At 35.4% G+C, this 55,468-nt stretch overlaps 1 protein-coding gene across 1 annotated transcript; it reads left to right on the forward strand.

Annotated features, from left to right (window-relative positions):
- Nucleotides 1-20,344: 20,344 nt before the first annotated feature.
- On the forward strand, nt 20,345-44,931 carry LOC121430700 (lethal(3)malignant brain tumor-like protein 4). Its single transcript, XM_041628054.1, has 19 exons — nt 20,345-20,503; nt 24,990-25,183; nt 25,830-26,155; nt 26,639-26,966; nt 28,304-28,436; nt 29,786-29,900; nt 31,275-31,353; nt 32,172-32,251; nt 32,972-33,206; nt 33,693-33,781; nt 34,229-34,460; nt 35,251-35,336; nt 36,113-36,223; nt 36,698-36,837; nt 37,654-37,728; nt 40,780-40,782; nt 41,046-41,233; nt 42,761-42,990; nt 43,379-44,931. The coding sequence occupies exons 2-19, from the start codon at nt 25,048-25,050 to the stop codon at nt 43,505-43,507; spliced, it is 2,715 nt and encodes a 904-aa protein (XP_041483988.1). The 5' UTR covers nt 20,345-20,503; nt 24,990-25,047; the 3' UTR covers nt 43,508-44,931.
- Nucleotides 44,932-55,468: the final 10,537 nt, after the last annotated feature.

Raw genomic sequence — 55,468 nt, forward strand, 5'->3', positions numbered from 1 at the left:
ATATGCACCATTAATCAAGGTTACTATGGTTACAGATAGGGAAGTGCAGAGGGGGAGTGGAGGGGTAGCAGGCGGGACTTTTCACGTTTAGAAGTGGATCACGGGGGGGGGGGGGACTTCAGGCATGAGAAAGGGCAGGGTAGTTGATAGGGATGGGGGGGGGGGGTGGAGGGGGTACACCACACCCAGACTGATGAGGCTTTTCTCAAGGCCAGGGGATAGAGGGAGAGTTTGGAAGAGGGGGGGGGGGGAATTCAAGAGAGATGGAGAAGAATAAAAGATGAGAAAGTAAGAAATTTAGAGAACGAGAAGTGAAATAGGAGAAGCAGAGATGGAGAACAAGAGGTGACAAAAATCGCAGAGAGAGGAAAAGAAAAAGAAGAGAAGTCAGAAGAAATACCGGGGGGGGGGGGGGGATTTGATGGTTTTTCATTTGTTAATTGTCCATTAAAGATTAAAGGCCATGGTTTTATAATTGATACATTTTTTTATTTCAAATCATTTCTAATTTTTGCTACTGTATTGTCAAGGGCACTTTGCAATCCAGTTTTTGCCCGTCGTCAATGGTAACCACTGTTTGTTGTCAGCAGACACCGATATGAAAGTGATTCTCACATTTTGTATAATTTCACTGATGCACCTTCTTGGTAAATATACAGTAAAAATGCTGTTAAAGATTTATCCAATGCTGTTTACTTTATGAACCTTGCAGTAGTCACTGTAGTTTTAACAGTTTTTAGAATTGAATATTAAAACGGAACACTGTTGGTTAAGATTTTAAGCACTTGATTATCAAAATTGTTAAAATGAGGTTCACAATAGTAGACAGCATTGTATGAACATTTTGAACGGCAGTCTTGCTGTGTAAAGAAAGATATATGTTAATGGTTTTGACTTTAGATGCAATGAAAAAAGTTTTTAACATTTCTTAAAGAAAGGATGTTACTGTTAGACCTACATATATTTTTTTTCATAATTTTATATGAAAAAAAATTATTTGTTGCTATGTATACCAATATAACTATTCTGTTTTCATTTTACTTTATATGACAGATGAAGGAAGTCAATGTATCTATAATAATAACATAAAGACAGGTAAGTTTTTGGTAAGTTTTTCTTTCAACAACTTTCTCAGTGTTTTAGTAATTGATTGTGAAATCAGGGGAGACACAGGATTTGTGAATTACTGTGTAGTAGACTTATGTGCAGTCTAAAGACATATATTCTACTAATATTATATGATTTTATTTTATTTTGTTTCAATAACAAAACATTTCAATAACAAAAGTATATACATGTATAATTATTTTCATGATTACATAATAAGCAAACAACAATGATTAACATACATAAAATATGTATTCCATTTGCTTTGATACATAATATTATTCTTATTAGAATATTTATTATGTTCAATTTTTTCTCTTTTTTAAGTTATTGGAACATATATACGTACAGTATGTATAAACAAAAATTATTGTCAATGGAAATTTTGGAAACCGCCACATAGCTTGGAGCTTGAAATTGATGAGGCTTGAAATTGATAAAGGCCTCTAAAGGAAAAGGGAAATGAAATCTTCATTGCAATGAAAGAGACTTCTCTTCTATTGCACTGTATCAGAGTGGTACTATTTCTGTTTTTGAAATAAGTGCTTGTTGTAAAAGCAAATAGATCATATTTGTTTGAGTGAAGGTCTTTTTGACAGGAAGCTTTCTCCTTTTTTGATATACAAACAGGTACTCCAATCTTGAAATAATATGATTTGAACAGATGAAGTAAAATTAGACAAAACAAATACTAAAGATTTTATCAAATTTGAAAAATGAATAACAATGTTATGATATTTCAAAGTTTTCCATTATTTTGGTGAAACACTTGTGCATGTCCTCATGAATATGCAATCAACTAGCTGATTGAGTCTTCCACTAAGCATTTTATGTATTTTGTTATGTCCATGATTATATGAAATCATTTTAATTTTTTCCCTTCAAGAATGAAAAATGGATTGATCTCTGATTTAATGTGTGAGGTAACCCCTTTTGCAACTTACATTGTCAACAGGAAGATGTATGCACATTTGTGAAAATATCAAATAAATATCATTTCTTGTAGAAACATTCAAGTGGGGACATGACATCATCAGCCCACCTACTGAATATTCATGACGGTATACATATGAATATGATTTCACAAAATATTGCTTAACTTCACAATTTAATTACTTTGGAATTTATTTATTATCAGATTTTGATGATATTTTTAGCATTTTGCCTGGTGAATTTACATGTAGTAATATTCAGCCAGAGTACCCCTTTAAGTGCTTCTCTGAAAAAGCATCTATTTCACTTGCTTAGATTGTTTTTAGAATGTGCAGCAAATGCAATATTATTTCCCATTTTAGAAACGTTATGTATATAACAGTGAAAGAAAGTTTATGTAACTGAACCTAATTTGAAAAAATGACGTAATATTACATTCAAAAGAGAAATGCTATTTTTCAATTTTTGGGTCATTGATTTAAATAAAAAAAAATGAAAGCCACACTAAAAACCAAAGCCACACTTTTTTTTGAAAATAATCATGTCTGCATGCAACTCTGAACAGTTAACATTTCCTAAAATATATTTTACATACTGGTAATAAATAGATGTTTATGATGATACTTCAAAAGCAACTGATACACCATTGTCCACATACAATGATCATATATACCTTTAAAGCAGATACGAACCGATAGCGCCATCTTGAGTCCTCAACTACTCATACCTGGCCAGTTTCGTGACCCGCAATGCGAGTGTATTCTAGTAATATAGACCCACTTGGAATGGTAACATGCTAGTTAAATTTTCAATACACTTATACTGCAATAATTATGTTACCAAGTAGCAAAACTATTACCTTTTTTCTCAAAACAGTTTAGTTTCTCTATCCAAATACAATTATTGCTCAATTTATTCTGTGTAGTATTAGTAGATGTTTGGAAACATCCCGGGGGGGGGGGGGGGGCCACTTCCATTCACGAGTGGATACCATGCGCGACCATGGGGTCTCGAAAAGCACCCTAAACATGTAATTTCCATGTTCTGATTATACACCCCTTAACAAGTATTGGCGTGTGAAACCCTACCCTTAACAAGTATTGGAAACAAAACGATACTCTTGGCAAATATTCCCTGAAATGAACCCCTAAACAAGTACAGGAATGTTTTATTGTCACGGGTCCTTCGGTCGTCGGCTTTACCTTATTTGGTTTAGTACGAACCCACCTTCTTCACCTCGCGCAAATAGGACTCTAAACACGTAGTGTTGGGGCAAAAAGGACATCCTTTATAAAACATTTTAATTTTGTTTTATCATCCCCGCAAATTTGACCCTAAACACGTAATTTTCCCAGCAAAATAGATACCCTTTTTTCATTATTTTTGTGTTTTTGACAACCTTATCACGTAATGTGCCCTATCGTGAAAAGGAAATCCTTTTTACGTGTTTTTTTGGTTGTGCATGGTATCCACTCGTCAATGTAAGTGGCCCCCCCGGGGAAACATATATTTTCAAACTATGTATTTATAACACACAGTCAATGAGAGACCAACACAGTTCACTCCCCCTTTAAAAATATGAATTCATATTTAACCTCTTTGTAACTGCATATCAACAAGATCATCATATGCATGTATATAGCTTATTCACTTTAAGAGGTGGCCTGAATACATTTGCTTATACATTATGAATTCATGGCAGGTAATAGTTGTGATGAATTATTACACAATCCAAGGTATAGTTTTGAAGCATATGTCTATTGAACTCCATAATATAGCCTTGTTAGCTGACTGATTGTCATTCAGTGTACTCCAAAAATAGAAAATCATATTTCATGAAAGCTAATGGAAAAGCTTCCGTGATGATTACCGTATATTTGCCAGGCTTTTATTTAGGCATAGAAATGTAAATTGTAAGTGAGTGTTCCTTGCTTTAAACAAGGAATTGCAGTTACAGTACCACATGGGTGATGAATGCTTTTTATATTGATAATAATATTGGAGGGTCCGACATTTTTCAGGGTGCATTAAATTCCATCCTTTTATGAGTGTACTCATACTGTATTCTGCTTTTATTATTATTATTGATGGTTGAGAAGTGGTTATAGAAGCAGCAGTTCTCTTCCACTATCAACCAATTCGTACATCCTAAGGCCTTGCCATGTTAATAATTAATACCTGCAGAAATTATTCAGAATGCAGGAATTTTTTAAATAAATGCTGTCATTATTTTTATTATTGTAATTTTTTTTATAGTTATCATAATCTTAATTCAAATTATCATGTAAAAATGTTTATTATTGTCAACAGTAGCAGTAGTGTTATTTCAATACTATTATTATTATTATCGGAGCAATGCCTTTTGCAAATCACACTAAAACCATTGTCTTTTGCAATGTTTTATTTTTGTGTCAGTGATGCCGTATAATTTACAGAAGCTTCATTTCTCAAACACAAATTCTAAGGCCATCAGGCAGTATTGCTAGTGAATTTCCAAAGTAGGATAGTCCTCATTTGCATTATTGGCCAATCTTTTATTCACAGTAATGTTAATTATAAATCCAATTACAATGTTGTCTGTTATATCTGCAGAGTAAACTTTCTGTACATGGACTGTGCAATATTGTGTATGGACTGCATTGTGCACGGGAAAAGGCTGTACAGGTAACAGACTGCATGCTCGATTGATGAATGTATTGAAGATGCGTTCTAATGAAGCTTACTTTACATGAAAAATGGAAGAGAAAGAGGAGAGAGTGGTTTCTGAAAACAATTTGCTCTCTTTCTTAAAGGGGAAGTTCACTCTTGAATAAAAATTTGTTGTAAAAATAGCAGAATGAATGACGAAAAAAAATTGGTGAAGGTTTGAGGAAAATCCATAAAAGATTGGGAAAGTTATCAGAATTTTATCTTTTGGATTTGTGATGTCATGAACAAGCAGCTGACTCATAATGTTATGTAATATTAAATGTTTTTAGGAATCGGTGTGAAATAATATTTTTCTACTGTTATACTGAATGTAAAGTCAAAACCATTTTCAATTTTCTGAGAAAATGACATTTCATTGATCTTTTTTACCATACAATATTTAGCAAAGTTCGTCGTATATGATGTCACCAATCAAATAATTAAAATAATAATAACTCTAAAATCCTTTTTTTTCTCATTTTTTGCAATATTTTCAATTATTTTTTTGCTAGTTTTACAATAAACTCTTTGTCAGGGTGAACTTCCGTTTTAAGATATTTCAATAATGATTTTTCCCTTACAATACTGTTATCATTGTTTGATAGCCTACTCCAATAATTACATGTATATGAAGCTGTAATTTGTAATATTGTTGTTTTATGTTATATGCAGTCACATGCCTAGGATGCATTTGGTATATTTTTGAGTGGTGTGAATACAGGATTTTGTTTTTATTATTCTCTTCTTGAAAAAATATCCATTATTTGCTAGTTTGGTACTAAACATGGCAATGGTAACATTTCCAAATTTGAAAATTATAGCATAAACTGTTTTTTGAGTAAGTTGGATGGCAATTTAGTAAATAAAAGAAAAGTTTCATTATAAGTGACATTTTTCAAAGTCCTACTTCATGAGATACACAGACATTCTTATCTTTAATACAAGTACTCAAATAAATATTTTTCTGTTGATATACAAATTTTAAGTCTTTAAATACACACATAAAATACTTTTCAATATTAAATGTTTGAAAATACTGACATATGTAACACAAATGACCTATTGATTAAGTGAAAGTAGAAAAATAAAAAGAAGAATAAAGTATTTGTTAAATTAAAAAATACTGGACAAGTAATGAAAAATGTTATTATCAGAATACTTGAAGTAAAATTTCTGTGTCGTATCCTTTTTATCGTGAATTTATTCCTCCTTCGATATAGTCATTACCAATATCGTCATCATGACCATCATCATCTCCATAGCCTTCATCATCATCAACATCATCATCATATCACCGTCACCCTCAGCTATTTGAAAATATATGCCCATTCTGCTTTATAAATGTATCAATTAATTCAATTAGTATAAGTTTGGAATTGTCATTTTTTTCAAGCAATCTGCTTATGATGACAATCCTTCTCCTGCAAATTGTGAATATCATATAGTTAATCATTTTCGTCTGGAATTGTCTTTTTAGTACTCTTTATTTATAATTCATGCCCAAAATGCTAACATATTATGTTTATTATGTTAAGAAAAATGTATTATACGAATGTTATGGATGCAGAAGAAAACAATAAATCAAATCAAATCAAAAGGACAACACTTCTATTTTCATTAGAACTTTGTGTTTAATCTCCACATCTTTTACTTGGAAATAGTAATCATATTAACATGGCATCATAAGTCCTCATAAAAGAAAAAAAAAAGATTTGTATAAAAACTTTTGAAAAAAGACAAATCGATATCCCTATCATTCCATGCCCACCATAAATTGTGGAGAACGCCCTACTTTTTAAAGGACAAGTCCACCGCAACAAAAAATTGATTTTGATAAAATCCAACAAGTGTAACCATGGAAATTTTATCAAAATCGGATGTAAACTTGGAAAGCTATTAAATTTTGAATTTTGCTTTATTTCACAAAACATATGCACATCCTGATTGGTATGCAAATGAGAAGACTGATGATGATGTCATTCACTCACTATTTTTTTTGTATTTTGTTGTATGAAATATTTTAATTTTCTCCTCGTTTAACCCCTCCCTGAACATGTGGAATTAGCATTGTTTAATACTTTATGGTTCAGTCAAGTTGGTCCTTATATTGTCAGATCTGCAAAAAATGGAACATTGTATAATTCAAACAATAAAAGCAAAAGAAATAGTGAGTGAGGGACATCATTGTTGGTCTCATTTGCATGTCAATGAGTTGTGCATATCACTGTTAAGGCGAAACTTTAAAATGTAATAATTTCTCATTTTACATCTGATTTTGATGAATTTTTTAGTGTTATGCTGGTTTGATTTTCCTCTATTTATTCAAATCAACATTTTTCTGGGGTGGACTTGACCTGTAACATCACAATGACAACACCTTAAACATGTAACTGCTTTGAAATCTCCATAGATACAGTATATGGAGATTGAATTACAACTTTTATACAATTTTTTATAATTCATTACTTATTATTTGTCTGATTTGTTCAGAAGATCAGTTTTTTTTTTCTTTTCCCTTGTGATTTATTCCCCCCTTAATAGTTTTACCCTGATGATTATATGAGTTTGATATTAAATGTGTTTTTGACAGCCACTCTTGATTATGCAATGCAGTCATACTGATTTTGAAATTAGAATTATGAGCTTCATTTTCTAATTGCATTTTGGCAAATTTAATGTCTTGATTACATTTTATGACAGCAATATTGTTACAATTGTTTATATTTTCCAGTAAGGAACAGATAAACATAGCATTTTACAAAATATCTAATACCCTACCCCTCTCCCTCCTCTGTCTCTCTTTTCTCACATCAGTAGGGCTGTAATATGTATGTATCTTTCTTTAAGGTACCCATTTTTTTCTTTTCAAGGATTGAGATGCAGCATTTTCAGCAATTCAGCTTCAACATCATTTGAATTCATTGATCATATTTCTGTGAACATCATTCCTTGTTTGTCACATACACATTGCCAACAATGCATTTCTGTATAATGCTCTTTCAGTCAACAAATCATCTGGGAAAAATATTGATTCAGAGTTGTTTTTCAGACAAATTGTGATCATGTGAATGCCGTTGGTGTAGGGTGTAGGAAAGCTGTAGGATAATATCCCATATTATTCAAAATGATTGCGCATTATGCTTGGATTGCTCTGTACTGCAACCATAAATAACACAGCTCAAGCATTAGCAATCCACCATGGGCCCTGGTGTTCATGGTGTGTATTTAAAGGGGTTCATCTTGACTATGTATTGGAAAGAAAAATACAATTGCTTTCTTGTGATTTTATTAGCAGTGCATTTGTGATACGAGTGTCCATGCTGAAAAAAAACAACACAGTGTGTCGCACACTGTTGACAATGTGTTCAAAGTGTGTCGTACAGTGTACGTGTTCAGGGGGGTGTTTCACAAAGATTTAAGTATGACTTAGAGTTGCACTTAAATTCCTAGTTGCATGTGGTATAAAATGCATTACTGCATCGGTAAGATCATGCAAAGAGGACGCGCACAACTGCATATTGATCAATTAGATTGCGTGTTGCATTTCAGATGTGCGTCGGTATTTAAGTGTGATTTATGTCAAAGGAGAATGAAACCTTTGGAACAAGAAAGCTTGTGTTAAAACAGAAAAGTAAAAGAATAAGAAGAAAGAAAGTTTGAGAAATTCGGACAAATAATAAGAAAGTTGTGAGCTTTTGAATATAGCAATCACTAATGGCATGGAGATCCTCCCTTTAGCAATGCAACAAGGATGTGTGATGTCACATGTTAACAACTATTCCTTTGATGGACTATAAAATACCCTCAAAATGTCTCTTTTGCTTTTTCTTATAGTGATACAAACTCTTTATCCATGATGTATTCTTGAAAAATCTGTATTACATGCCCTCCCATAGAAAGAATGCATGATCTACTGATAGATGTGATAAAAGAGGTAGTTTAAGTGAAATATACACTATAAAGTAATAGGATAGTTGTTCACAAGACAGTGACATCACACATCTTTGTCGCATTGTCAATGTGAGGATCTCCATAGCATTAGTGATTGCAATATTCAAATGTTCATAACTTTATTATTATTTGTCCGATTTCTCTCAAACTTTCTTTGTTCTTTTCTTTGATTTTTCTGTTTCGACACAAGCCTACTTGTTCCAAAGGTTTCATTCTCCTTTAAATCTTTGTGAAACATCCCCCAGGTCAGTGGAACACATTTCACACTGTTGAGGTGTCCACAGTTTGAAATTATATTCACACTGTTAAATTTGAGCATATTTAACAGCGTGATTTACATCTTCATACTGTGTGAACACAACGTGAACACTCACTATACGGTATGTTGAGATTGTTTAATGCGAGCACCTTTACGCAGTGTGAAACACATCTTTACATGGAACTGTATGTGATTACACTGAAAACACAGTTTAACACTGTTTTATTCCAGGAGTGGTGTATGGAGGATATGTTTGTGGGTGCTATGTGTGCGGGATGGGTGTGGGTGTATGTGTGTGTTGTGGGCCTTATGCAAAATTCGCTAAAGGTGTGTATAAATGTTTGCATGTGAAGTTAATACTTAAAGGACAAGTCCACTCCAACAAAAGTTGATTTGAATAGAAAGAGAAAAATCCAACAAGCTAAATTTTATCAGAATCGGATGTAAAATAAGAAAGTTATGTCGTTGTAAAGTTTTGCTTAATTTCACAAAACAGTTAAATGCACATCCTGGTCGGTATGCAAATGTGACTGATGACTTCATCCACTCACTATTTCTTTTTTATTTTATCATATAAAATAGGGAATATCCTCTTTTTCTCCTCATTGTCAAGTGAAACAACAATTAATTCCTCCCTGAACATGTGATATGAGCATTGTTTAATACTATATGATTCAGTCATGTTGGTTCTGATTGTCAAATCTATAAAAAAATGAATATAATTCAAACAATAAATAACAAAGGAAATAGTGAGTGAGGGACATTGTGCATATCACTGTTTTGTGAAAAATAAGCAAAACTTTAAAATGTAATACCTTCTTATTTTACATCTGATTTTGATGAAATGTTCAGCGATTTGCTAGTTTGATATTTCTCTATTTATTCAAATCAACATTTTTGTGGGGTGGTCTTGACCTTTAAGGAAAACTAGTGATTTCTTTTGATATTTTTAAAATCTCACCATCATGTTTTCAGTTCTCAGAAATTTTATTGACAAATTGATTGATATTTAGGTAATGAGAAATAGCAGTATACAAATTACAATTAATTTGTTTCCTTGTTATTGCGATACAGCAACCATAAAACTGACAGTATATATATTCCTTTTACTTTCATTTAGTTGAAATTTAAGGAGTATTTAGTTTCTGGAAACTGTTTTGATGTGTGATTCACTTCTTTTTGCTCTAATTCATTTTTTATTTAAAGGGAATGATATGTACATTGGAGCTAATAGCATTTATTGAAAATGTCTTATTTGAAAATTTTAGCTTTAATGTGTGTTGTATTTGATATTGTTCATGTGGATAATAACACCCAAGAAGACCCAAACAACAACAACACTGGGGGATATATCCCCCACTTTTTGGAGAGGGGGGGGGGGACGGCATGTACAAATATCCCCCCACACTTTTTAAGAAAGAAAATGTATTTTAATTAATCCATTAGTAAAATCTTTGAATATCTGTCATAACCAACCATTTTAGAATTTCTATTTGAAAATGCAATTGAAAAACAAAAAAGAGGTTATTTTGTCTTGCTCGCTTTTCTCGCTCATATTTTAGAATTTCTGTTAGAAAATGCGATTAAAAACTAGAAAAATTGTTATTTTTGGCTCACTCGCTTCCTTTGCTCGCAAAATGAATATTAAAATGTGTGTGAGGGGGCCTGTTGGGGTCAGTGAGAATGTGTGCTTGTACCTTAGTGTGAGATCGACAGAAAAAAAAATTGTCAAACAAGTCAATCATCCCCCACTCCTCAGAGTGGATTTTATGCCAGTGCACACAATGATGTTAGTCTACTATATGGGATAGAATCAGGATGGTGTTTCCGGTCATTTCATGTTTCACTATTTTGAAGCACTAAGTAATAATTTTTTTAGCAATAAATTTTTCTTTCAGGATTTAATTCTTATACATCAAGTTTATTGGTGATATATTAGAACTTGAAGCTCGATTTAAAAAACTCAAATTATTGATAACCAATTTCTTCAAATACTTTCAGAACATCATTAGCATTTTGATTTCTTGTATTTTATGGAATTGACATTTGAAAATGAACTGGTATGGGCATAGGAAGAAAGGATTATTCATGTATGTGTATATATTATTTGGGTGTTTTAAGGGGTATGGTCCCTTTGGATTAATCTTCTTAGCATTAGAACTTGCTACGTTTAGTTTTATCAAAGTTTGAATACTATAATAATCTGTTGATGGTATAAGAATTGTTCACCCAATTTTTCTTGTCATTTGATGTACCCGTAAGGTAACCATAATAATATGTGATACAAATTATTTATTTATTCATTCATTTATTATTATTTTTTTTTGGGGGGGTGGTGAATATACAGTTAAACTGAAGATCATAATAGTTTTAATACTGTAGTGTGGAAAGTCAGACCACTTTGTCAGGAACTGACAAATGCAGAAACATGCCTTTTGATGTATAATGCACAAGTAGATTTCACATGAGGTGATCCATGTTGGAAAGAACACAATGTTCCACATTGTGTTCCACTGTGTATTCACTGTGTAATCATCTTCACACTGTGAGCTTACATCATTTAACAGTGTGAATGGCAGCCCACTTAGTCCACTTTGTTAACACATTATGATCACCCCCCCCCCCTCTACAGTTTGAAATTAATGAACTTTATTGAAAATTTAAAAATTCAACAGTGTGAATCATACCTCCCACAGTCTACTGTGTGAGCAACAAACTGAATACTCACATTGTGGGGTATCCACAGTATAAAATAATCATCTCACATTGTGGATTGTCCACAGTGTGAAATTATCTCCAAACTGTAAATTTCTAGCACTTAACAGTGTGAATCACACTTCAGTCTACCATATGAACACACTTTGAATATTCACACTGTAGTGGTGCCTGCAGTGTGAATTCACCTTCTCACTCCACTTTTAAATTTAGTATTTTGAATGTGAATCACACCTCACATAGTCCACTATGTGAATACACTGGTAAATTCAGCATTTTGACAGTGTGAACGACACCTCACATAGTCAGGTATGTGAATACACTAATATCATTCCCACTGGTGAGTTTCCACAGTGTGAAATTATCTCAACACTTTTAAGTTTAGTATCTTAACAGGATGATTCACAACACACGTGAACACACTGAACATTCACACTGTAGAGGTGTCCACAATGTGAAATCATTGTCACTTACTTTTTTCATATCTTTATTCAAGATATACTGGAATTGAGTCAGAGGATTTGTCTTACTTTGTGGTGCCATTGGTGTGCATTATGATATTTTGCCACAGTTAAATTATGTGAATGGGAAGTGGGTTTTCATGACAATAATACACCTCCATGTATATGTTGTTCATTCATATTCATTTTGACTTTGTTAAAATTCCCTGTGAAACTGTGAGGATGCTATGAACACACTGTGGACATAGTGCTAACACACTGTGAATACACTGTTAACACACTGAGTACACTGCAAAACATTGTGATCACACTGTGAATACACTGTGAGCACTCTGCAAACACACAGTGAACACACTGTGAGTACACTGCAAACACACAGAACACACTGTGAGTACACTGCAAACATACTGTGAATACACTGTGAGCACTCTGCAAACACACTGAAAACACTGTGAATACACTGCAAACACACTGAATACATTGTGAGCAATCTGCAAACACACTGTGAATACACTGCAAACACACTGAATACACACTGTGGACATACTGTGAACTCACTGTGAATAGACTGAACTCACTGTGAACACTGTGAATACACTGCAAAACACTGTGAACACATTGTAAATACACTGTGAATACGCTTTTAACACACTGTGAGCACAAAGTAAATACACTGTAATCACAATGTGAAGTAAATACACTACAATTACAATGTGAACACACTGAATACATTGCAAACCCACTATGAATACACTGCGAGCACACTACAAACCCACTGTGAACATACTGCAAACCCACTATGAATACACTGCGAGCACACTGCAAACACATTGTGAATACACTGTGAGCACTCTGCAAACACTGTGCATACACTATGAGCACACTGCAAACACAATGTGAATACACTGAGCAATCTGCAAACACTGAATACACTGTGAGCACTCTGCAAACACTGTGAGCACTCTGCAATCTCACTGTGTATACACTATGAGCACACTGCAAACACAATGTGAATACACTGAGCAATCTGCAAACACTGTGAATACACTGTGAGCACTCTGCAAACTCACTGTGTATACACTATGAGCACACTGCAAACACAATGTGAATACACTGATCAATCTGCAAACACACTGTGAATACACTGTGAGCACTCTGCAAACACTGTGAATACACTGTGAGCACTCTGCAAACACACTGTGAATACACTGTGAGTACACTGCAAACACACTTTGATTACAATGTGAACACTTTGTGGTTACACTGCATACACACTGTGAGTACACTGCAAATACACTGTGGACACACTGTGAGAACACTGCAAACACACTGAGCACACTGCAAACCCACTGTGAACATACTGTTCATAATCTGCGATCACACTGTGAACTCACTGTGAACACACATACACTGTGAACCCACTGCAAACACATTGTGAACACACTGTGAATATTTGTTCTTTCTAGCAGGGATGTTTCATATTTTCAAGCCGTTTTTTCCTGCATACTTTGAACTAACCCAAGAATAATATACAATATGAATATTTGCATGTGGCCTTTTTATAAAATCACCATCGCACCATTTTGACAAATCATGGACATTCATACATTACTCTATACCATAGATTTAGCAACTAAATAAACATCATGCTGCATGTGTAATGAAATGTGTGAACAATTCATTTATCGTATTTCCACAATACTATTACCAGTTCTCGTCCCAATTACATAACCCTTGTCCAGATAATAAACATCATCTTCGTAATACAAGCAATCTTTGCAGAAAAATATCCGTACGATTAATTGCATTGACTACAATAAACAATTATTCGTGAAAGTTGATCGTACGATCAATCGCTGACCTTTAAGTTCCGGGACCCAGAATCTTTATCTAGACCTTTAATTTTCTAAAATACAAAACTGCGAACCACAACATAAAAACATGGAGCTATCTGTTAATAGCTCTATGATATAAACATATAAAAAAAGCATGGCACTTTACACATCATCACTGAAACCACAATCCCCCAGGGAATGTGTTTGGGCCTATACATGACGATTTAGCAGTGAGTGAGACGGAACTTGTTCATTTTATATAAAATAAGCAGCCATCCGTGGGCTTCCGATGTACATGTGTATGTATTGCATGTCTTCAGCGTTTATGAATATAAACTAGAATTGAAATATTTTGATCGGGAATTTTAGGATTCTTAAAGATAGAATTGATTTCATAAGAATGATTCTTAATGTTTTAACCATGTCACAGCAACGGAATCCCAAATGAGATCCAATATATGCAAATTTTAGATCTTTGAATAAAACAGTGTATGGTCTAGTATATTCACATCACATTTAGGTCTGTCACAGCTTGTGCAAACATCAAATTAATTGTTTTGACAGCTTGTTTTCTGTTTTTAAACAAAATTCTTTCTGTGTTCAATTCAATTCGTAATATTTTTCTCAGCATAAAACCAATATAAATAGTTCACACATGACATATATCAAACAGTAACAAAGATAAAGTATTATAATGAAAGGGTAGCAGCCCAAAAGAAATGAACCTATATATCTACGGCTAGCCCAAATTAAAATAGACATTGTTTTAAAAAAACAAGCATTAAAAGAAAAAAGGAAATTATTACCTATAACAACCCATACAAATAACTCAAAAATGAATAAGAAGTGATGATTTCGTATTTATAATTCCTCTAATTCATTGATGGTGATCACAATCAATAATACAAAAATGGTAATGAATAAATAATACTTTACTCATTTCACAAAGCAGCGTTAAACGTCATGAAATAATAATTCCCAGTTCTTTAAATTTTCTTAGTAATATTATATTTTAGGTCTTCATCTTGTTTGCAATTTAAGAAAGGGGGGAGGGGAATAAAAATAATTACAAGTTTCAACTTGGGATTTTCTCGTATACACTGTTAGAAAATTTATCCTTAAAATAAAAGAAGTTCCTGCAGCAGTCTCGAGAACACCTTTAATCTTACCAGATTGTGTAATCTTACAGGAAATTGGTACTTGGTGTATGGAACCTTACAAATTTCCTTTAATAAAACACCATTTTCCCCTTTTTAAACAGACCTGTTCTGTTAAATTGCAGAAGAATTCCTGTTTTATGAACTTACAGGATGATTCTGTTATTGCTTTCTGCAAAATCTTCTTGCTTTCTGCAAAATTTGCTTGCAACTCTTTCATGTATAAATTTTACGCGATACACCATATATCCTCGATCCTCAAGATCTTTGGCTCGTTACGCCACTGGAAATTTGTCACTATTCATGTAGTATTCATGTGCATACGCATAACGCAACTTGAGTTTGTTTCAGAGATTTGCTTTACGGAGTTAACTGAGGACAAAGCTTTGGAGCAATCTATCATTGTCTATTATGTCTCACCTTCATCCAGTGTAAACTCGACACGGGGTGAGCATTTTATGGAAACATGCATTCTGTGATAATACATGTGCAAATTAACACAATGAGAAAATAACACACATAATTTTGGCCGTTAATATGGCGTCTGAAAATGGCGCCTCTCTGTCATGTCTGTGAAAGAGGAATGCAGTTTATGGCATCAACCTACTATTGTGACTATAGTCCATGGTTATATTGAACAGATGTTGACTTGAATATGAATATATTTTGTAAATCGAGACGTTTTAGTGTGATGATATAATTGTAATATTGACAAAGTGATGCTGATGATGTTCATCATGATGATCTTAAATGTGATGATGGTGATTTTCTTTTTAGAAATAACTATAGAAAAAATGGTGTGATGATGGTTGTGTAATAAAGGTGGTGAAAATGTGGTATAGACATTTATATGTTATGAAAAGTACAGTTTATTTTCTTTCAAGGTATACAACTACTATATCGAAATAATGGTAAGCCGGATCAAGTGGGTGTTTCATAAAGCTTTTCGTAAAATCCGAATGACTTTAGGCACGACTGGTAATCCTTTCTTGTGCTATGTGATATCCATATGTAATTGATTTGTGACCTAAGAAGATGTTCCAGTCGTGCGTAAAGTTGTGCGTAACTTTACGAACAGCTTTGTGAAATATCCACTTGGGAAGGGATACATGCAAGAGCATATTTTGAAAAGGAGTGTGGATTTTTTCAGATCTTATTTTAGATCTCGATATACAAGATCAGGTGCTTGATTTTACCACGAAATTTCTGTATGCAGTAAATGCAGATGCAATGAGAGTTATGCAATAATGGCCTCTTGTCATCGTATCCAGCATCCATTAGTTTGTGACTCGATACTTCAATTTGATTTTCCAATATCACTGCATAGAAAATAAGTCTGGAGATAGTACACAGACTTGTCTGACTCCCGCACCACGTTGTTTACATCAACTTTCCATGTCACCGAATTTCAGGGGGCAAAGTGCGCAAAATATTGCATCAAAATCTGTTTATTGTTAATTTTCCGATTATTAAAAAACACAATACATGAATATATATAACATAAATAGATAACATAGATGGCATCAATTGAAATAAACAAATTGAATTGCAAATGTTGAATAGAATAAAATTATAGAAAGGATTTCTCATTTCAGAGTAATTAACATAATTATTACTTTGTTCTTATATTGGGTCTGTATTCACTCTTTCATTTGTATAAATGTAGTCCTGGTGTGTTTTTATTTCTTTATTTTTATATGTGTGTGTGTGTGTATCTATATATGTATTTTTTGTATGTCTTTATTTTATCTTATTTTTTTTTATTAATATGTACTTCTAAAAGGGGGCCTTCTCACTACAAGCTCTGCTTTTTAGTTGGTCTCCTCTTTCGGATTTCATGGTATTATTGTATTATAAAAATTGATTTGAACGTTATATTTTGTAAATAGGTATATTAAACTATCATTGCAAATCTAAATAGATTGAAAGAGGAAATAAATCAATTAAATTGAATTGAAGGTGTCAAGCCCCCTTTTTCTTATTTTATTGTAATTTTATTTTGCAATATCACTATCATAAACAAGCCTTGCAATATCTCACAATCTCTCCTGACTCCTCTCCGCGTTGTCCCCATTAACTTCCATATCACTGGATTTTCATTTTTTTGTATACATTGCCGTAGCATCGAAACCAGTTTCACCGATGATTACCTTGCAGATAAATAAAGTCAAACCTAATTCTTGGAGAACAAATTTAAATAAAAGTCGTTTTTATGCAAAAAAATGAGTAGGATAATATCAGCTCATTGTTTATTCATGAGGTATCAGCATAGTTATTTCACTGAGTGCAATAATTATCGGCCTCGTCAAATTTTGACGAAATTTTCAGCATTTTGTTTGTTAGATTTTACACTCGATCTGTTCAAATTGACATTTTCAGTCAAAGAGAAGACTAGACCTTTGATTTAAGCATTAATTTTGTCTCGCCCCCCAAAGTAAAACATTGTCTTTTTTTCTCGAGGGGGGGGGGGAAGGTTGACACTTTTTTTTTGGGGGGGGGGGGTGGTTACAATTTCGTGATTCGAATGAACATGTGTAAAGCCTTAGATCCTATTAGACCAAAATGTATTTTGTGGATTTCTTCTCAAAATTATAAATATCATAAACACATCGCTACGTAAAGATCAAAGGTCTTGAATTTCAAAAAATCCGGCGTCTCATGATGACCATATAAGGTTGTATAAGGATGGGATATCGTTAGGATCTTTTCAATGTGCTATCTGAACATGTTGATGGATTTAGGGGGGGGGTCATAATTCAAATTACAGTATTCGTTAATGCAATTGAGTTCAGAATTTTGCATCATGCAGTCACATCTACGATTTTGCCATCCAATAGAATTACAGTTCCGGGGAAAGCTTACATTGTGTTTATTTTTCGGTCTCTTCAGCTTCGATCCAATTATGTATGTGAAGATCTGTCATCATCACACAAAAACCTATTCTAAGTTTAATTTATTTTTATTTTTCTATTTAGAAATGTCCAGTTCTGCCCGACAACTCCCCCTTTTTATTTTGTTTACCCGACATTGCCGCAATTGCATTGCCTATAATACATGTAATGCCTAATGTGGGCGCGTCGTAGTCTATAGTTCTGACTCTCGCCTTTCAAACAGAGGGTCGTGGGTTCGAATCCTATAGCCATGGCGTGTTTTCCTTCAGGAAGAAATTTATCCACACTGCTGCACTCGACCCAGGTGAGGTGAATGGTTACTCGGCAGGATTAATTACTTGAATGCACCAAGCGCCTTTAGCAGCTGGAGCAACAGCTGGGGTAATAGTGCGCTAATGAATAGGCAACTAGATAGATCGGCGCCTCATAAATGCTATATTATTATCATTATTAATACTTAGGCAATGATACGACTCTCATAGGGTTAAGGAATAGGTCCATGGTTAAGGTAACCACTGCAAGTCCCCGATTATAAAAGCAATTGAGAGAGTTGTCCCAGTGGCCGTTGGTCAACAATAAGATAACTGGCTTAGGTCAAAATAATACTCTTTTTGTAATCGAAAATTTTCCCTACCAACCCTTTTGCGGAAACATGTTTTTTTTTTTTTTTTACCTGAGGGCGCGTTTATGCTTCCACTTTTCAGGCCAGAATCATACCTGATTAGTCCGCCGTTTTCTTATTCAATTTTCTCGTATGTTCCGTAAAAATGCAACCCAGCAAAGGTAGGGCCTAACGTATATTTTCACCTTCCATTTACAAGAACTTGATTTGCAAAGAATTCACTTTTCTCCGGGGCTGAATATTGGAATTCTTTTTAAAGAATGCTCTTATGTAAATGTTTTTAAACGCAAACTTAAAACAAATGTTAATTTGCTATAAAAAGTACAAACAGGTCAAGCTGATTTAACGATACTCGGTTGGCTTATTTATGTTTTATATATAATATGATTGTGTGTGATAAGAAACGTTTCTTGTAAATTGCAGAAAAAGTGTTGAATGTTTGAGGAAAATCTATATTAAAGATTATGCAAGTTATTTGTGACGTCATAAACGAGTAGCTGCCTCATCATGTTATGTAATATAAAATGCAAAAAATATCAATCTTGCATGGTTCGCGATGACCTTTTTTTCAAAAACAGAGTGTGAAATGATTTTAATACGGAGGGTTCAGGGTTCAGTTTTAAAAAACCCTCAATTTTCTGAGGAAATGAAATTTCATTGACTTTACCACTGACGATAATTGCATGAAAGTTGCTCGCATATGACGTCACAAATCAAATAATTAAAGTTCTAATATTTGTTTATTCTTTGATGGATTTTTCTCAAACCTTTGCCAATTTTTGTTTTTAATATTTTTCTACTATTTCACAATAAACTTTTTGTCAGTTTGAACTTCACCTTATGCAATTTGCCTAAGTACCTGCTCCTCTTATGCTCACCGTCTTTTCTCGCCGCTATTTTTATTCGGTAATTCACACTTCCGTCTAGCTCTGGCCAACTTGAACGTCTCCTATTATCATGCTCCGTCAGTCACTGATTGTTTTTTTTTCTAAATATACCTGGATAACGACCTTAATGTTTTTGTGAATTATTATTTTGGTTATGAAATCATAGTTTAGATTTCATACACTGTAAAAACTGCGGTGTTAAAACTGACACCAATTGCTGTTAATAGAGGACCACACCCTGAGGTGTTAAAATTACACCCTAGAGATTAAACATAACACCAGTGTAAATGTAACAACAAGAGGTGTTGTAATAACACCTATGGGTGTAAAACTAACACCATCAATTAAACACCGGTGTAAAATAAATGGTGTGGTCCTCTATACACCGGTTAACACCACAGTTTTTGCCGTTTACAAGCTTTGCTTTTCATTTTCGGCAAGCCCACCCCAAGTTACTCTAAAATACCAAAAAAAAAATCGGCTCAGGAAGTTTTATTTTTTATTGTGTTTTTCAAATCTATATTATGTTGAATATGATATTGTGGCTTGTAATATTTTTGACCTTACGTTATGTTTACAAGCTATCAGTAGTGAAACGGATAAATAATGAAATGAAGTGGGCCCTATATTCCAACTTTGTTAAGGTTCTCACATGTAGGTATACCTCTTTATAGGCGTTATTAGTCTTGCTCTTATTCATGGCGATCCCAGTACCGTGACTCGTATAAAAGATATGCCGATTTCCGTAGCTAGAAGAATTCACGCAGGATTATCATTTCTGAAAAAAACATTTTCCCTCCTTTTACAATTTATTCCTCGTATCATTCCAGCGGGAGTGTAGCGCGGATAAATGAACAGCGCATGGCCTGCGATTTCTTCTCTAGCTAGCTCTGCGCGGCTGCAGATATCTTGTGCATGCATGTGATATGATTGTGTATTGTGTGTCCATGCACAAACGCATGCAGCATGAACGTGCGATTGTAGTTTGCCGGGAAAGGTGAGTGACGAAAACTTTCAAAGAATTTCATTTTTGGCCTTCAAAAAATCAAAATGTGTCATTACCTTTACTACTATCGTGTGTTGTAATAATTGTTCTTTACTTTTATAACTGTGAAATATTCTTAGAAGGGATATGTTTTATTTTAAACGCCTACTGGGTAAAAGGTTGTGCGGTCTTTTTCTGTTTTATTTCTATCATTCGAATTCAGTGAATAGCTTGGCACTTGTCAAGTTATGAATACATGCAGAATATTCACTTTTAGTTTTGTACAGAGAATTTCAAATTGAATATTGGTGGAATTGTGGAAATGTTTCTTTAGAAACTTGAAAGAAATCTCTGTGTTTTGTTTTTATCAAGTAGGCCTACTAAATGCTCTGTATACTTTTTTCTTTGATGAAATATTACCAATAAACGAATTATTTCAGCAAGGCATGTCCTTTTCAGGCAGCCGGAGTCCATTCAGGGATCACCTTGAAAAATGCATATGAGCTCTCTGCTCAATGACTGGCCGAAAATTGTAATTTTCTGTATCAGGAATTTCATTTTTCCTCTCATCATCTTTTCATTTTGATTAAGTAGACTGTAATGTACGGAAATTTGACAATTGTCTTGTGTTCGAGAGTTTTCAATGTTACAAATTTTCAGGTTAATCTCGAGTTAGCAATGCCATCGTGAGTGCATGTGCTGCGACGTTTCGTCGCCATTTTCTCTGAGTCAAAGCGAAAACTCGATCTGGCCAAAAAAGTGACTAGTTTGTTCATTTTGCCCCTTGAATATTGGGACTCACTTCTATTTACCCCGACTAAACGTAAGAGTTGAATCCTTTCATTATTTTCATCAATTCAAAAAAATTGCAAATTTACTCGATATCGTGATATTTGATGCTTTCTGTGATTTTTAGCGTCGTGTTTTAGTCACTTTGCCTTTCCTGTGCACTCGCTTTGTCATACACAAAGTGTATTGAGGCTCCATTTGTTTTGTTCTTGGCCGATAAGGCGTGCATGCAGCGCAGTCAGCGCACTTCTGTTACGGTATTGGGATCTGTAAATTTATGAGGAAACAATTTGCAAAATATATATAGTCGCGTGAAACTGATGATTGTAAATTGAGTGTGCCATGGTACTCTTATTCAGTGCTCTGATATTGTTAAAAATGAATATTATATCTGATTCTACCCCTCCCCTTTAATGAAGGAAACTTGGTAAAATCTTTGATTTCTGAGCATATGTGAACAATTATTTACAATTGATCTGTTTGAAAATTTTGTTTCATATTCAGCTTTTTATTGTGCAGTTGATATAGCACAGAGAACTGCAAAAGCAAAAGGTCTAAAAATAAAATAAAAAAACCCAAGATTGGAATATTTGCATGAATATACTTAACTTAATCTCAGGGGTTAATCTATATAGGCTTATAACTTTAGGCAGCTCTAAAATCTCAAAAAGTTACAGATGGACTATAGGTATGTGATTTTTTTTTTGGGGGGGGTGATAAAGCAATTCAACTTTCCAAGATACTTCAATCAAAGTAAATTTCAGGATAAAATCCATTTACAAGATCTTTGAGCCAAGTGAGAAAATCACATGAAGTGATGGGTGATACTGCATGATAATGATAATGCATGTTCTGGTATATCAGTCATAATGAGTTGGATTTCCTTGATTCCTTTGTAGGTAAATGTTGGAATTGGCTCTTCTTTAAAACGGTTAAAGGGGAAGTTCACCCTGACAAAAAGTTTATTGTAAAAATAGCAGAAAAAATAATAATAAAATATTACCGAAGGTTTGAGAAAAATTCATCAAATAATTAAAAAGTTATTATTAGAATTTCAATTATTTGATTTGTGACGTCATATGCGAGCAGCATTCATACATAGCGAATGGTAAAAAATCAAATAAATGTCATTTTCTCAGAAAATTTAAAATGGTTTTCACTGTACCTTTTGTATATCGATAGACAAATCATTTCACACCCGATCATGAATAGAAAACAATATTAAGTCATCAGGAACCATACAAAATTTAAAATTCATGCATTTTATATTACATAACACATGGGGCAGCTGCTCGTCTATGACGTCACAAATCCAAAACTGTGAACTCTAATGACTTACTTTTTAACGGATTTTCCTGAAACCTTCACCAATATTTTTTACTAATTTTTCTGCTATTTTTACAACAAAGTTTTCTTCAGGGTGAACTTCCCCTTTAATGCTTTGCTTTTAAAAAATTTCTTGGATATACATACATATGTAGATTCTATACATGTACCATACTGCTTGTTAATTTTTTGTTATCATGCAGAGCATATTGCTTGACCTACAGCCTTAAGTATTGCATAGAGGTCTATACCAAATACGGTATACTCCATTCAAATACAGAGATGCCAAGTTCAAAGACCAGCTATGTGTGAGATTTTCTGTGAATCTGAGTGAGATCACAGACATTGTGTACAATGTATATGGGGATAGGCTGTGATAGTTGCGTGAGACAGAGATTTGAGGGGATGAACAACAGTCCAAAATGCTTGAGTCTCACGCATAATGCGTGAGACTCGGTAGCTCTGCAAATATGCCTACGACATCATGAAGAATTTTGGATAGGCCTATAGTGAAACATATATTAATTCTCATAACAATGCAAAATTAATTTTCAAACTTTATGTTGGTCAATCACTGGCCTTTGATGTTTATAGGGCCTATGCCTCTTAAAATTGTCCCATTTTACTCAACATAAAGGAAATCTTGCACATATTAAGATATCGTATTGTCCTAGGGATGTGGAGTGTTGAGTTGTATGCATTTTGTATAGGCCTTGCTGGTACAAGTTGATATGTGTAGTTTCATTTCATATTAAAGGTCAAGTCCACCTCAGAAAAATGTTGATTTGAATCAAAAGAGAAAAATCAGACAAGCACAATGCTGAAGGTTTCATCAAAATCGGATGTAAAATAAGAAAGTTATGACATTTCAAAGTTTCGCTTATTTTTAACAAAATAATTATAGCAACGAGCCAGTTACATCCAAATGAGAGGGTTGATGATGTCACTCACTCACTATTTCTTTTGTTTTTATTGTTTGAATTATACAATATTTTAATTTTTACGAATTTGATGATTAGGACCTCCTTGCCTGAAGCACAAAATGTTAAAATAATGGAATTCCACATGTTCAGGGAGGAATGAAACTTCATTTCACATGACAATGACGAGAAAATCAAAATATTTCATATTTCAAACAATAAAAAACAAAAGAAATAGTGAGTGAATAACATCATCGACTCTCTCATTTGGATGTAGCTGGCTCGTTCATATAACTGTTTTTGTGAAATGAAGCGAAATTTTGAAATGTCATAACTTTCTTATTTTAAATCCGATTTTGATGAAATTTTTAGTGTTATGCTTGTTGAATTTTTCTCTTTTTATTCAAATCAAGTTTTTGTTGGGGTGGACTTGTCCTTTAAGCCTACATGTAAGCCTGTATAACCATGCACACACTAAAAAACTTGGGATGCAGATCAACCGTTTGACCTATAAATCATTTACATATCATTCCTTTGATACATCATATTAAAGCGAACCTATATATACATGTACATTACAGGTAAACAAACTATATAGCTACATGTACAATGTAGCATACATGTGCAGACTACATGAACTATTATGTATTTCTTATTTTAGCCCCTCAACAAGGTCACAACAACTCATTGTTAAAATTTTCTTTAATACAATCATACCGATACTTAGAGAAAAAACCCAAAGATCAATCACACCCCTCCCCCAACACGATGCAATGGGGAGGGAGCACTAGGGGGCAATTATTCTAATTAAAATGTTTCTATATTTTTTTCTCCTTTTATAGAACTTTTTAACGGGTTATTTTTCCACATCTTATCCGTCCTTTCCCCATTTCATTCAATAAGTTATTATGTATTTTTATCAGTTTCTATGTAACAAAAAAAGGCAAAACAATCATTTTTCATCCGTATTCCATCCATGCAGGCTCAATATGACAGATACAGAATTCTAATATAAAAAAATATATAGGGGAGATATAGACTCAGTAGTGTGTGTGTGTCCGGACAGTTTGAATGTCCGGACAATCAATTTTTAACAGCCATTTGGAAAAATTAACAAGCGAAGTTTCATCAATTTCTAGTCAGGAAATATTATATAGATATAAATAGAAGACGATTACGGTACCACTTTTCATTTAGAGTAATCCAAAGACAAAAAAAAGAAGGCTTCAAAATTTTAACATCTCTGTACACCTGACCCCCAGGTCACTATGTACATTAAGTTGGGCAATATTAGAACAAAATAGAAGATGATTATCACTGATGTTCATTTAGTGTACTCCAAAGACAAAAACAAAGAAGCCTTCACTTCAGTATCCGGAAACCTGACCCCGAGGTCAATATGTACATTATAACAACATGTACAATTAATATTACAACTGGATCTATATGTTTGTTTTTTCTAGGTAAATTTTCTCCAATTAAGTTAGATATTGACGACTGCCTGACAGATCATTGTGCATTATGAAGACGGAGTCAGTACCCGATGTCGTGGGGGAGCCCCCTATAAAAAGAGCTAAAACTCTTGATACAGACGGTAAGGAAAGTGAAGAGCAGAAGGACGCAACTCCAAATGGGATGGAACAAGGCAATTCACCAGGTAGGTTTTTCTTAGTTGTGTTTCGCTATGCTGGCAATGCCGGGGGGGGGGGGGTAGGGTAGGTTGGGTAGGAGGCATCTTGGTGCTATATGAAAGGTGCAAGAGATATGCACCAAAACACATCAAAACAGCCCAAGTGGACCGTATATTAGGCTCAGTACAAAACGCAGTGAAATTGATCGAGAAGAAAAGAGTCCTTGTTGAGAAAGTCCTTGCTGTTTTCTCTTGCACCCACCAAAAATATTTAAAAATTCATAACGATCAATGATTCAACACATCTTTTTAAATGATACACTCATGAATAAATGAAAATCTAAGGCCTCTTTCTGAAGTCCAGTTTGAGTTAGACCACATCTGGTCAGCATGTAGACCTAGATGTACATGTCTGTCAGTCGCAAGATTGTAAGACAAAAATGACAAGAATTTGTTTATATTATTTGTTTCTTGTATTTCTCGAGTTCTATCCCAATGCCCTAATTGTAAAGAAAATTATTCAAATTATTATTATTCATAGCTGAACCACAAACTTAGATATGCATATTTATACAAATATACATATTATGATAATTGACAGAAAACTTGCAATGTCGATGAAATACAGATTGTTCTTGTAAATGTTCTCTTTGATTATCTTCCATGAAACAAGATATTTCAGAAATTGGGACCGCTCCAATTAAGGAGGAACAGGTCTCTGCAGACATTGTGCCAAAAGAAACAGAGCAAGACTCCAGTCCATCCAGTACTGTGAACACTGGCACTGAAAGCTCTGCTCCATCATCAAGTGCCCATGCATCAGAGACTGTGCAGGAAATGAACACAGAGGGCGCTGTGGTGAAAGAAGGAGCAGATGAGGGAGAGATGGAGATAGATCCTTGTGCTGGTGGAGATGGAGGTATCGGCTTGGGAGCAGGGATGGAGGATCTGCTAGAATGGAAGGATGGGATCGCAACCCTTCCTGGAAGCTCGATGAAAGTGAGTCATGGAAGACTAAAGATAAAATGAAATTTCCATGCTTGATTCATTTGAAAAGTTGATATAAAATGCAGGTAAATCAAGGAAACATCAATGAGATTTTATCAGTTGGTGATTAAACCAAGAATCACTTAAAATTTTAAGAGATTTGGCAATATACTAATGATAATGATAATGATGATAATAATAGACAGTTCTTGTATAGCGCATATCACATTGTGAATTATATATAACGTCTTTATGCGCTTCCAAAGGACTAGGATGTTATTTCCCTCTAGAGCTGTTTCAGAAAGATTCAATTTAAAAAACTTCTTAAACCCAATATTTGGTGAATTAATTGGGGGCTATTGTCTTTTTTTTTTCATTTTCAATCGTAAAACCTACGGTACTTCTTAAAGCATATGATGGTCTAGAAAATAGTGAAGATTTCAATCCTCTAAAAATTCTTTTCTATATTTTCCTGAAAAATTAACACTCCCTTAGTTTCGAAAAAATGAATTTGGTGCTCTCGACCTGATCATGGATGACCTAGACTTGGACTTAGGAATTCCCGGTCCAGCTGGAGATGCAGACCAGCCGAAGGAAGATGTAAAGATAGATCCTGATGTCTCGGTAGACCAAGAACCCATGGACCAGTCTGACCAACCGACAGAGGACCAATGTAACAAGGACCAACCCAAAGTGGACCAAACCTTAGATAGTGTAGAAACAACTGCTAATGAGACTGGAAGCCAGCCAGTTAGTAGGGCCACAACACCTAGCCCTGGACCACCCGGATCTGGAAACAGTCCAGGCTATGCTGGAAGAGGGAGTAAGTCTAATTTCACCATGTAGGAAACTGTTTTTTTTTTTTACACTTGGCACTATAGTTAGGGCTAGGACTTGGTTTTGAATCCAGGAGCCCATTAAAAGGACTAGTCAACTGTTGTCACAACTTTGTCATTATGGCAACTACCCTGATAACAGGGCTTAGCAGGCATTCATATAGTTCCCATACTGGCAAAGTGAATGCAGTTGTAAATTTTTATGAAACGGGGCCCCAGGTGAGCAGATAATGAGATCTTGAGGTCTTGCACATAAAAAAAAGAAAATCTAAAATGTCATTTTCAAAGAGCAGATATGATCCTATTTGGAAAAAATAAATATTCTGTATCACAGGAGTAATATTTCAGATTTTGATGACTTCATCTACTGTAGGTGATTTCCAGATGCATAATGTTTTGGGGTCGTTTGTTAGTCCATCCTTCCCATTTTCATTCCTATGATAAATAGAGAACAATTCAAATTTTGGTCATATCTTAGCAAAGGGAAGAGTTGCATTTTAAATGTAAGTCAAAATACCAAGTCCCGAATGCAGGCTGATAATTGGTTGAAAATCAATGATTGTTAAAGTTTTGTTTGAATTCAACTGTTCCTTCCATGTACGGGCCCTAGATCAGATTTTGAGGACACAGGATCAAATATTATTTTGATCAGTTGAGAATCTATCAAGTTTGTCTTAAATTTTCATCTTCTTTCTCACTTTTTTTTTCTTCTATTTTTCCCATCAAAAAATTATACTATGTACTTTATGTGTATATTTTGGCCTTGAACTGAAAATGGGCATTCTTCGTACAGTAGGCCCTACTTTTGAAGAATGTTGCATTCCCTTATTTGCTTGAGGCTTTAATAAAATTTTATCTTATTCATGTATTCATTGTATTGTTTTATCCTTGTAAGTTTGGGTTTTTGGAGGATTGTTAATAAATTGATTATAAATTTCGTCTGTACAATAATATATATTATTATTATTTATTCAGCATTTAAAAATGCATAAATTACAGTACAATACAAATAACAAAAAATATGACATAGGTGACTTTGTACAAAGGACCTGGAATAGAGATGAAGGGGCTGCCTGAGTTGGAAAACTTTAACTGAATTACCATGACCCATAAGTCTTCCTTCCCACACCCCTTTACCTCCATGCAGGTCATGTATAAGAATATTAAGGGAAATTAATTCAAAGTATACAACTGAAACTGGCAACAGTTAATTTGACGAAACAAATATAGCATGGATCCATCAGCAATTATCGATTCAATTGATTTGTGACCCTATTTTTCATTTGTTGTGACCCCAAGCCTTGCTTATAAAATCGTTTTACAGGACCAAGAAAGAACAGTTTCCAGAAGGAGGATACGTGTATGTGTGAGCAGTGCGGTAAGAGGGGCCTCTCAGCAGACTTCTGTAAATCTGGCAGATTTTGTTCGCAGTCGTGCGTCGGGGCTTACGCCAGCAAGTAAGTGTTTGTAAAATTTTGAATTTTGATATATATAAAGTGATATGTGTGTTCAGGCACCGTAACAAATCTGTGCCGTATCTTAAGCGAAAATCCTGATATAAACGCGCTAAATATTCCATGACATTTGCTTCAGTGACAATAGCTCCATTATTGGTTACACATAACGGAATGACTAACTTTCACCCTCACTATACCCTACCCTAAACCCGTCATAAAACCCTATTGCAACCCTTATCCCACCTCCATCTTAGACACAAAGCTCAGAGCAATTGTCGCAGGAGCAAATGTCGTGTCACCATATCTGTGTGATAGACGTGGGTCTGTCCCTTGTGAAGCTGCCGTGTTATGTGAACCTATTTTGCCCATTGAAAATTTATACCATACACAGTGGTGTTCAAGAGATAGTGAACCCCTCCGGAAAATGCACTCCTTCATGCTGAGTGTTGAATGGAGACTGCAGCACTGACAACGATCTTTGGCGAGCCTCAACAAACAAACTCTATTGAATGTTACATTTTATCAACTGACTTCACAACTGAATATCTAAAACATGGCAAAACTACGTTAGAACACTTGAAATATGTTCATTTTCCGGTGGGGTACACTTACTTTTTGGCACCACTGAATGTGTATATATTGATCTTGAACTGAAAGTGGGCATTCTTTGTACAGTACATATATTTTATAGTGTTCTCTGGTCAATGGGTTAAAGAGGTACTCCAGGCTGAAAATAAATATAAATAACTAGAGTAAAATTAAAATACACTGAGCAAAATTCTGAAAATTTCATTAAAATCTGATAAGATACAACAAAGTTATTTAATTTTCAAGTTTGGCAATGTTTTGTGGTATGCATGTCATCATGAATATTCATTATGTGGCTGATGATGTCACATCCCCAGTTTCCCTTTACTTATGTTAATACATGAAATCATAAATATTTAGTATTTTTATACATGAATGTATGACATGTTTCCCTTTTTAATGAAATAAGTTGCAGCAATGGATATCTATGCATTATAAATCAGTTGTCAATCTAATATATTTACTTCTTGGTTGACAAAAATTGAATAATCATAATTTTAAATGTACAGTAATGAATACAAAAGAACAAGTGGGTATATGACATCAGTTTGCTCATTGAATTTTCATAAAGACTAAGCTAGAACTGTTTCATCAAAATAATGCAAATCATACATGTAAATTTGTTATTCCTTGTCCAATTTTAATTAAATTTTTAAAGTGCTGTGTTTGTCTGATTTTACTTTATCTGTTGATAATATATTTTGAGCCTGAAGTACCCCTTTAATGTGTCAATCTACACTGTAATTTGTTGATTTGATCAGACAAGGGGCTCTGAGGAAGAACTCCATCAAAGAAGCGATGAGTACGGCAGTCAACAATGGAGGGCCCAAAAAGAAAGGACCAAAGAAGAAGATGACCGTTGCTGCATCAGGCAAGGTATTGAATTGACACAAATTTCATTTACTTTGAATTTGCATGTATTCCATCATGAGAGTATATAACTCATTAGGGCTGCACGATTTGACGACAATATAAAAAATATAATGATAATAATAGCTAGTTTTTATATCATGCTTTCCAATAACGGCTCAAAGCGCTTTACAGCATATTATTATCCTGGTCATTGGATTAATTTCTTTTCCGCATGTAAAGTGCACAATTTCCACCCCTGGGGAGCATTCCTTGCATGCATCGTAGCCTCTTTATGGCGCTGGCAAAATAAAACAATAACTTTCGCATCCTACCGGGTACATGTACCCATTAAGCACCTGGGTCAAGAGTGGCAATGTGTGGATGAACACCTTGCCAAAGGACGCTAGACCACGCTGGGATTCGAACACACGACCCTCTGTTTACTAGGCGAGAGTCAGAACCACTACACCACGGCTCTTCCAATATTGTCACACCTTATGACTTTAAAAAAACTATGTATACAATACTGGCATCATGCAATCACCTTTCACGATATTGAAAGCAATTGAAGGATTAATGTGTTTTAGACAAATAATCTGCCATGAAAAAACATTACCGGTAGTTATTTTCATACTGCAATCAAACTCACCAGGGAAAGGCATAGCTGCCAAGTGGTACTGATTTTCAGTATTTAATACTGAAAAATGAGAAGAATACTGCTGGTTTCTTACAAAATACTGATTTCTAAAGTTCAGTTTTATGTTTTTTCCTATGGCATATCTTTGAAAATACTGATTTCCTCGCCAAAATACTGATTTTCAGCTTTTAAAATACTGAAATGTACTTGTTCAGGTTGGCAGCTCTGGAAAGGGGCAAAGTAATGTTGTCCCTTAAAATGATTCATTAATCTGAAGTAAGTGTTATGTGAACATTACTTGACAATGTTGACATTTATAAATTGAAGTTGGTATATCACGTATTGTGGTTTGTACAGCTGGCCATAGTCAAATACCCAAATACCTATGCGATTGATGTGTTGCTGCCCTGTAACGGCTTGAACTTTGCTACTATTTTAATTGGTCAGGACAGTATCAACCATTTCGGTACTGATGGCTTTGTTTCTACCAAACCATTGGCAGGTTTTACTTTTGATTTTTTTTTATTTCGTCAAAAGTATGAATATATAAGTATGTAGTCACCAATTGAGGAATAAATGATACAAACTATCATGCACGATAATTGAATAAAATGGGAACTGAACTATTAACTATGATTGTTTAAAGTGACTTATACACCTCAGTAAAGTTAAATACTTAAATTGTTTTCCAAATAATGGATTTAATTAATAGCTTCATTTGAATGCAACACTGACAATCTTTATCGCTTTGGTCTTTCTAGATTTCTCCTTCAGCAAGATTACATGGCGATCTGAAAATGACAATCAACATGAAATCTCCTGATAAAATTACTGGTAAAGGTAAATATCTCACAGTCTTTTTAATTTTAGATTATTTCATCGAACCCATTTGCAAGTGGGTTGAAATGATCCTTGTACTAAATCTAGGGCAATTACAAAAGTGTATGAAATGGTTTACTTATATCCATAATCCATAATTCCATAATTTATTCATTGTTCGAAATAGACATGAAATGAAAATACTACGAAAATTTGCTTTGCCCAATTGATCATGGGCCCGGCAGCCACTGTGCAGCGCCAGATCGACGAGGCTCTATCCCTTTAATCGTTGAACGCCAAACAGGGTAGCAGTAGCTCCCATCTTTTAACGTCTTTTGGTCTGACGCGGCCAGGGTTGAACCCCCGACCTCCCGGTTGTGAGACTGACGCTCTACCAACTGAGCCAACACACCGGTAGTATCTTGTAGTGAAACTTTTTTTTTGTTTGTCAAATTTCTCGTGGCCAAATTGACCTACATCTTGTAGTGAACCCCCCTCCCCCCTGTTTTTTGCTTGTCAAATTTACGTCAGCACTCCCTGGAAAAAAATTGTTCTCAGGGCCCTGATTGTTGGCATAATTTTCAAGATTGTTTTCAAAAGTAAAGATTTTAGACAAATTGAGGAAAGCTTTTTGTTATTACTTTGCAAAGTTGTGAAGCTAAATGTAATATCTGACTTTACATCTGTTTGTACAAGTTTCTTATTACCTGTGTACAAATGTGAGAAATAGTACACCAATAGTCGATAATCTTGTACCTGAATAGTCTGGTAAATGTCACAGAGATATCAGATACAATGTCATTGTTATCAGCGTTTTTTTTCTGTTCGATCTTTTTTAGGAAAAAAGAAAGTTTTCCAATGGGCAGCATATCTGGAAGAAGAAAAGGCTTCTCAAGCACCTATAAAACTCTTTAAAACAGTAAGTTCCAGTTCTATGTCAACTTTCTTCTTTTCTCTGGCTTTCGTCTCACCTGCATAGCAGTTTCAGGATGCATGACCAAGGTCAAAGGTCATTTAGGGTCAATGTATTTAGCCCATGTTAGGGGACTCAACATCGAAATCTTAACCTAAGGTTAAGTTTTTGAAATGTCATCAGAACTTTGTAAGTATATAGATCTAGTGCATGAAACTCGGACATAGGACTAATCAAGTATCAATTAACACCTTGCATGAGTTTCAGGTCACATGACTAAGGTCAGAGGTCATTTAAGGTCAATAAACTTTGGCCATATTGGGAGTATTTGTTGAGTTGTCATCTTAACTTTGAAATCTTATGAATATAGTTCATGAAATGTGGACAAAAGGGTAATCAAGTATCACTTATCATCTTGCACACAGGCCTTGGGTCATAAAATCAAGGTCATATGTTATTTAGATTATGGTGTAGCACATCAGGTTCCTTGACATTTGCTCTGCTCTAAATCCAACATGCTAATCGAATGACCATCTTCAATCTTAGGTTTAACTCTTTATACCCTACCCTAAGCCTAACAAAACCCTATCGCAACCCTAACCCTACATCTTAGACGAAATTAAGCCTAGAGCAATTGTCGCAGGAGCAAATGTCGTGTCACCAGCACTCCAACACCACAAACCTTTGCGTATGATCCTCATTCATTTCTTCTCTCTTATTAAACAGCCGTTTCCAACTGGAAAGAACCTCTTCAAGGTGGGCATGAAACTAGAAGGCATCGACCCCAAGCATCCGTCTCTCTTCTGCGTCTTGACTGTCATGGAGATCCGTGGTTACAGGCTCCGCCTGCATTTTGATGGCTATTCCGAGTGCTACGATTTCTGGGTGAACGCGGACTCCCCGGACATACTCCCGGCAGGTTGGTGCGAGAAGACTGGTCACAAACTTCTGCCACCAAAAGGTATCATAGTTTCCACTTGTAGATGTGAGATACTGTAGGGATAGGATATATCCACGTACATGTAGTCTTCTTCTTTTGAACGTCTAGTTGGAAAGGTCGATATAGTAAAAGAATGGAACTTCTTTCTGAACTCTCTGTTGCTTGTATTTTTGTCACAAACCCTTTAATTTTCATATTTGAAATTTTTATTTGTGAACAATCTCTATCATAATGTACTCAATTCCGTGATTTAACTGCAAAGGTCAAACTTCATATTACCTGCCCGATAAAATTTAATTCAATGAAAATAAATTTTCTATCAAATTTGTATCATATATGTACACTTTATTTGCAACTTCTTGTATTAATGTGTAAGTCCTGAATGGATAAGAAGAAAATGTCAAAAAGACAATGAAATTATTTGTGAAAATATTTGAATATAAATTGAGAAGCAAATTGCATTTTATGAGCTAATTATGAAGGAAATTATTACTTTTTTTGTTCAAGGTTTCCAGACTGATTTCAGCTGGACAGCATACTTAAAGATGACCCGGTCTACATCAGCACCAAGACATCTATTCAGTAACTATGAAAATGTGAGTACACCCTTTGAACAATCAAGTGATATGTTTCTGAATTCTTGATTGTCAAGTTTTGATTTATTTATTTAGTTATAACTAAAGAAAAGAGTTGTATTATTTGACTTGCTATCAAAGTGAAGTGGGTTGATTTCTTCAGAATATTTCTACGTGACAGGAAAAAGTAGTTCTCTTCTTTAGAGGTGCAATGCCAATTAAGAGTAGAGCAAGGGGGGGGGGAGAAGAGGTGAGCCCTGTCCCCCTGGATCTACAGTTTGGTAAATACTTGTTGACCACTTTCCTATTAACATCCTATACAGAATTGACAAATATTTTTTTTTTACCCAAGCTGGATGTTCGCAATATTTTCCTTTTTCTTGATGAACGAAAAATTTATTCATCCCTTTCGATTATATTCATGATTAATATTTTTTTGTTCAACCTGAAAAAAATATCTCCTCACAGGAGACCACAACTCCCCAAGGTTTCCGAAAGGGCATGAAACTGGAGGCTGTGGACCGGAAGAATCCTTCCCTCATCTGCGTTGCCACGGTAACAGACATCATGGATAACCGCTTCCTCATCCATTTTGATGCGTGGGAGGACATGTACGATTACTGGTGCGACGCCGCATCACCTTATATTCATCCCGTGGGATGGTGTGAGGAGAATGGTTTAGCGCTGACGCCGCCAAATGGTAGGAGTTTGATTGATAATCGTACCATGTTTTGGGTTATATAGTGTTGACTGATGCTCTAGACAGTGTAGCCTTCAGGCTGAATCTCATTTATTAGACTCTGAATTGAATCGTCATTTAGAAATTTTGAGAATCTACACTGTTTGCCCCCCCCAAAAAAAAAAATATTATTAATTAATCAAGAAATGAATTATTAAAAGAAAAGAAATGAAGTATGAAATAATATTTTAAAAAAATTATCTCTGTTCATTATATTTATAAATTCATTTAATCAATGTGTACATTCAAGCACAAGATTTTGTTTGAAAAGAAATAAGATAAAAAATTACATTTATTTATTAATTTTATTTTGGTTTGTTTGTTTGTATAATCATATACAATGTACTATTTATTATTATTTGTTTGGTGTCACCTGTGCCTGGTAGGCAACCACAGACTGAATCACTATGACCTGCAGGTCTCTCCTGATATAACTGATTGGGGGGAATGCAGGTGGACCACTACACCGGGGTTTCCCATACTCTTATACAAATAGTGGAGTGGGTTCTTAAGGTGCAAAGGTGGTGACTCTCTACACGGGGGCCTCCATATAACGTCCGAGGGACAGATGCAATGGCTTCAGTCACCAGCTCGTGGTGGATTCAAACCCACGATCTTTGGTTCAACAGGCAGATGCTTAACAGACTAAGCAAACTTCGCTGTCTACTGTACCCAGTTTAAAGTTTAGTAGAATTAATTGTCTGATGTATTTCATTTTTGAATTCCTGATTACTGTTTTTTATATTTCCAGACTATCCTGATCTGGAACACTTCACCTGGTCTGATTATCTTGCCAAGTCAAAGTCAGTTGCTGTACCTACTAGAGCATTCAAGCCAGTGAGTTATAAAATGGTGGTGGTGATGGTGATGATGATGGTGGTGGTGGTAACGGTGGTGGTGGTGATGATGATGGTGGTGATTGTTATGATGATGGTGGTGGTGGTGATGATGATGGTGATGATGATGTTGATGGTGATGATGATGATGATGATGGTGGTGGTGGTGGTGATGGTGATGTTGGTGTTGGTGGTGATGATGACTGTGGTAATGATGATGATGATGATGATGGTGGTGGTGGTGGTAACGGTGGTGGTGATGATGGTGATGGTGATGGTGGTGATGATGATAATGGTGATCGTTAGTCTGCTGTGCAAAGCCTTCACTCAAGTAAAGGGTCTGAATTGCAGCCTACTCTTGCCTTGTGTGTACTGAAGGCCCTCTCGCTGAATTGAAACAGCAATTTTTGTATGTGGTAGCCTTGAGACACACTTGTTGATCAAAGTTTTTAATCAGGGTCTGTGCCTGCAGACAAGGTGATAGTGATGTTGATGGTGATTATGATGATGATGATGACGGCATTGATGATGATGATGATGATAGTAATGGTTAAGATGATGATGATGATGATGATGATGCTGATTATTGTGATTGTGATGGTGATGATGGTGGTGGTGATGATGCTGCTGCTGCTGATGATGATGGTAATGATTGTGATGATGATGATAACAGTGATGATGATGGTGATGATGATGATGGTGATGGAGATAATGGTGATGTTATTTTTTATGATGATCATGATGATGACTTCTGATTGCATCTCCCTCTCATTGTAGCGCCCACCGATCCCCTTTCAAGTTGGTATGAAATTAGAATGCGTTGACAAGAGGAACCCATCACTCATCCGAGCAGCCACTATATCAGAAGTAGAGGATTACAGGATGCTGGTAAATATTTGATCACTTTTTTTAGCATGTCTGGGAGATGCTAACATACACACCCATGGAACTTGGAGAATCCACTTATCTGGGTCCCGTCTTACAAAGAATTACAATTGATCTGATCAATGGTAACTCTATGGAAACCCATCAGCGTCATAATTTTTCTCCAGGAAATTTGCACAATGTCCTTTGTAAACAACGAGATGCACAGTGAGTTTTCAAGGAAACAATGAATGCATGAATATGCATCATAGTTGGAAAATATTTTGAACAAACGTGAATAATAGATGTTGACTTTGCTGGCCGTCCATAATTGCGATTGATTGGATCGCAACTCTTTTTAAGACAGGGCCCCGATCCTTGATCTTTTGTTAAATAGAAATTAAGGAATGACGTAGTAGAAGTTTCAACAACAAGCCAACTCTTATTTTGCTCTGTTACGGTTTTAGCATTTCTTTTTGCCTTATCTCCTGCCCCTAGGTTCATTTTGATGGCTGGGACACAGTCTATGATTTCTGGGTTGACGATGATAGCACAGAAATCCATCCGATTGGTTGGTGTTCCAAGTCTGGTCACGCCCTGGTACCGCCCATCCATCTTCAAATTCCTGATAACACTGGGTAAGGATCCCATCTTATTCTTTGACTTTAAAAAACAACAATATGAGGCTGATTTTGTTGGAAAAATGAAAGCAAATGAGGGGTAAATATCCCATCTCATGGTTTGAATTAAAAAGAACAACATGCAAAGCTGATTTTTTTTAACAGAAAATTATTAATATGCTGAATTTTACAGATAAAATTTATTTCTCTTTTGCTTGAATATCTTAGTTGGTAGAGCAGTCTCACATGTCAATGACCCAAGATTTGAATCCCTGTCAGTAAATTAGTATTCTTTGGCATTAGGCATTTAGGCATTTATTCTCCTTGCCAGGCCCCTTAGAGAGTACCTTGAGTTGTCAGTTCTCTGGTTGTGTAAGCATTCATGCTTTCTTAACAGTTGGATAAAATACCAACCACCACCAACATCATCCTTTTCTGTTTCAAAAATTGTTTTGATTAGAAGAAAAACAAAATAAAGCGGTCTCGATTTTTATCAGATGTTCAAATGGATGACTGACTTTGGTCCAGTTAAACTTGTAAGAGAATGTTTACATAGATTATGAACTGTCAATTTTTAAGTAACTGATAAATATGTAATTCTATTATTGCAACATATCAACAGCAATTGCCACCACCATCCTTTTCTTTTTCAATCTTTTAATGACAAATACAAATCAGAAAGCCCCAGTCTCAATTCTCCTCAAATGCTTGAACGGATGACTTTGGTTCAGTTGACCTAGAAGAGAATATAACAGAGGTCATGATCGAACAGTCCATTGTTTTTATACTGACAGATATTTCAATGATTTTAGTATTAACACTTATCCCTCACAGGCAATCGGGCTGTCCTACCCCTGGTTGTAATGGAGTTGGCCACATCAAAGGGGCAAAGTACACAGGTCATCATAGGTAGGCCGTCTCATTTCCATACAAGATTTTCCCTACACACATTCCATACATGGTTAACTTGGCTACAAAATGCTGTCAGTGATGTGAAGAAGTTATTTCTGGTATAAGATTGCACCTGTATTATCATTATACTGTGTTTTTAATAGGTTCTTGTTTTTTTTTCTTTCTGTTTTTAATGGGATGGGTAGCTTGAGTTGTGTTTCATTTTTTTTCCTTCTGTTTTTAATGGGATGGGTATCTTGAGTAATACATTTATTTATTTTTTTTGATTGATAATGCAGAGCTGCCAACTATTAAGAAAAAAGTCATAATTATTATGCGTTCATGTCAAATTACACTTTTGACCTTAGTTATGTTTTTGAGTAAATTTGATGCACACATAGTTACATATGAATACATTGCACAGTCTGTGGCAAACTCATCCGAAGGCAGGTGATGATGTTCATATCACGCAGGATCGTGTCTCTTTGTTTTCATCGCTGCACATGTTTTTATGGCATGTGCAGTGTTTTTCTTGAAGTATATTTTTCAATTATTTGAAAATTTACTTCCTCGACTGGGCAAGTGCTTCAAAAAGTTATGTAGCATCCTGGGTTAAAGTTCCTGACAATCATCGTTTAGTGTTGGAATCTCTGCACATTGGGCGCTGTTCTGTTACATCTTCAAAGAAATTTATATTAATGCATGGCGCTATGAAATTACTACATTTATCTAAAAAATGTAACTTTTGAGCTTCTGAATAACTACTTCTTACTTATGACGTTTGGCGGCCCTGATAATGCTTTATCAAATATGCAATCATTGTTCTTGAAACTTGTAAAAGTAATTATACAAATAAAACAGAGAACAGAGAAATGAAAGAAGGAAGACCTTTATTAGTTATTATTTTATTATTGCAAAATGCTTTATCCTCTGATTGATAAAAACACTTTATGGACGACAAATCTGGCAGTTTAGCATTGTATATTGACAGAGATATAGTCAATGGAATAACTTTGTGAAACTCCATATCTGTTGTAACATTAGTTCATTTCATAATTATGCGTTGTTTTCCAAGTTTTCCTTCTTACTCATTAAGTTAACATGTTCTTTATAAACAAGTAGGTACCCCTTTATATAATAGCAACATTGATTTATCAACGTTGTGTGGGGTAGTACCTCTCGTCTTTTTACTTTGTGTTTATCTTTAAAATTGTAAATGCGATAAGTATTTAATTGGTGAATGAAATTAAACCTGGGGCTCATTTGATGAAGACTTACAACAGGGGCGTACCAGGGGTGGTTACAGGGGGCTCACCCCCCTAAAAAAAAATTTGAGCGTTGTGCCCTAGTGGATTAGTCTTCTGACTTTGATACAGAGGGTTGTGGGTTCGAATCCCAGCCATGGCGCAATTTCCTTCAGCAAGAAATTTATCCACATTGTGCTGCACTCAAACCAGGTGAGGTAAATGGGTACCCGGTAAGATAAATGGGTACCCGGTGAGGTAAATGGGTACCCGGCAGGATTAATTCCTTGAATACATCTCGATCTAAAGCCGAGTAATGATGAAAATAACAACGCACCTTGGAATAGAATATTTCTAGATAGATGGCGCTATTTAAATGCCTATTATTATCATTATACCCAAACCCCCCCCCCATAATTTTTTTTTCTTTTGTCAATAGTTCATTCGGCTTGCACCCCCCCCCCTTTAAAAAAATCCTGTGTACGCTACTGACTTACAATTATGGCAACATTGTTATTGTTGTAACTACAGTACTATGAAAACATTGATTGTGATTGGCTGTTATCCCTGTTGCCATGGTAATTGTCATAATGCCAAACTTTCAATAGTTTTACGTATTTGTAAAACAGGCCCCAACTTGTATGATTATTCTGTTATTATTTTTTTTGCCTTTCAGTGCTTTTGGCTGCCCTTACTCTCAGATGAATATGACCAAAGAGAATACCCTACATGACAGACTGGCTCTGGAGAGGGGTGTAGGAGGGGTAACAAAGTCCCCCTCATCACCAATTATACCAGAACCAAAGTAAGTCCAGGTGGTGATTATCTTAGGAATTAAGAATTTTGGTTATTTCAAAATCCAACAATATTTAGGTGGTCTGTCTTTGACAGATCACCTCTTAATTTCGTCAGAATTTTCTTTATTTATTTCTTTATTATTTATTTTTCGCACCTATGTTTGTCGCCAACTTTTCTCAGAATTGGCCGAATCAATTTTGCTAATTTTTTCGTCACATATAGAGTCTATCATAGAGACGGCATACGAATCTTTTCAAGGTCATATGGTCATGATGACGTCATCTACGCGCCATTTTGTAAAATTCTTCATTTGATCATATCTTCATTATCAATTATAAAAAATTAACAATATTAACATGACATTAACTTCAGGTCAAAGGTCAACTTTCAATGTCATCAAAGGTCATGTAAAGGTCATGACGCACGCGTACGTGCACGTCAAAGGTAAAAAAATTCTCCAAATGGCCTATAAAATATTTTGGGTACGTTTCAGGTCATTTTAAGCATTTCAAAAATTTCCATGCGTAACGCCCTAACGCAACACAGAAACACTGTTTTTTTTACATCATTGCATTGATAATATAATTCTGAGCAATTTGATACCAAATTTAGCTGTCTATCCATAATGAACATTCAGTTGTCATCATGATGATCAAATTGATCTGCATGAACATGGTAATAGTGATCACGATGGCAAGAATAAAGACAGACCACCTAATTCGTCCGCATGACGAATTAAAATCTAGTGTTTTATTTATAGTTGAAAGAGGGGTGGGGGGGGGCTGTCAGGAAAATCCTGGACCTGCCTCTGATTATGATCAAGGTTTTCAAACCACTTTGAGGGAGTTTCTTGGATATGTTGTTCCAATGTGATAAGTGTTATTTAGAAGTGGGACATTTTATAGTATAACTCAAACCTCATACTGATGTATTAAAGAGCTATAGAAAAGTAGGATATATTGTTATAATCCAGTCCCATGACCAGCTATGTGATGTGGTGTGCACCTGTCATCCAAGCTACATTGAGGAAGTTACAAATTGATGCAACGGTTTGTAGTTCATGCTGTCGTCATCTTTTGGATGGTGCCTTTATAGTTTGGCCACAGACGTAATAATCATAACTGATTGATCCATGTCTGTTAAATCTCAATTGCACTCACAAAAAACCTAAATTTATTGTTGGTATATTTCCTGATAAACATTAAGCAAACTGTAAATCTACTCCCTGTGTTTGATTTTCTATGTTTATTTTGTATGTTTATCATTTTTTAAAAACTCTCCTCTTGGTAATAGGTGTCCAACCCCCGGTTGTGATGGCAGTGGCCATGTGACGGGCAAGTACACCGGTCATCATAAGCTGTCAGGATGCCCTTTGGCGGAGAAGAACCAGAATAAGATGGCTCCTACCAAACAATCGGTCAATCTCCATAGGCATAATCAGAAGGGGCGCCCTCCGGTGGCTGGCAAAGGAATGGGGATTGGTAGAGGGAGAAAAAGGTAGGATGACATTCATGATGATGATAATGATTTTGATTGTTATAATGCTGGTGATGTTGCTGGCGGTGATGGCAATGATGATGATGATGGTGATGATGATGATGACGACGACGATGATGATGATGGTTATGATGATGATACTGGTGATGACGATGTGATTATTATAATTATGATGATGATGCAGATGATTATGGTGATCATAATGATACTGATGATTATGGTGGTGATGTTGATGATGATAATCCTGATGGTGATGATGAAGATGATGATTATAGTGATGATGATGAGGATGATTATAGTGATGATGATGAGGATGATGATGATTGAGGTGATGATAGTGATAGTGATGATGATGCTGATTATGGTGATGATGATAATGATGATGATGGTGATGATGATGCTGATGATATGGTGATAATAGTTGTGGTGATGGTGATGTTTCTCTTCTTCTTGATATACTACTATGCACATGGAACCTTCCATCTCCTTAGTTTATAAAATGAATCATTTCCATGCTTTCTCATTTAGGCATAAAGGCACGGTTGATCCAGGCAAGCAGAACATGCCAGAAGGTAAGCCAAGTGAATTCTTTTGAATCACTCACTCACGATTAAAGAAATAAAAATCATAATCGATATTGCTGTCAATGTCCCATTTATTATGAAAAGCCAAAAGGTTTACAAAACGAATGTTATTATGAAAAGCCAAATGTGATAAAAATCTTTGACACTCGGCCTAATGGTTCATTTTATCAGCACACTTGATACTCCCATCGTTCTTGGGTGTTTACAAATATGAAACAACAGATTTATTCCACAAGTGAAGCATAAGCAAGTAACTTAAGAAAGTTACAACACAATCATTGTTTTGATTATTCAACATTGATCCTGTCATTTTTTCTCAGACCTAGACCATTGTCTAATTTACACTAGATTCAGGGTGCAGGTCAGAATGTTATTTTGTCTCAAAGACAAATGCAGTCACCATTTTCCTGAACTGTCCCAGTAGAAACAAATTTTGAGTTATACACATTGCATTTAAGCTTTTGTTATCTGGCGATTATTGAGAGGTAAAAGTATGTGACTTTTCATAATAAGAAAACAATATTTCCTGACAGTACAATATCTAAGAAATAGACTCTAAAATGTTGTGAGATCATAGATATTCATTAGTCTAGAGGAACATGCCTCCAAAACTAATCTGTAAAAAAAATAATGCTGGATGTAATTGATTTGGGCTTGTTAAGACCCCCAAAACAATGACAATATCTAGCAACTTGAAATTATTCTTCTTGGATTGCTACACATGGCCCGTCCAGTGAATGGTACAAGATCTGGTGTTGGGTTAAAAGATTCCACATCGTTAGCATTGCATGGCTCTGTTAGGAGGGGGAGGGACCAATAGCTGTTGTATTGTCTGATCCTCCCCCACAGTCGAAGATAGTTCTCCATCCCGACTCTAGCCGCATTTGAAATAAAGGGTTGTTTATATTTTTTGTACTGACTCTTTAGATGCACAGTCCAACCTGCAATCTCAGCTCCATCAGTCCGTCTTCATGTCGGCCATGTCACCCCATCCTGCCAAAGATCTTCCCCTCTGCTGGGAGCAACATTCCAAGCTGTTACCGGGCGTGGCCAACCTCTCGGCAGCTACCGTTGCTAGGTGGACCATGGATGAAGTAGCCAGCTTTGTCCGGAAGCTGCCTGGCTGCCAGGAGCATGCATCCAAGTTTGCTGATGAGGTTAGTTTAGCATTGGTCTTTTTTTATAAGAGAGAGATTTGTGATAGTTTTGGAGGTGTTATTGCAGCATGTTCTAGCAAGAAGTATTTTGAAACGTGTTTAGTTGGAAATGGAGTGTAGGGAGAGGAACGGGGGGAGGGGGGGGGGGAAGCTGTAACTTCATGAGATATTAAGGGTTCATGAGTTTACAAGTTTAATGCTACTACATGAAGTGAATTGGAAAAAAATACATACGAACATGATAGCGTGCAATCTGTTTGACTAATTTTCATAAATATTTGTTGCTGTATGGTTCAGTGTAAAGGTAAAAGAACATTTGAAATATTTACCATACATATCACATTGATCATCTGACCATAGTACTCATTTCATCAACCCCCTTTTGCAGCAAATTGATGGTGAAGCGTTCCTCCTTCTTACCCAAAGCGATATCGTCAAGATCATGAGCATCAAGCTGGGGCCGGCTCTCAAGATCTACAATGCAATCCTTATCCTCAAAAACTCAGAAGAAAGCTGAAATATGGTTCTGAGCTTACCCTGGAATAAGCCACCCTTCGCTGAGTAAGTGAAGACAGACTGTTGTGTAAAATCAATGTGACCTTCGTAGGGTTTACATACGGTGCCAAGCGATTGAGAAGTTGACTGGTTGGTAGCACTAATACCTCATTTGCTGTAAAGAAGTCAGCACTAAACATAACTCATGATGACAAAGAATATTAAGAGATGCACTTTTTTCTTGAGGATGTCAGAAGATTTGGAAGAAAGCTCACTTGAACAACCACTTTCTGACTGCCATGGGAAATCTTGTTATCTAGATTTGAGGTATGCGAGTTGTGATAATCTTGATTGGTATAGCAGAAGCCGGGTTAGTGTGGCAACAGCGATAAAACATGATTAGTTGACACACCACTTTCATCTGGTATGGCCCTGGTCATAGGATCCTGGCTTACCCACGAGAGGTTATACTCTTTCTCCACTACCTGGGGAGTATTCCAGCAAGACCCACCAAGCTTAATTGCACAGCATACTACATTAGTTATTACGTCCTACTAGTATGAAGTACCCTTTCGATGGAGATTGGCATAGGGTAGATTGAAATCTTCCTCTGCTCCCTGGGGAGTATTTCAGCAAGACCGTACCTACCAAGCTTAATTGCTGAGCATACTGCATTAGGTTTTACCATCCTACTAGGATGAAGGACCCTTTTCGATGGAGATTGGCATAGAGTAGTTTAGAAAACTTCCTCCGCTCCCTGGGGCATAATCCAGCAGGTGTTACCAACCTCAATTTTTTTAGCATAATATATTGAAATTGTCTCCGGCTATCTGACTCTCCTGGGTAGAGAGTTGGATAATCCTGGGGCATAATCCTGCAGGTGTCACCAACCTTTTTTAGCATAATGTATTAAAACTGTGTCTGGCTATCTGGCTCTCCTGGGTGGAGAGTGGCAAAGAGTGGATCAATGTCTTGCCAAAGGATGATGCTGCAAGGATTGGAATAGAAAAAACACGAACCTTTGATCCCAAGTGAGAACAGCTACGAACAACCAACAGTTAAATTCTCCGGCTTGATCAACAGCGTGAAGATGGTGAGATTGATGGGTCCACACCCATCCTGGATAGGAACAATGCCAAAGGGATCAGAATGAAGAATTCTGATGAGTTGCAATTTTCAGTCTGTGAACCTGATCAGAGTATTACAAGGTCGGTAAAATGTCATCATGTTGTTAACGAATCCGTTTCAAGAGACTTCTCATTTGCAATAGTTTCAGTTCGAGAAACTTGTTGTATTATTACATACTTCAAGAAATACCATCTAATTTATTCAAATGGATCATGAAAGGACTTTCAAAGGGTAGAGTGGGGATTCAAATTGCTTTTACCTTGAAGAATTCGGCTGAATGTAACGTTTTTAAAAATGTGCACTTTTATTACATATTATGCAAGATGATACCAATGTGTAGATTCAGCTTTCATTTTGGAAACTCTTATGAATGCTGATAAAATAGGATGAGGTATCAGAAGACCTTTTGGGGAGGTTAAAGGTCACTTTGCAATAGAGTGAAACAGTTTTTTTTATATGTGCAATTTTGAGAAGCACCGTTGATGAGGAATCGTCAATGAGTCGATATGTGCTACATGTATGTGAATTAATAGTGGCTGTTGTCCAGGGCCCCGTCTCACAAAGAGTTACGATTGATCCGATCAATTGCAACTATGGAAAGCCAGCAAAGTCAAGATATGAAATGCGTGTTTGTTCAAAAGTTGTTCTAGATGTGAATGTATATCCATAAAGTCATTGATTTCTTGACAATTTGGTGTGTTTTCCTTTGTTTACAAAGGACAGTTTGCAGATTTACTGTAGAAATAATTATATCACTGATGGATTTCCATAGAGTTACGATTGATTGGGTCAATCATAACTCTTTTGTAAGATGGAGCCCAGGATATGACAGTACATGTATTAATTAACATGGATAAAGGCCAAACTTCAATTTCAATTTACTTCACTGTGGCACCTCGCACTGATACACAGAATGTTTTCATCCCAGGATGGCTTTGATGCTGCTGAAAGGAATTATTCTGCAAGGTTCAAGATTCAAACTGAAAAATTCCAAATTTCCTTCAAATATTGGAGAGAGATATGTATATATCTCCAGATCGACCCAAGATTGAACTTTCATTTTCATCTGTAAAAGATGGACAGAGACAATATTTTTTCATGCTTGCTTATATAAATGCTGCTGAGTGTCAACTTCATGCAACTCTGTAAAGGAAAAGAACTTTATTCTTTCTAACTGAACCTGTACATGTAATATTTCACGAGAGTATAATGAAACAATTCCTAGGAACTCTTTTTTACATAGAGTAATATTAAGTTATTGCCCAATGGAACTGCATTGTTGTACAAAGCCTATGGATTTTAAGAATGCAGTCTAGTCAACATAAATCAGTTGTACCATTTGGCTTGTGGTACACATCATGTGTATTATTTGTATTTATATTGTACACGGTTGCAGGGAAGGAAAAAATGCATTTGATTTCTATGAAATCTGATTTTTGTTTACTTTATTGGTCGAACCAAAGTACATTTCTTGCCAATGTGTAATAAAATGAGTAGAGTGCATTATAATGCCCTCAAAGCTGATGTATGGTCATTAAGATGTTTGTGAAGTTACAAATGCCTTTATTCAAGACTGGAACATGTTCTCAGGTGCTAAGTCAGCTAGATGGAGATATATCATTTGACACTAAAAAGGATCACTGGTCATGACTGGAACATGTTCTCTGATGCTACATGTAAGTCAGCTACACAGGGAGATATCATTTAACACAAGAAAAGGTCATCAGTCATGACTGGAACATTTTCTCAGGTGCTAAGTCAGCTACACAGGGATATGTCATGTAGCACAAGAAAGGATCACCAGTCATGACTGGAACATGTTCTTAGATGCTAAGTCAGATACATAGAGATACATCATTTAACACAAGAAAGGATCACCAGTCATGACTGGAACATGTTCTCTGATGCTAAGTCAACATAGGGATATATTATTTAACACAAAAGAGGGTTACCAGTCATGACTGAAACATGTTTTCAGATGCTAAGTTAGCTACACAGGGATATATCATTTAACACAAGAAAGGATCACAAGTCATGACTGGAACATGTTCTCTGATGCTACGTCAACATAGGGATATATTATTTAACACAAAAGAGGGTTACCAGTCGTGACTGAAACATGTTTTCAGATGCTAAGTTAGCTACACAGGGAGATATCATTTAACACAAGATAGGATCACCAGTTGTGACTGGAACATGTTCTTATATGCTACATGTAAGTCAGCTACACAGGGATATATCATTTAACACAAAGGGTCACCAGTCATGACTGGAACATGTTCTCTGATGCTAAGTCAACATAGGGATATATTATTTAACACAAAAGAGGGTTACCAGTCATGACTGAAACATGTTTTCAGATGCTAAGTCAACATAGGGATATATTATTTAACACAAAAGAGGGTTACCAGTCATGACTGAAACATGTTTTCAGATGCTAAGTTAGCTACGCAGGGAGATATCATTTAACACTAGAAAGGGTTACCAGTCCATTATGTAGCTTTAGTGATTACTTTTGATGTCTTCTGCATCACCAGATTCAGGCAACCTCCAAAAAGATAATTATCACATTTTTAATTATGTATAAAACTGATATTTTTACAGCATGCTCACAATATGGAATGATGGATGTATAAAGCATGTTACATACATACACTATCATTATACGCAATTGTGTAGCAATATGAAAAGTATTGCAATTTTATATCTACTTTGGGCCCCTATGCCATTGACGTAACCCCCTCGCCATTAAAAGTACCCACACAAATAAAACATAATTACAGTTCCATTTAGGGTTTCAAGCTTGGTATTGACCTACTGGTGTTGATGTTAGGTCAATTTTAAGGTCAACATAGCACCAAACTTCAAATGCAGCTGGTAGAGGGATGAATTTCACAAGGTGTTGAGATGTCAATAACGTGATCTTGATAACTTTTATGAATTCAGAATAGGTTTTTAAGCGAAGAGAAGCAATTTCCCTCCTACTCCTACACCTAACTTGCAATTACCCATTTTGTGTTTAATTTGTTTCTACACTGAAATTTGTCAATGATTGCACAAACACTTCAAACAAGTTACTCTACATTGAAGGTCAAGTCCAACCCAGAAAATATTGATTTGAATAAATAGAAAAAAATCAAACCAGCATAACGCTGGAAATTTCATCAAAATCGGATGTAAGTTTTCACTTAATTTTCACAAAACAGTGATACGCACAACTGTTACAGGTAAGTGACATGCAAATGAGACAGTTGATGATGTCCCTCACTTACTATTTCTTTTGTGTTTGTTGTTTGAATTCAACAATATTTCATTTTTTACAGATTTGACGATAATGACCAACTTGACTGAACTCTATAGTATTTAACAATGCTAATTAAGCATGCATGTTCAGGAGGAATTAATCATTTCCCTTGACATTGAGGAAAAAATTAGAATATTTCATGACATAAAATACAAAAGAAATAATGAGTGGATGACATAATCAGTCTCCTTATTTGCATACTGACCACGATGTGAATTAACCGTTATGTGAAATTAAGCGAAATTTTAAAATGTCATAACTTTGTTTTACATCCGATTTTGATGAAATTATCAGTGTTATGCTTGTTGGATTTTTCTCTTTTTATTCAAATCAACTTTTTCTTGTGGTGGACTTGTCCTTTACAACAATTTCATTAAAAAGAAACAGCATTTTGAAGGATCTTACCTTTTTCTGTTAATATAAACTTTTCTGGTGGTTTTCTGTAGATCATTTTTGGAGGGAGAAATTGGCTCGAAGATGTGAAATCTTTTCTAAAACTCACAATTTTTTGTAATGATTCATATTATTTATTTTCCCTTCTTTGTTATACAGTAGTTTGTAAAATTATTTATTATATTTCATTTATTATTATTACTATTATATTATTTTTTATTTTTTTTTTTGGGGGGGTGACTTAGATTATTAAATTCAGAACCCTAAAGTATGTGTTTACCAGATTTGTTTAATAATCTGCACACCTATTATTCATTTTGTCTTAATTATTATAAATGCAATTTTAATCAATTTGCATTCTTGATGTGCAAGTGAAAGTAAAATTAAATCTGTAAATTGACTATAGGCATACTAAATTGGTAACACTGTCATTTATTGCTGTTTATTATTAGCAGTCTTATAAATCACAACTGTTGTTCCTCTGGAATCTGGATGCACATTCACCAAATTTAATATACATGTATGAATATGTATTAAAAAGCAGCTCTTGATGTAATTGTTGTATCATAACTGGAAACATTGTTTTATTTTATACAAGAAAATTTCTTGCTGTCATGATATTCATGAAAATAATTTGACTGAGCCTGTAATAAATATCAAAATTTATCATATCTTTTTAATTGTGCAAATGATTGTTGTCATGATGATGATGGTGGTGGTAGTGGTTGTGTAGGTGGTGGTGGTGGTGGTGATGATGATGATGATCGCGATGATGATGGTAGTTATGATGATGGTGATCATCATCATCATGATAGTCCTGATGTTGGTGGTGATGAGGATGATAATGATGATAGTACATGTAGTGATGTGTACTATGATGATGATAATGATAGCACTGGGATGATGATAGTGATGACAACGGACATGATGGTGATGATGATGATGTTAGCAATAGTGATGGTGGTGGTTGTGGTGGTGGTGATGATGATGATGGTCGTGATAGTCACGATAATGTTTGTGATGTCGAGGATGAAGTTGATGATTATAAGTGTGGTGATGGCGATTATGGTGGTGGTGATGACAAGGATGGTTATTTGTGGCGATGATTGTGGTGGTGGTGGTGATGGTGGTGGTGATGATGAGTGTGGTGATGATTGTGATGGAGTTGATGATCGTAATGACGGTTGGGAATCTGATGAGGAGGAGGATGATGAGGGTTAGGATGATATTGATGTCGATCAGTTTGTGGATGATCGTGGTAATGTGAAGATGACTCTGCAATGATGTTGATGAATTTGGTTAATTGGGGACTATCGTCCATAACTAGGGACAGGGGGGGGGGGTCCCTGGGGAAAGATAAACCCAAAACTATATGTGGTCAGATTTTGTACTTGATAGTACACCTTTTTTGCGTGTCAGATATTCAAGAAGGCAAAAGGCGACCCAGGTTTATTACTCCATGGTCGATCGCATGGTCGATCGTTTTTATCAAGGACCAATTTTTATATTTACAAAGTGAACCCCCACTGAAAAAAAAGTATAGGCCGACGGGCTTGATTATGCTGATGAAATTCATTTATTCAATGAATTGATAATTACTTTCTGAATTACAAGTATCGCCCGTAAATTATATTAATAATAATAATATGTCCATTTATATAGCGCAGTAACTATGTGCATATACTCAACTGCGCTTTGATACTTGGTATCATACTATTACCCCGGCTGTAGCTGAGCCGACGTAAATTTGTATTACGTATCAATAATAATTAAAGGTTCATTTCGTTGGCCTATTGATGAGAAAGTTATCTTGGATCGGGCATTGTTCTTTTTCAATTCTTTTCAATTCTTTTATTTTATTTCCATTCAAAACACAATACAAAGTAATATAAAACAATACAAATCAAGTACAATTTTACAGAAGGGCATTCTTACTTCGTGGAACAGACAACAACAAAAAAACAGAATAATAAAGAGCATAAATGGAAATGAGGGGATCCACTAAAAAGCAAAGCTTGTAAAGTGTGGATCCCCTTGGAAATGAAGAAATAATAGTCGACTTATTATATGCGTAAATGCATGTACATGTATTACAGGAAAGAAAAAGCTTTAATGTGATAATGTGCCAATTCATTCATATTTAGAACATGTTGAACGAGACGATTTATAATGGGCCGGCGTGTCATTCATCATAATGTACTCGATATGATAATGAGACAGCTATGGTTTCATATTCATTTGGTGTATAGAGCCATCACTTGTTGTTCAGCTGCATGGGCGGAAATCCCAGGGGGGGGGGCGCGTCCCCTACCCAAAATAGTAAGGGGGACACAATATCAATTGTCCCCCTCCTATTTTGGTCTTTTATGATGGAAAGAAATACATCATTCATTTTTGGTGATAACCTTTTTTTTTCTTGTTAAATTTATTTTGGTCTACATGAACTTACATTCGGGGTGATAACTTTTTTTTTGCTTGTCAAATTTATTTTGGTGGAAATGAACTTACATTTGGGATGATAGTCTTTCTATCTTTTTTTTTTTGCTCGTCAAATTTCTTTTGGTCGAAATTACCTGACATTTGGGGTGACATCTTTTTTATCTTTAATTGTCAAATTGTAATTGTAACAAATGTAATTTATCTTTATTTTATCTTATATTTTTTTTTTGGCAGGGGCTTCAAGCAGGGCCCTAATTGGAACGATTTTTTTAGTGGGTGCTGATGTACATTTGAAAAGCAAAAAAAAAAAAAGAAAAAAAAGGGGTCAAATTGTGCCCGAGAAATTTGAAAGCCCCCCCTCAAAAAAAAAAAAATCTACCAAACGAAGTTCGTTTAGATTACATTTTCCATGTTTCAACATCATCCAGAATGCTTTGGAGAATAATACAAACAGCTGCACCCCGAAGGAAATTTGCATCCCCGCTTCCCAGCGGCGGATCCCAGGGGGGCAAATTTTTCGGAGGATATTTCGTCCGCGAAAAAAAATTGACAAGCAAAAAAAAAAAAAAGGGCTTCAAACACAAATAAAGGAGATTTCGTACCAGAAAAAAATAAAGGTCTTCAAGTTCAAAAGAGGGGGCACACGTCTGTTTTCATTGCATTTTTACATTACAAATGTTTAATTTTGCTTCTTAAAAGGGGGAGGCATGTCTCCTGGATCAGTTTTTGTTTTCCTTTCTCTTAAAGTCTTTCTTCTCCCCCTTTCCCTCTCTTTCCTTTTCCTTTTTTTCTTTTTTCGTTCCCTTTTTTCGCTTCTTTTTTTTTTGCTTGTGACTCGTCGGGAGGGGGGGGGGGGGCAGTCTCCCCCCCTTAGGTACGCTAGTGCCATTGCAGGGCCATGACTTCGACGTACAACGCAACCTAAACTGTGTATGAATTTCAAATCAGGACATGGACCAATCTAATTCTGGATTTCATTGAAACCTTAACGATTAATTTTCAAATCTAAATGCATTCCAAATTTTATTGAGTTATAAATCCAGAATTCGGTTGCTCCCTAACCAAAGACTATCTGGGTCCCGTAACACAAAGGTTAGCGATTGATCTTACGATTGTTTGTACATTGTAGTCTATGGAATCAATCGTAGAATTATGTTCTACGATCATTGCTAAGCTTTGTGTTACGGGCCCAAGGTCTCACTTTTGTCTCACCTGTAAAGCAGCGCGATACTACAGGCGCCGCTTTTCCGACGGAGGCGGCAACGGCAACGACGGCGTCATCAACATTAACATCTTACCTAGGTTAATTTTCTGAAATGTCATAATTTAGAAAGTGTATAGATCAAGTTCATAAAACTTGGACATATTAAAGGGTAATCAATTATTATTAATTATTCTGAATGAGTTTCGGGTAACATGACCTAGGTCAAAGGTCATTTAGGGTCAATGAACTTAGACCATATTGGGGAATCACATCGAAATCTTTACCATGCAAGTTTAAGTTTTTGAAATGTCATCACAACTTTGAAAGTTTATCGATCTAGTTCATGTAACTTAGACATATAAGAGCAATCAAGTATCACTTAACAGTCTTTGTGAGTTTTAGGTCACATGATCAAGGTCAGAGGTCATTTAGGGTTAACGAATTTTGGATATGTTATGGGTATTTGAACGTAGAATTGCCATTGTAACTTTGATAGTTTATGAATATTTCATGAAACCTGGAGGTGAGCAATCAATAGTATTCGTAAGTATCATTTTGGAAACAAACAAACAAAGTTTGCTTGGCATTCTGTTGTTACTGAAGGGGATCATTGACTTACTATTCTGGTCCTTTAAGAGATCGAGCATTGGTGTATTTTGCATTAATACATGTTGTTTTGCGAGGGAGCCCGGGCGTAGTGACCGAGCTAGAAAATGTTCGAATTTAAATAGTATATATGCCCTGCCCCTATGCATTAACGCACTTGACGATATGAATGGAATGTAACATTATTCAATATACGCATAGGGCCTACGTATATATATTTTTGGGTTTTGGTCGATATTTTTTTGGATGGGGGGGGGGGGCTTCAGTCCCCATACCTCCCCCTAGAACCGCTTGAGCAAGTGGCGTTCAACTTGTGGATGATTCTGACATCGGCGTGAATTGCCCACAATAACAATTCATTGTTATTAATTTTTTCATCGGCAATTCACACAACATGCGATGACATGGTCATCAGTCATTTTCTATACAGTATCGATTGCAATAACCACTGAATATCAAATGATTAATCAATAGGCGTGGTCCCGCGTGGAGCTCGGATGTATTATCCTGTCATAAATATTCAAAGTGCTTCTTTGCATGCACGAAGTTAGAAGGAAGACTATATTCGTATTGAAATAATTGGTGGGCCCGATTTTCATTTCATTATTAGTTCTGTGAAGAAAGCGTTTCATCAATGGCTCGTTTGAAACTAATGCTTTTCTTTCTCATGATGTCTGGTTTACCTCTTCATGAAGTGTTTGTATTTGCACTGGAAACGTCAACATCCACAAATAAATTGAATCCCGAAACTATTGGTAAGAAACATATCTAATTATCAAGATGAATTCTTTAAACACCGAAAAGGGTCCCAGCAAACTTGTTTTTAGAAAATACATGCCGACACATCTTGTCATTTTTGTATTTTAGGACTTATTATTTTTTATATGTCAAATCCTACCCAATGTCCCTATTTTAGATTGTACGAAAATGCAATAATGGGACCAAATATACCCCAAACATACCTTTGCTCTTTTTTTGCAGAATGATGATGCAATTCATTTGGAGGTTATTTGTTTTGCACTAAATATTTATATTAAATTTTCTAAATGTGTTAATAATTCTTCCGAAAGGAAATAAACGAAATAAACACGAAAAAAAGGGGGAATGAAAATCTGATGTATGTATCGCAACATCGAACCCGATTGAAACGGAAGGGGGTATCAACATCATCATATCCTACAGCACAGATAGGGAGGATGAGATATATGCTGTTTAACATTTTAAGCACGTTGTTTAAATTCGTCACCCTAACAACAAACTGCTTAAACTTTAAAACAATTTATAAAACTTTAAAAGAATTGTCTAAACCGTTTAAAAACAACTTTTTAAAAAACTCTCAATAAGTAGGGCGGGCTTAAACAACGTGCACTAAAGAAGAGAAACATCGTTTTATAGTGTAGCCTGTAGGGAAAGGTATAATGAGTTATTGATGATATTTATAAAAATCGATGCCCTAGAAATATGCTCTATAGGCCTATAGGTTTCATTCATTTGATACAAGATATGCAGTATTCAATTACGGAACAACCCTTCAATATTATTTACTTGACTTAAAAACTGTAAGCACGAAATTTAAGCCAGTCGCTCTAGCAACTATCTTTTTACACTCTAAATACCAAGGACTTGAAATAAATCCAGATCTGCTGTGAATAGTGACCAGCCGAATATTAGATTTAGATTTAAACCTCGTTGATTTAGATGTAAATCTAAAAGACTTGAATTTAAATCTTTTGAGATTTAAAAGTCAATCCTTAAATTAGGCAGGGGCCGATTGCACGAAAGGGTCTTTGCAAGGACCGTCTTTCGTGTCGCCCATCTTTTATGATGCGCCATGTGAAACGCATTTTAAACCAATCATCTGCAAACATATTCTATTCGTCTGTTAAAATAAACTTAATATTTGTTTATAAAATGATGTAATGTATCATAAAATTGTATAAAATTTGATTTAAGAACAGGCTAACGAATTTTATTTTTTATCATAAATTTCAGAAACACTCCTCTTATAGCGTATCATAAAAGATGGGCGACACGAAAGACGGTCCTTGGAAATTTTAAAGACCCTTTCATGCAATCGGCCCCTGGTCACTACGCACAGCCGATCTGGCTTTATTCTAAACCAGTAGCGTACCTAAGATTTTCCACATGCAGGGAGGGGGGCAAAAAAAGGTCTTCAACCACAAATAAAGGATTTCGTGCCAGAAAAAAAATGACAAGCAAAAAAAAAAAGAACAAAACAAAAAAAAAACAAAGGTCTTCTACTTCTCGTCAGGGCGGGTAGGTCCCTTGCATGGGTTGTGACTCGTCAGGGGGGGGGCAGTCTGCCCCCTGCCCCCCCCCCCTCATAGGTACGCTAGTGTTCTAAACCCTTGGATTCTAGAGTGTAAGTTTTAAACAAGTAGAATAAAAAGTTTAGACATGCATTTTTTAAAGTTGGAACAACATTCGTATAAGAGTGATGGGCTTAAACAAGGTGCTTAACATTTTGATTGTGTTTTTTTTAAGATTGCATCATTCAGCTCTTTATTTTATGCACACTCTAAAAGCCACCGCACACTTTACGACTGTTCGCGATCCGATTTTGGAACAAATCGCATTTTGCTCATTTTCTGAAAATGTGAATGGAACATATCATTTTTTTTCGGTTTAAGTTAATTGAAAGAATACTAATATGACCATTTTGAAAGATTGCAAGCCTTTATTTCGGAGTAGGCTAAAGGCCAAATTAGTTTCAAATCGTAGCCAATCGTACGACTGCTATGACGTCATTACGACTAGATATTAAATTCGCTTTTATTCTAAGGAGCATGAAGAAGGATGATAGCATAGTCACAGAGTTGCACATACATGTAGGTATTCGTACGATGATTTAGAACATTACACAGTAAGATATTTCAAGTCTCATTATC

Source organism: Lytechinus variegatus, chromosome 17, assembly GCF_018143015.1.
Source record: "Lytechinus variegatus isolate NC3 chromosome 17, Lvar_3.0, whole genome shotgun sequence".
NCBI lineage: Eukaryota > Metazoa > Echinodermata > Echinoidea > Temnopleuroida > Toxopneustidae > Lytechinus > Lytechinus variegatus.

Coding starts and splice junctions, on each gene's coding strand:
- LOC121430700 (XM_041628054.1), top strand. CDS start 25,048: ATGAAGACGGAGTCAGTACCCGATGTCGTGGGGGAGCCCCCTATAAAA. Junction 26,156..26,638: donor TTCCTGGAAGCTCGATGAAA/GTGAGTCATGGA, acceptor ACACTCCCTTAG/TTTCGAAAAAATGAATTTGG. Junction 41,234..42,760: donor TGGCAAAGGAATGGGGATTG/GTAGAGGGAGAA, acceptor CTGACTCTTTAG/ATGCACAGTCCAACCTGCAA.